Source organism: Heterodontus francisci, chromosome 22 (assembly GCF_036365525.1).
Source record: "Heterodontus francisci isolate sHetFra1 chromosome 22, sHetFra1.hap1, whole genome shotgun sequence".
In the NCBI taxonomy this organism is placed as follows: Eukaryota; Metazoa; Chordata; class Chondrichthyes; order Heterodontiformes; family Heterodontidae; genus Heterodontus; species Heterodontus francisci.
The window spans coordinates 26,055,188-26,122,338 of record NC_090392.1 but is presented as its reverse complement, the minus strand read 5'-3'; positions in this window follow the sequence as shown (position 1 = coordinate 26,122,338).

The window sequence follows — 67,151 nt, the reverse complement described above, 5'->3', positions numbered from 1 at the left end:
GTGTCAGAGATTGTCTGAGAGTGTCAGAGAGTTTCAGAGAGTGTCAGAGAGTGTCAGAGAGTTTCAGAGAGTTTCCGAGAGTGTCAGAGAGTTTCAGAGAGTCTCAGATACTGTCAGAGAGTGTCAGAGAGTGTCTGAGAGTGTCTGAGAGTTTCAGAGAGTTTCAGAGAGTGTCAGAGAGTTTCAGAGAGCTTCTGAGAGTTTCTGAGAGTGTCAGAGAGTTACAAAGAGTTTCAGAGAGTTTCAGAGAGTGTCAGAAAGTTTCAGAGAGTGTCGGAGAGTTTCAGAGAGTTTCAGAGGGTGTCACAGAGTGTCAGAGAGTTTCAGAAAGTTTCAGAGAGTGTCAGAGAGTGTCAGAGAGTGTCAGAGAGTTTCAGAGAGTTTCAGAGAGAGCCAGACAGTGTCTGAGAGTGTCAAAGAGTGTCAAAGAGTTTCAGAGAGTGTCAGAGAGTGTCAGAGAGTGTCAGAGTGTTTCAGAGAGTGTCAGAGAGTTTCAGAGAATTTCTGAGAGTGTCAGAGAGTGCCTGAGAGTTTCTGACAGGTTCTGAGTGTGCCGGAGAGTGTCAGAGAGTGTCAGAGTGTTTCAGAGAGTGCCACAGAGTTTCAGAGAGTGTCAGAGATTTTCAGAGTGTTTCAGAGATCTTCAGAGAGTGTCAGTGAGTGCCACAGAGTGTCAGTGAGTTTCAGAGAGTTTCAGAGAGTGTCAGAGATTTTCAGAGAGTTTCAGAGATCTTCAGAGAGTGTCAGAGAGTGCCAGAAAGTTTCACAGAGTGTCACAGAGTGCCGGAGAGTTTCAGAGAGATTCAGACAGTGTCCGAGAGATTCAGAAAGTGTCAGATAGCGTCAGAGAGTTTCAGAATTTTTCAGAGAGTGTCAGAGAGTGTCTGAGAGCGTCAGAGATTGTCAGAAAGTGTCAGAGAGTGTCAGAGAGTTTCAGAGAGTTTCAGAGAGTGTCAGAGAGTGTCAGAGAGCTTCAGACAGTGTCAGAGATTGTCAAAGAGTGTCAAAGAGTTTCAGAGAGTGTCAGAGAGTGTCAGAGAGTTTCAGAGAGTGTCAGGGAGTGTCAGAGAGTGTCAGAGAGTTTCAGAAAGGGTCAGACAGTGTCAAAGAGTGTCAAAGAGTTTCAGAGAGTGTCAGAGAGTTTCAGAGAGTGTCAGAGAGTTTCAGTGAGCTTCTGAGAGTTTCTGAGAGTGTCAGAGAGTTACAAAGAGTTTCAGAGAGTTTCAGAGAGTGTCAGAAAGTTTCAGAGAGTGTCCGAGAGGTTCAGAAAGCTTCAGAGAGTGTCAGGGAGTGTCTGAGAGTGTCAGAGAGTTTCAGAGAGAGTCAGACAGTGTTTGAGAGTGTCAAAGAGTGTCAAAGAGTTTCAGAGAGTGTCAGAGAGTGTCAGAGAGTGTCAGAGGGTTTCAGAGATTGTCAGAGAGTTTCAGAGAATTTCTGAGAGTGTCAGAGAGTGCCTGAGAGTTTCTGACAGGTTCTGAGTGTGCCGGAGAGTGTCAGAGAGTGTCAGAGTGTTTCAGAGAGTGTCACAGAGTTTCAGAGAGTGTCAGAGATTTTCAGAGTGTTTCAGAGATCTTCAGAGAGTGTCAGAGAGTGCCAGAAAGTTTCAGAGAGTGTCACAGAGTGTCGGAGAGTTTCAGAGAGATTCAGAGAGTGTCCGAGAGATTCAGAAAGTGTCAGATAGCGTCAGAGAGTTTCAGAATGTTTCAGAGAGTGTCAGAGAGTGTCTGAGAGTGTCAGAGATTGTCAGAGAGTGTCAGAGATTGTCTGAGAGTGTCAGAGAGTGTCAGAGAGTTTCAGAGAGTGTCAGAGAGTGTCAGAGACTTTCAGAGAGTTTCAGAGAGTGTCAGAGAGTGTCTGAGAGTTTCAGAGGGTGTCAGAGAGTGTCAGAGAGTTTCAGAGAGCTTCTGAGAGTTTCTGAGAGTGTCAGAGAGTTACAAAGAGTTTCAGAGAGTTTCAGAGAGTGTCAGAAAGTTTCAGAGAGTGTCGGAGAGTTTCAGAGAGTTTCAGAGGGTGTCACAGAGTGTCAGAGAGTTTCAGAAAGTTTCAGAGAGTGTCAGGGAGTGTCAGAGAGTGTCAGAGAGTTTCAGAGAGTTTCAGAGAGTGTCAGAGAGTTTCAGAGAGTTTCAGAGAGTTTCAGAGAGTGTCAGAGAGTGTCAGAGAGTGTCAGAGGGTTTCAGAGAGTGTCAGAGAGTTTCAGAGAATTTCTGAGAGTGTCAGAGAGTGCCTGAGAGTTTCTGACAGGTTCTGAGTGTGCCGGAGAGTGTCAGAGAGTGTCAGAGTGTTTCAGAGAGTGTCACAGAGTTTCAGAGAGTGTCAGAGATTTTCAGAGTGTTTCAGAGATCTTCAGAGAGTGTCAGTGAGTGCCACAGAGTGTCAGTGAGTGTCAGAGAGTTTCAGAGAGTGTCAGTAATTTTCAGAGAGTTTCAGAGATCTTCATAGAGTGTCAGAGAGTGCCAGAAAGTTTCAGAGAGTGTCGGTGAGTTTCAGAGAGATTCAGAGAGTGCCCGAGAGATTCAGAAAGTGTCAGATAGCGTCAGAGAGTTTCAGAATTTTTCAGAGAGTGTCAGAGAGTGTCTGAGAGCGTCAGAGATTGTCAGAGAGTTTCAGAGAGTGTCAGAGAGTGTCAGAGAGCTCCAGACAGTGGCAGGGAGTGTCAGAGAGTGTCAGGGAGTGTCAGAGAGTGTCAGAGAGTTTCAGAAATGGTCAGACAGTGTCAAAGAGTGTCAAAGAGTTTCAGAGAGTGTCAGAGAGTTTCAGAGAGTGTCAGAGAGTTTCAGTGAGCTTCTGAGAGTTTCTGAGAGTGTCAGAGAGTTACAAAGAGTTTCAGAGAGTTTCAGAGAGTGTCAGAAAGTTTCAGAGAGTGTCCGAGAGGTTCAGAGAGTTTCAGAGGGTGTCACATAGTGTCAGAGAGTTTCAGAAAGCTTCAGAGAGTGTCAGGGAGTGTCAGAGAGTGTCAGAGAGTTTCTGAGAGTCTCAGAGAGAGTCAGACAGTGTCTGAGAATGTCAAAGAGTGTCAAAGAGTTTCAGAGAGTGTCAGAGAGTGTCAGAGAGTGTCAGAGGGTTTCAGAGAGTGTCAGAGAGTTTCAGCGAATTTCTGAGAGTGTCAGAGAGTGCCTGAGAGTTTCTGACAGGTTCTGAGTGTGCGGGAGAGTGTCAGAGAGTGTCAGAGTGTTTCAGAGAGTGTCACAGAGTTTCAGAGAGTGTCAGAGATTTTCAGAGTGTTTCAGAGATCTTCAGAGAGTGTCAGAGAGTGCCAGAAAGTTTCAGAGAGTATCAAAGAGTGTCGGAGAGTTTCAGAGAGATTCAGAGAGTGTCCGAGAGATTCAGAATGTGTCAGATAGCGTCAGAGAGTTTCAGAATGTTTCAGAGAGTGTCAGAGAGTGTCTGAGAGTGTCAGAGATTGTCAGAGAGTTTCAGAGAGTGTCAGAGTGTGTCAGAGAGCTTCAGACAGTGTCAGGGAGTGTCAGAGAGTGTCAGAGAGTTTCAGATAGTGTCAGACAGTGTCTGAGACTGTCAAAGAGTTTCAGAGAGTGTCAGAGAGTGTCAGAGAGTTTCAGAGAGTGTCAGGGAGTGTCAGAGAGTGTCAGAGAGTTTCAGAGAGAGTCAGACAGTGTCTGAGAGTGTCAAACAGTGTCAAAGAGTTTCAGAGAGTGTCAGAGTGTTTCAGAGAGTGTCCAAGAGTTTCAGAGATTTTCTGAGAGTGTCAGAGAGTGCCAGAGAGTTTCTGAGAGTTTCTGAGTGTGTCGAAGTGTGTCTGCGGGAGTCAGAGAGTATCTGAGAGTGTCACAGAGTGTCAGAGAGTGTCAGAGATTTTCAGAGAGTTTCAGAGATGTTCAGAGAGCGTCAGAGAGTGTCAGAAAATTTCAGAGAGTGTCAGAGAGTGTCAGGGAGTTTCAGAGAGTTACAGAGTGTCACAGAGTTTTCAGAGAGATTCAGAGAGTGTCAGAGAGTGTCAGAGAGTGTCACAGAGTGACACAGAGTTGCAGAGTGTGTCAGAGAGTGTCCGAGAGTTTCAGAAAGTGTCAGATACTGTCAGAGATTTTGAGAGAGTTTCAGAGATCTTCAGAGAGTGCGAGAAAATTTCAGAGAGTGTCACAGAGTGTCGGAGATTTTCAGAGAGAGTCAGAGAGTGTCCGAGAGATTCAGAAAGTGTCAGATAGCGTCTGAGAGTTTCAGAGATCTTCAGAGAGTGTCTGAGAGTGCCTGAGAGTTTCTGACAGTTTCTGAGTGTGCCGGAGAGTGTCAGAGAGTGTAAGAGTGTTTCAGAGAGTGTCACAGATTTTCAGAGAGTGTCAGAGATTTTCAGAGTGTTTCAGAGATCCTCAGAGAGCGTCAGTGAGTGCCACAGAGTGTCAGTGATTGTCAGAGAGTATCAGAGAGTGTCAGAGAGTGTCAGAGAGTTTCAGAGAGTTTCAGAGAGTTTCTGAGTGTTTCCGAGAGAGTCAGAGAGTTTCAGAGAGTGTCAGAAAGTTTCAGAGAGTGTCAGAGAGTTTCTGAGCGTGTCACAGAGTGTCAGAGTGCTTCAGAGAAATTCAGAGAGTGTCAGAGATTGTCACAGAGTGTCAGACAATTTCAGAGAGTTTCAGTGAGTGTCACAGAGTTTCAGAGAGTGTCAGAGAGTGTCAGAGAGTGTCAGAGAGTTTCAGAGTGTGTCAGAGAGTTTCAAAGACTTTCTGAGAGTGTCAGAGAGTTCCAGAGAGTTTCTCAGAGTTTCTGATTGTGTCGGTGTGTGTCTGAGAGAGTCAGAGAGTATCTGAGAGTGTCACAGAGTGTCAGAGAGTGTCAGAGATTTTCAGAGAGTTTCAGAGATGTTCAGAGAGTGTCAGAGATTGTCACAATGTTTCAGAGAGAGTCAGAGTGTCAGGGAGTTTCAGAGAGATTCAGAGAGAATCACAGAGTGTCAGAGCGTTTCATAGAGATTCAGAGAGTGTCAGAGAGTGTCACAGAGTGTCACAGAGTTGCAGAGTGTGTCAGAGAGTGTCCGAGAGTTTCAGAAAGAGTCAGATAGTGTCAGGGAGTTTCAGAGAGTTACACAGTGTCACAGAGTGTCAGAGAGTTTCAGAGAGATTCAGAGAGTGTCAGAGAGTGTCAGAAAGTTTCAGAGAGTGTCAGAGAGTGTCAGGGAGTTTCAGAGAGTTACAGAGTGTCACAGAGTGTCAGAGAGTTTCAGAGAGATTCAGAGAGTGTCACAGAGTGACACAGAGTTGCAGAGTGTTTCAGAGAGTGTCCGAGAGTTTCAGAAAGTGTCAGATACTGTCAGAGAGTTTCAGAAAGTGTCAGAGAGTGTCAGAGATTGTCTGAGAATGTCAGAGAGTGTCAGAGTGTTTCAGAGAGTTTCACAGAGTTTCAGAGAGTGTCAGAGATTTTCAGAGAGTTTCAGAGATCTTCAGAGAGTGTCAGAGAGTGCGAGAAAGTTTCAGAGAGTGTGACAGAGTGTCGGAGAGTTTCAGAGAGATTCAATGAGTGTCCGAGATATTCAGAAAGTGTCAGATAGTGTCAGAGAGTTTCAGAGATCTTCAGAGAGTGTCTGAGAGTGTCTGAGAGTGCCAGAGATTGTCAGAGAGTTTCAGAGAGTGTCAGAGAGTGTCAGAGAGTTTCAGAGAGTTTCAGAGAGTGTCAGAGAGTGTCAGAGAGTTTCAGAGAGTTTCAGAGAGTTTCTGAGTGTTTCCGAGAGAGTCAGAGAGTTTCAGAGAGTGTCAGAAAGTTTCAGAGAGTGTCAGAGAGTTTCAGAGCGTGTCACAGAGTGTCAGAGTGCTTCAGAGAAATTCAGAGAGTGTCAGAGATTGTCACAGAGTGTCAGACAATTTCAGAGAGTTTCAGTGAGTGTCAGAGAGTTTCATAGAGAAACAGACAGTGTCTGAGAGTGTCAAAGAGTGTCACAGAGTTTGAGAGAGTGTCAGAGAGTGTCAGAGAGTGTCAGAGAGTGTCAGAGAGTTTCAGAGTGTGTCAGAGAGTTTCAGAGACTTTCTGAGAGTGTCAGAGAGTTCCAGAGAGTTTCTGAGAGTTTCTGAGTGTGTCGGTCTGTGTCTGAGAGAGTCAGAGAGTATCTGAGAGTGTCACAGAGTGTCAGAGAGTGTCAGAGATTTTCAGAGAGTTTCAGAGATGTTCAGAGAGTGTCAGAGATTGTCACAATGTTTCAGAGAGAGTCAGGGAGTTTCAGAGAGATTCAGAGAGTATCACAGAGTGTCAGAGCGTTTCATAGAGATTCAGAGAGTGTCAGCGAGTGTCACAGAGTGTCACAGAGTTGCAGAGTGTGTCAGAGAGTGTCCGAGAGTTTAAGAAAGATTCAGATAGTGTCAGAGAGTTTCAGAAAGTGTCAGAGAGTTTCAGAGAGTGTCAGAGAGTGTCAGGGAGTTTCAGAGAGTTACAGAGTGTCAGAGAGTTTCAGAGAGATTCAGAGAGTGTCAGAGAGTGTCAGAAAGTTTCAGAGAGTGTCAGAGAGTGTCAGGGAGTTTCAGAGAGTTACAGAGTGTCACAGAGTGTCAGAGAGTTTCAGAGAGATTCAGAGAGTGTCACAGAGTGATACAGAGTTGCAGAGTGTTTCAGAGAGTGTCCGAGAGTTTCAGAAAGTGTAAGATACTGTCAGAGAGTTTCAGAAAGTGTCAGAGAGTGTCAGAGAGTGTCTGAGAATGTCAGAGAGTGTCAGAGTGTTTCAGAGAGTTTCACAGAGTTTCAGAGAGTGTCAGAGATTTTCAGAGAGTTTCAGAGATCTTCAGAGAGTGTCAGAGAGTGCGAGAAAGTTTCAGAGAGTGTGACAGAGTGTCAGAGAGTTTCAGAGAGATTCAGAGAGTGTCCGAGAGATTCAGAAACTGTCAGATAGTGTCAGAGAGTTTCAGAGATCTTCAGAGAGTGTCTGAGAGTGTCTGAGAGTGCCAGAGATTGTCAGAGAGTTTCAGAGAGTGTCAGAGAGTGTCAGAGAGTTTCAGAGAGTTTCAGGGAGTGTCAGAGAGTGTCAGAGAGTTTCAGAGAGTTTCAGAGAGCTTCAGAGAGTTTCGGAGAGTGTCAGAAAGTTTCAGAGAGTGTCAGAGAGTTTCAGAGAGTGTCACAGAGAGTCAGAGTGATTCAGAGAGATTCAGAGAGTGTCAGAGATTGTCAGAGAGTTTCAGACAGTTTCAGAGAGTTTCAGAGAGTGTCAGAGAGTTTCAGAGAGAGTCAGTGAGTGTCAGAGAGTGTCAAAGTGTGTCACAGAGTTTCAGAGAGTGTCAGAGAGCGTCAGATAGTGTCAGAGAGTTTCAGAGAGTGTCAGAGTGTTTCAGAGACCTTCTGAGAGTATCAGAGATTTCCAGAGAGTTTCTGAGAGTTTCTGAGTGTGTCAGAGTGTGTCTGAGAGAGTCAGAGAGTATCTGAGAGTGTCAGAGAGTTTCAGAGAGTTTCTGAGAGTTTCTGAGTGTGTCGGTCTGTGTCTGAGAGAGTCAGAGAGTATCTGAGAGTGTCACAGAGTGTCAGAGAGTGTCAGAGATTTTCAGAGAGTTTCAGAGATGTTCAGAGAGTGTCAGAGAGTGTCTGAGAGCTTCAGAAAGTGTCAGAGAGTGTCAGAGAGTGTCAGAGAGTGTCAGAGAGTGTCAGAGAGTGTCTGAGAGTGGCAAAGAGAGTCAAAGAGTGTCAAAGAGTTTCAGAGAGTCTCAGAGAGTGTCAGAGAGTGTCAGAGAGTTTCAGAGAGTGTCAAAGAGTTTCAGAGAGTGTCAGAGAGTGTCAGAAAGTTTCAGAGATTGTCAGAGAGTGTCAGGGAGTTTCAGAGAGTTTCAGAGAGTGTCACAGAGTGTCAGTGCTTTTCAGAGAGATTCAGAGAGTGTCAGAGAGTGTCATTGAGTTGCAAAGTGTGTCAGAGAGTGTCCGAGAGTTTCAGAACGAGTCAGATAGTGTCAGAGAGTTTCAGAAAGTGTCAGAGAGTGTCAGAGAGTGTCTGAGAGTGTCAGAGAGTGTCAGAGTCTTTCAGAGAGTGTCACAGAGTTTCAGAGAGTGTCAGAGATTGTCAGAGAGTGCCAGAGATATTCAGAGAGTGTCAGAGAGTGCCAGAAAGTTTCAGAGAGTGTCACAGAGTGTCGGAGAGTTTCACAGAGATTCAAAGAGTGTCCGAGAGATTCAGAAAGTGTCAGATAGTGTCAGAGAGTTTCAGAAAGTGTCACAGAGTGTCAGAGAGTGTCTGAGAGTGTCAGAGAGTGTCAGAGAGTTTCAGAGAGTGTCAGAGAGTGTCAGAGAGTGTCAGAGAGTTTCAGAGAGTGTCAGAGATTGTCAGAGAGTTTCAGAGAGTCTCAGATAGTGTCGGAGAGTGTCAGAGAGTGTCTGTAAGTTACAGAGAGTGTCAGAGAGTGTCAGAGAGTTTCAGTGAGCTTCTGAGAGTTTCTGAGAGTGTCAGAGTGTTACAAAGAGTTTCAGAGAGTTTCAGAGAGTGTCAGAAAGTTTCAGAGAGTGTCCGAGAGTTTCACAGAGTTTCAGAGGGTGTCACAGAGTGTCAGAGAGTTTCAGTGAGCTTCTGAGAGTTTCTGAGAGTGTCAGAGTGTTACAAAGAGTTTCAGAGAGTTTCAGAGAGTGTCAGAGAGCTTCAGACAGTGTCAGGGAGTGTCAGAGAGTGTCAGAGAGTTTCAGATAGAGTCAGACATTGTCTGAGATTGTCAAAGAGTGTCAAAGAGTTTCAGAGAGTGTCAGAGAGTTTCAGAGAGTTTCAGGGAGTGTCAGAGAGTTTCAGAGTGTTTCAGAGAGAGTCAGACAGTGTCTGAGAGTGTCAAAGAGTGTCAAAGAGTTTCAGAGAGTGTCAGAGAGGGTCAGAGAGGTTCAGAGAGTGTCAGAGAGTGTGCGAGTGTCAGAGAGTGTCAGAGAGTGTGCGAGTGACAGAGAGTGTCAGAGAGTGACAGAGAGTGATAGAGCTTGGCAGAGAGTGTCTGAAAGTGTCAGAGAGTGTCTGAGAGTGATAGAGAGTGTCAGAGAGTGTCAGAGAGTGTCAGAGAGTGATAGAGAGTGATAGAGAGTGTCTGAAAGTGTCAGAGAGTGATATAGAGTGATAGAGAGTGGCAGAGAGTTTCTGAAAGTGTCAGAGAGTGATTGAGATTGTCAGAGAGGGTCAGAGAGTGTCAGAGAGTGTGAGAGAATGTCAGAGAGTGTGAGAGAGTGTGAGAGAGTGTGAGAGAGTGTCAGAGAGTGTCAGAGAGTGTCAGAGAGTGTGAGAGTGTCAGAGAGTGTCAGATAGTGTCAGACAGTGTCAGAGAGGGACAGAGTGTGTCAGAGAGTTTCAGAGAGTGTGAGAGAGTGTCAGAGAGTGTGAGAGTGTCAGAGAGTGTCAGAGCGTGTCAGAGGGTAATAGAGAGTGGCAGAGAGTGTCTGAAAGTGTCAGAGAGTGTCAGTGAGTTTCTGAGAGTGTCAGAGAGTGTCAGAGAGTGTCAGAGAGTGATAGAGAGTGATAGAGAGTGGCAGAGAGTGTCTGAAAGTGTCAGCGAGTGATAGAAAGTGTCAGAGAGTGTCAGAGAGTGATCGAGAGTGTCAGAGAGTGTCCGAGTGTGTCTGAGATTGTCAGAGAGTGTCAGAGAGTCATAGAGAGTGTCAGAGAGTCTGAGAGTGTGTCAGGGAGGGTCAGAGAGTGTCAGAGAGTGATGGAGAGTGTAAGAGAGGGTCTGAGCGTGTCAGAGAGTGATAGAGAGTTTCAGAGATTGTCAGAGAGGGTCAGAGAGGGTCAGAGAGGGTCAGAGAGTGTCAGGGAGGGTCAGAGAGTGTCAGAGAGTGTAAGAGAGTGATAGAGAATGTCAGAGAGTGGCAGAGAGATTCAGAGAGTGATAGAGAGTGGCAGAGAGTGTCTGAAAGTGTCAGAGAGTGTCTGAGTGTGTCTGAGATTGTCAGAGAGCGTCAGAGAGTGTCAGAGAGTGTCAGAGAGTATCAGAGAGTGTCAGAGAGTGTCTGAGACTGCCTGAGAGTGATAGAGAGTGGCAGAGAGTGTCTGAAAGTTTCAGAGAGTGTCAGAGAGTGATAGAGAGTATTAGAGAGTATCAGACAGTATCAGAGAGTGTCAGAGAGTGTCAGAGATTGTCAGATAGTGATAGAGAGTGTCTGAGACTGTCTGAGAGTGTTAGAGTGTATCAGAGAGTGTCAGACAGTGTGAGAGAGTGATAGAGTGTGGTAGAGTGTGTCTGAGTGTGTCAGAGTGTGTCTGAGAGTGTCAGAGAGTATCAGAGAGTGTCAGAGAGTGATGGAGAGTGTAAGAGAGTGTCTGAGCGTGTCAGAGAGTGATAGAGAGTTTCAGAGAGTGTCAGAGAGTGTCAGAGAGGGTCAGAGAGTGTCAGGGAGGGTCAGAGAGTGTCAGAGAGTGTAAGAGAGTGATAGAGAATGTCAGAGAGTGGCAGAGAGTTTCAGAGAGTGATAGAGAGTGGCAGAGAGTGTCTGAAAGTGTCAGAGAGGGTCTGAGTGTGTCTGAGATTGTCAGAGAGCGTCAGAGAGTGTCAGAGAGTATCAGAGAGTATCAGAGAGTGTCTGAGACTGCCTGAGAGTGATAGAGAGTGGCAGAGAGTGTCTGAAAGTTTCAGAGAGTGTCAGAGAGTGATAGAGAGTGTCAGAGAGTGTCTGAGTGTGTATGAGATTGTCAGAGAGTGTCAGAGAGAGATAGAGAGTGTCAGAGAGTATTAGAGAGTATCAGACAGTATCAGAGAGTGTCAGAGAGTGTCAGAGATTGTCAGATAGTGATAGAGAGTGTCTGAGACTGTCTGAGAGTGTTAGAGTGTATCAGAGAGTGTCAGACAGTGTGGGAGAGTGATAGAGTGTGGTAGAGTGTGTCTGAGTGTGTCAGAGTGTGTCTGAGAGTGTCACAGTGTGTCAGAGAGTGTCAGAGAGTGATGGAGTGTGTAAGAGAGGGTCTGAGCGTGTCAGAGAGGGATAGAGAGTGTCAGAGAGTGTCAGAGAGTGTCAGGGAGGGTTATAGAGTGTCAGGGAGGGTCAGAGAGTGTCTGAGAGTGTGACAGTGTCAGAGAGTGTGAGAGTGTCAGAGAGTGTGAGAGTGTCAGAGAGTGTCAGAGAGTGTCAGAGAGGGACAGAATGTGTCAGAGAGTATGAGAGAGTGTCAGAGAGTGTGAGAGTGTCAGAGAGTGTCAGAGAGTGATAGAGAGTGGCAGAGAGTGTCTGAAAGTGTCAGAGAGTGTCAGAGAGTAATAGAAAGTGTCAGAGAGTGTCAGAGAGTGATAGAGAGTGTCAGAGAGGCTCCGAGATTGTGAGAGTGTCAGAGAGTGTGGGTGTGTCAGAGTGTGTCAGAGAGTGTCAGAGAGTGATAGAGATTGATAGAGAGTGGCAGAGAGTGTCAGAGAGTGATAGAGAGTGATAGAGAGTGGCAGAGAGTGTCTGAAAGTGTCAGAGAGTGATCGAGAGTGTCAGAGAGTGTCTGAGTGTGTCTGAGATTGTCAGAGAGTGTCAGAGAGTGATAGAGAGTGTCGGAGAGTCTCAGAGAGTGTCAGGGAGGGTCAGAGAGTGTCAGAGAGTGTTAGAGAGTGTCAGAGAGAGAGTGTCAGAGAGTGTCAGAGAGTGATAGAGAGTGTCAGAGAGCGTCAGAGAGTGTCTGAAAGTGTCAGAGAGTGTCAGAGAGTGATAGAGAGTGTCAGAGAGTGTCTGAGTGTGTCTGAGATTGTCAGAGAGTGTCAGAGAGTGATAGAGAGTGTCAGAGAGTGTCAGTGTGCATCAGAGAGTATCAGAGAGTGTCAGAGAGTGATAGAGAGGGTCTGAGACTGTCTGAGAGTTTCAGATTGAGTCAGTGAGTGATAGAGAGTGTAAGAGAGTGTCTGAGAGTGTTGGAGTGTATCAGAGAGTGTCAGAGAGTGATAGAGATTGTCAGAGAGTGTCTGAGAGTGCCAGAGTGTATCAGAGAGTGTCAGATAGTGACAGAGAGTGATAGAGAGTGTCAGAGAGTGTCTGAGTGTGTATGAGATTGTCAGAGAGTGTCAGAGAGAGATAGAGAGTGTCAGAGAGTATTAGAGAGTATCAGACAGTATCAGAGAGTGTCAGAGAGTGTCAGAGAGTGATAGAGATTGTCAGAGAGTGTCTGAGAGTGTTAGAGTGAATCAGAGAGTGTCAGACAGTGTGAGAGTGATAGAGTGTGGTAGAGTGTGTCTGAGTGTGTCAGAGTGTGTCTGAGAGTGTCACAGTGTATCAGAGAGTGTCAGAGAGTGATGGAGAGTGTAAGAGAGGGTCTGAGCGTGTCAGAGAGTGATAGAGAGTTTCAGAGAGTGTCAGAGAGTGTCAGAGAGGGTCAGGGAGGGTCATAGAGTGTCAGGGAGCTTCAGAGAGTGTCTGAGAGTGTGACAGTGTCAGAGACTGTGAGAGTGTCAGAGAGTGTGAGAGTGTCAGAGAGTGTCAGAGAGGGACAGAGTGTGTCAGAGAGTATGAGAGAGTGTCAGAGAGTGTGAGAGTGTCAGAGAGTGTCAGAGAGTGATAGAGAGTGTCAGAGAGTGTCTGAAAGTGTCAGAGAGTGTCAGAGAGTAATAGAGAGTGTCAGAGAGTGTCAGAGAGTGATAGAGAGTGTCAGAGAGTGTCAGAGAGGGTCCGAGATTGTGAGAGTGTCAGAGAGTGTGGGTGTGTCAGAGTGTGTCAGAGAGTGTCAGAGAGTGATAGAGATTGATAGAGAGTGGCAGAGAGTGTCTGAAAGTGTCAGCGAGTGATAGAGAGTGATAGAGAGTGGCAGAGAGTGTCTGAAAGTGTCAGAGAGTGATCGAGACTGTCAGAGAGTGTCTGAGTATGTCTGAGATTGTCAGAGAGTGTCAGAGAGTGATAGAGAGTGTCGTAGAGTCTCAGAGAGTGTCAGGGAGGGTCAGAGAGTGTCAGAGAGTGTGAGAGAGTGTCAGAGAGAGAGTGTCAGAGAGTGTCAGAGAGTGATAGAGAGTGTCAGAGAGCATCAGAGAGTGTCTGAAAGTGTCAGAGAGTGTCAGAGAGTGATAGAGAGTGTCAGAGAGTGTCTGAGTGTGTCTGAGATTGTCAGAGAGTGTCAGAGTGCATCAGAGAGTATCAGAGAGTGTCAGAGAGTGATAGAGAGGGTCTGAGACTGTCTGAGAGTGTCAGATTGAGTCAGTGAGTGATAGAGAGTGTAAGAGAGTGTCTGAGAGTGTTGGAGTGTATCAGAGAGTGTCAGAGAGTGATAGAGAGTGGCAGAGAGAGTCTGAGTGTTTCTGAGAGTGTCAGAGTATATCAGAGAGTGTCAGAGAGTGATAGAGATTGTCAGAGAGTGTCTGAGAGTGCCAGAGTGCATCAGAGAGTGTCAGATAGTGACAGAGAGTGATAGAGAGTGTCAGAGAGTGTCTGAGTGTGTATGAGATTGTCAGAGAGTGTCAGAGAGAGATAGAGAGTGTCAGAGAGTATTAGAGAGTATCAGACAGTATCCGAGAGTGTCAGAGAGTGTCAGAGATTGTCAGATAGTGATAGAGAGTGTCTGAGACTGTCTGAGAGTGTTAGAGTGAATCAGAGAGTGTCAGACAGTGTGAGAGAGTGATAGAGTGTGGTAGAGTGTGTCTGAGTGTGTCAGAGTGTGTCTGAGAGTGTCACAGTGTATCAGAGAGTGTCAGAGAGTGATGGAGAGTGTAAGAGAGTGTCTGAGCGTGTCAGAGAGTGATAGAGAGTTTCAGAGAGTGTCAGAGAGTGTCAGAGAGGGTCAGAGAGGGTCAGAGAGTGTCAGGGAGGGTCAGAGAGTGTCAGAGAGTGTAAGAGATTGATAGAGAATGTCAGAGAGTGGCAGAGAGATTCAGAGAGTGATCGAGAGCGGCAGAGAGTGTCTGAAAGTGTCAGAGAGGGTCTAAGTGTGTCTGAGATGGTCAGAGAGCATCAGAGAGTGTCAGAGAGTGATGGAGAGGGAAAGAGAGTGTCAGAGAGTGTCAGAGAGTGTCAGGGAGGGTCATAGAGTGTCAGGGAGGGTCAGAGAGTGTCTGAGAGTGTGACAGTGTCAGAGAGTGTGAGAGTGTCAGAGAGTGTGAGAGTGTCAGAGAGTGTCAGAGAGTGTCAGAGAGTGTCAGGGAGGGTTATAGAGTGTCAGGGAGGGTCAGAGAGTGTCTGAGAGTGTGACAGTGTCAGAGAGGGTGAGAGTGTCAGAGAGTGTGAGAGTGTCAGAGAGTGTCAGAGAGTGTCAGAGAGTGTCAGAGAGGGACAGAGTGTGTCAGAGAGTATGAGAGAGTGTCAGAGAGTGTGAGAGTGTCAGAGAGTGTCAGAGAGTGATAGAGAGTGGCAGAGAGTGTCTGAAAGTGTCAGAGAGTGTCAGAGAGTAATAGAAAGTGTCAGAGAGTGTCAGAGAGTGATAGAGAGTGTCAGAGAGTGTCAGAGAGGCTCCGAGATTGTGAGAGTGTCAGAGAGTGTGGGTGTGTCAGAGTGTGTCAGAGAGTGTCAGAGAGTGATAGAGATTGATAGAGAGGGGCAGAGAGTGTCTGAAAGTGTCAGCGAGTGATAGAGAGTGATAGAGAGTGGCAGAGAGTGTCTGAAAGTGTCAGAGAGTGATCGAGAGTGTCAGAGAGTGTCTGAGTGTGTCTGAGATTGTCAGAGAGTGTCAGAGAGTGATAGAGAGTGTCGGAGAGTCTCAGAGAGTGTCAGGGAGGGTCAGAGAGTGTCAGAGAGTGTTAGAGAGTGTCAGAGAGAGATTGTCAGAGAGTGTCAGAGAGTGATAGAGAGTGTCAGAGAGCGTCAGAGAGTGTCTGAAAGTGTCAGAGAGTGTCAGAGAGTGATAGAGAGTGTCAGAGAGTGTCTGAGTGTGTCTGAGATTGTCAGAGAGTGTCAGAGAGTGATAGAGAGTGTCAGAGAGTGTCAGTGTGCATCAGAGAGTATCAGAGAGTGTCAGAGAGTGATAGAGAGGGTCTGAGACTGTCTGAGAGTTTCAGATTGAGTCAGTGAGTGATAGAGAGTGTAAGAGAGTGTCTGAGAGTGTTGGAGTGTATCAGAGAGTGTCAGAGAGTGATAGAGAGTGGCAGAGAGAGTCTGAGTGTTTCTGAGAGTGTCAGAGTATATCAGAGAGTGTCAGAGAGTGATAGAGATTGTCAGAGAGTGTCTGAGAGTGCCAGAGTGTATCAGAGAGTGTCAGATAGTGACAGAGAGTGATAGAGAGTGTCAGAGAGTGTCTGAGTGTGTATGAGATTGTCAGAGAGTGTCAGAGAGAGATAGAGAGTGTCAGAGAGTATTAGAGAGTATCAGACAGTATCAGAGAGTGTCAGAGAGTGTCAGAGAGTGATAGAGATTGTCAGAGAGTGTCTGAGAGTGTTAGAGTGAATCAGAGAGTGTCAGACAGTGTGAGAGTGATAGAGTGTGGTAGAGTGTGTCTGAGTGTGTCAGAGTGTGTCTGAGAGTGTCACAGTGTATCAGAGAGTGTCAGAGAGTGATGGAGAGTGTAAGAGAGGGTCTGAGCGTGTCAGAGAGTGATAGAGAGTTTCAGAGAGTGTCAGAGAGTGTCAGAGCGGGTCAGGGAGGGTCATAGAGTGTCAGGGAGCTTCAGAGAGTGTCTGAGAGTGTGACAGTGTCAGAGACTGTGAGAGTGTCAGAGAGTGTGAGAGTGTCAGAGAGTGTCAGAGAGGGACAGAGTGTGTCAGAGAGTATGAGAGAGTGTCAGAGAGTGTGAGAGTGTCAGAGAGTGTCAGAGAGTGATAGAGAGTGTCAGAGAGTGTCTGAAAGTGTCAGAGAGTGTCAGAGAGTAATAGAGAGTGTCAGAGAGTGTCAGAGAGTGATAGAGAGTGTCAGACAGTGTCAGAGAGGGTCCGAGATTGTGAGAGTGTCAGAGAGTGTGGGTGTGTCAGAGTGTGTCAGAGAGTGTCAGAGAGTGATAGAGATTGATAGAGAGTGGCAGAGAGTGTCTGAAAGTGTCAGCGAGTGATAGAGAGTGATAGAGAGTGGCAGAGAGTGTCTGAAAGTGTCAGAGAGTGATCGAGACTGTCAGAGAGTGTCTGAGTATGTCTGAGATTGTCAGAGAGTGTCAGAGAGTGATAGAGAGTGTCGTAGAGTCTCAGAGAGTGTCAGGGAGGGTCAGAGAGTGTCAGAGAGTGTGAGAGAGTGTCAGAGAGAGAGTGTCAGAGAGTGTCAGAGAGTGATAGAGAGTGTCAGAGAGCATCAGAGAGTGTCTGAAAGTGTCAGAGAGTGTCAGAGAGTGATAGAGAGTGTCAGAGAGTGTCTGAGTGTGTCTGAGATTGTCAGAGAGTGTCAGAGTGCATCAGAGAGTATCAGAGAGTGTCAGAGAGTGATAGAGAGGGTCTGAGACTGTCTGAGAGTGTCAGATTGAGTCAGTGAGTGATAGAGAGTGTAAGAGAGTGTCTGAGAGTGTTGGAGTGTATCAGAGAGTGTCAGAGAGTGATAGAGAGTGGCAGAGAGAGTCTGAGTGTTTCTGAGAGTGTCAGAGTATATCAGAGAGTGTCAGAGAGTGATAGAGATTGTCAGAGAGTGTCTGAGAGTGCCAGAGTGCATCAGAGAGTGTCAGATAGTGACAGAGAGTGATAGAGAGTGTCAGAGAGTGTCTGAGTGTGTATGAGATTGTCAGAGAGTGTCAGAGAGAGATAGAGAGTGTCAGAGAGTATTAGAGAGTATCAGACAGTATCAGAGAGTGTCAGAGAGTGTCAGAGATTGTCAGATAGTGATAGAGAGTGTCTGAGACTGTCTGAGAGTGTTAGAGTGAATCAGAGAGTGTCAGACAGTGTGAGAGAGTGATAGAGTGTGGTAGAGTGTGTCTGAGTGTGTCAGAGTGTGTCTGAGAGTGTCACAGTGTATCAGAGAGTGTCAGAGAGTGATGGAGAGTGTAAGAGAGTGTCTGAGCGTGTCAGAGAGTGATAGAGAGTTTCAGAGAGTGTCAGAGAGTGTCAGAGAGGGTCAGAGAGGGTCTGAGAGGGTCAGAGAGGGTCAGAGAGGGTCAGAGAGGGTCAGAGAGTGTCAGAGAGTGTAAGAGATTGATAGAGAATGTCAGAGAGTGGCAGAGAGATTCAGAGAGTGATCGAGAGCGGCAGAGAGTGTCTGAAAGTGTCAGAGAGTGTCTGAGTGTGTCTGAGATGGTCAGAGAGCATCAGAGAGTGTCAGAGAGTGATGGAGAGGGAAAGAGAGTGTCAGAGAGTGTCAGAGAGTGTCAGGGAGGGTCATAGAGTGTCAGGGAGGGTCAGAGAGTGTCTGAGAGTGTGACAGTGTCAGAGAGTGTGAGAGTGTCAGAGAGTGTGAGAGTGTCAGAGAGTGTCAGAGAGTGTCAGAGAGTGTCAGGGAGGGTCATATAGTGTCAGGGAGGGTCAGAGAGTGTCTGAGAGTGTGACACTGTCAGAGAGTGTGAGAGTGTCAGAGAGTGTGAGAGTGTCAGAGAGTGTCAGAGAGTGTCAGAGAGTGTCAGAGAGTGTCAGAGAGTGTCAGAGAGGGACAGAGTGTGTCAGAGAGTATGAGAGAGTGTCAGAGAGTGTCAGAGAGTGATAGAGAGTGGCAGAGAGTGGCAGAGAGTGTCTGAAAGTGTCAGAGAGTGTCAGAGAGTGTCAGAGAGTGATAGAGAGTGTCAGAGAGTGTCAGAGAGTGTCCGAGATTGTGAGAGTGTCAGAGAGTGTGGGTGCGTCAGAGTGTGTCAGAGAGTGTCAGAGAGTGATATAGATTGATAGAGATTGGCAGAGAGTGTCTGAAAGTGTCAGCGAGTGATAGAGAGTGATAGAGAGTGGCAGAGAGTGTCTGAAAGTGTCAGAGAGTGATCGAGAGTGTCAGAGAGTGTCTGAGTGTGTCTGAGATTGTCAGAGAGTGTCAGAGAATGTCAGAGAGGGTCAGCGAGGGTCAGAGAGTGTCAGGGAGGGTCAGAGAGTGTCAGAGAGTGTAAGAGAGTGATAGAGAATGTCAGAGAGTGGCAGAGAGATTCAGAGAGTGATAGAGAGTGGCAGAGAGTGTCTGAAAGTGTCAGAGAGGGTCTGAGTGTGTCTGAGATGGTCAGAGAGCGTCAGAGAGTGTCAGAGAGTATCAGAGAGTGTCAGAGAGTGATGGAGAGTGTAAGAGAGTGTCTGAGCGTGTCAGAGAGTGATAGAGAGTTTCAGAAAGTGTCAGAAAGGGTCAGAGAGGGTCAGAGAGTGTCAGGGAGGGTCAGAGAGTGTCAGAGAGTGTAAGAGAGTGATAGAGAATGTCAGAGAATGGCAGAGAGTTTCAGAGAGTGACAGAGAGTGGCAGAGAGTGTCTGAAAGTGTCAGAGAGGGTCTGAGTGTGTCTGAGATTGTCAGAGAGCGTCAGAGAGTGTCAGAGAGTATCAGAGAGTATCAGAGAGTGTCTGAGACTGCCTGAGAGTGATAGAGAGTGGCAGAGAGTGTCTGAAAGTTTCAGAGAGTGTCAGAGAGTGATAGAGAGTGTCAGAGAGTGTCTGAGTGTGTATGAGATTGTCAGAGAGTGTCAGAGAGAGATAGAGAGTGTCAGAGAGTATTAGAGAGTATCAGACAGTATCAGAGAGTGTCAGAGATTGTCAGATAGTGATAGAGAGTGTCTGAGACTGTCTGAGAGTGTTAGACTGTATCAGAGAGTGTCAGACAGTGTGAGAGAGTGATAGAGTGTGGTAGAGTGTGTCTGAGTGTGTCAGAGTGTGTCTGAGAGTGTCACAGTGTGTCAGAGAGTGTCAGAGAGTGATGGAGAGTGTAAGAGAGGGTCTGAGCGTGTCAGAGAGGGATAGAGAGTGTCAGAGAGTGTCAGAAAGTGTCAGAGAGGGTCAGAGAGTGTCAGGGAGGGTCAGAGAGTGTCTGAGAGTGTGACAGTGTCAGAGAGTGTGAGCGTGTCAGTGAGTGTGAGAGTGTCAGAGAGTGTCAGAGAGTGTCAGAGAGTGTCAGAGAGGGACAGAGTGTGTCAGAGAGTCTGAGAGAGTGTCAGAGAGTGTGAGAGTGTCAGAGAGTGCCAGAGTGTATCAGAGAGTGTCAGAGAGTGTCAGAGAGTGATAGAGAGTGATAGAGAGGGTCAGAGAGTAATAGAGAGTGTCAGCGAGTGATAGAGAGTGTTAGAGAGTGTCAGAGAGTGTGAGAGAGTGTCAGTGAGAGAGTGTCAGAGAGTGATAGAGAGTGTCAGAGAGCGTCAGAGAGTGAAAGAGAGTGATGGAGAGTGTCAGAGGCTGATAGAGAGTGATAGAGAGTGGCAGAGAGTGTCTGAAAGTGTCAGAGAGTGTCAGAGAGTGATAGAGAGTGTCAGAGAGTGTCTGAGTGTGTCTGAGATTGTCAGAGAGTGTCAGAGAGTGATAGAGAGTGTCAGAGAGTGTCAGAGTGCATCAGAGAGTATCAGAGAGTGTCAGAGAGTGATAGAGAGGGTCTGAGACTGTCTGAGAGTGTCAGATTGAGTCAGTGAGTGATAGAGAGTGTAAGAGAGTGTCTGAGAGTGTTGGAGTGTATCAGAGAGTGTCAGAGAGTGATAGAGAGTGGCAGAGAGAGTCTGAGTGTTTCTGAGAGTGTCAGAGTATATCAGAGAGTGTCAGAGAGTGATAGAGATTGTCAGAGAGTTTCTGAGAGTGCCAGAGTGTATCAGAGAGTGTCAGATAGTGACAGAGAGTGATAGAGAGTGTCAGAGAGTGTCTGAGTGTGTATGAGATTGTCAGAGAGTGTCAGAGAGAGATAGAGAGTGTCAGAGAGTATTAGAGAGTATCAGACAGTATCAGAGAGTGTCAGAGAGTGTCAGAGATTGTCAGATAATGATAGAGAGTGTCTGAGACTGTCTGAGAGTGTTAGAGTGTATCAGAGAGTGTCAGACAGTGTGAGAGAGTGATCGAGTGTGGTAGAGTGTATCTGAGTGTGTCAGAGTGTGTCTGAGAGTGTCACAGTGTATCAGAGAGTGTCAGAGAGTGATGGAGAGTGCAAGAGAGTGTCTGAGCGTGTCAGAGAGTGATAGAGAGTTTCAGAGAGAGTCAGAGAGTGTCAGAGAGGGTCAGAGAGTGTCAGGGAGGGTCAGAGAGTGTCAGAGAGAGTAAGAGAGTGATAGAGAATGTCAGAGAGTGGCAGAGAGATTCAGAGAGTGATAGAGAGTGGCAGAGAGTGGCAGAGAGTGTCTGAAAGTGTCAGAGAGGGTCTGAGTGTGTCTGAGATTGTCAGAGAGCGTCAGAGAGTGTCAGAGAGTATCAGAGAGTGTCAGAGAGTGATGGAGAGTGTAAGAGAGTGTCCGAGCGTGTCAGAGAGTGATAGAGAGTTTCAGAGAGTGTCAGAGAGGGTCAGCGAGGGTCAGAGAGTGTCAGGGAGGGTCAGAGAGTGTCAGAGAGTGTAAGCGAGTGATAGAGAATGTCAGAGAGTGGCAGAGAGTTTCAGAGAGTGATAGAGAGTGGCAAAGAGTGTCTGAAAGTGTCAGAGAGGGTCTGAGTGTGTCTGAGATTGTCAGAGAGCGTCAGAGAGTCTCAGAGAGTATCAGAGAGTATCAGAGAGTGTCTGAGACTGCCTGAGAGTGATAGAGAGTGGCAGAGAGTGTCTGAAAGTTTCAGAGAGTGTCAGAGAGTGATAGAGAGTGTCAGAGAGTGTCTGAGTGTGTATGAGATTGTCAGAGAGTGTCAGAGAGAGATAGAGAGTGTCTGAGACTGTCTGAGAGTGTTAGAGTGTATCAGAGAGTGTCAGACAGTGTGAGAGAGTGATAGAGTGTGGTAGAGTGTGTCTGAGTGTGTCAGAGTGTGTCTGAGAGTGTCAGAGAGTGTCAGAGAGTGATGGAGAGTGCAAGAGAGGGTCTGAGCGTGTCAGAGAGGGATAGAGAGTGTCAGAGAGTGTCAGAGAGGGACAGAGAGTGTCAGGGAGGGTCAGAGAGTGTCTGAGAGTGTGACAGTGTCAGAGAGTGTGAGAGTGTCAGAGAGTATGAGATTGTCAGAGAGTGTCAGAGAGTGTCAGAGAGTGTCAGAGAGGGACAGAGTGTGTCAGAGAGTATGAGAGAGTGTCAGAGAGTGTGAGAGTATCAGAGAGTGTCAGAGAGTGTCAGAGATTGTCAGATAGTGATAGAGAGTGTCTGAGACTGTCTGAGAGTGTTAGAGTGTATCAGAGAGTGTCAGACAGTGTGAGAGAGTGATAGAGTGTGGTAGAGTGTGTCTGAGTGTGTCAGAGTTTGTCTGAGAGTGTCACAGTGTATCAGAGAGTGTCAGAGAGTGATGGAGAGTGTAAGAGAGTATCTGAGCGTGTCAGAGAGTGATAGAGAGATTCAGAGAGTGTCAGAGAGTGTCAGAGAGGGTCAGAGAGTGTCAGGGAGGGTCAGAGAGTGTCAGAGAGTGTAAGAGAGTGATAGAGAATGTCAGAGAGTGGCAGAGAGTTTCAGAGAGTGATAGAGAGTGGCAGAGAGTGTCTGAAAGTGTCAGAGAGGGTCTGAGTGTGTCTGAGATTGTCAGAGAGCGTCAGAGAGTGTCAGAGAGTATCAGAGAGTGTCAGAGAGTGATGGAGAGTGTAAGAGAGTGTCTGAGCGTGTCAGAGAGTGATAGAGAGTTTCAGAGAGTGATAGAGAGTGTCAGAGAGGGTCAGAGAGTGTCAGGGAGGGTCAGAGAGTGTCAGAGAGTGTAAGAGAGTGATAGAGAATGTCAGAGAGTGGCAGAGAGTTTCAGAGAGTGATAGAGAGTGGCAGAGAGTGTCTGAAAGTATCAGAGAGGGTCTGAGTGTGTCTGAGATTGCCAGAGAGCGTCAGAGAGTGTCAGAGAGTATCAGAGAGTATCAGAGAGTGTCTGAGACTGCCTGAGAGTGATAGAGAGTGGCAGAGAGTGTCTGAAAGTTTCAGAGAGTGTCAGAGAGTGATAGAGAGTGTCAGAGAGTGTCTGAGTGTGTATGAGATTGTCAGAGAGTGTCAGAGAGAGATAGAGAGTGTCAGAGAGTATTAGAGAGTATCAGACAGTATCAGAGAGTGTCAGAGAGTGTCAGAGATTGTCAGATAGTGATAGAGAGTGTCAGAGAGTGTCAGAGAGGGTCAGGGAGTGTCAGGGAGGTCAGAGAGTGTCTGAGAGTGTGACAGTGTCAGAGAGTGTGAGAGTGTCAGAGAGTGTGAGAGTGTCAGAGAGTGTCAGAGAGTATGAGAGAGTGTCAGAGAGTGTGAGAGTGTCAGAGAGTGATAGAGAGTGGCAGAGAGTGTCTGAAAGTGTCAGAGAGTGTCAGAGAGTAATAGAGAGTGTCAGAGAGTGTCAGAGAGTGATAGAGAGTGTCAGAGAGTGTCAGAGAGTGTCCGAGATTGTGAGAGTGTCAGAGAGTGTTGGTGTGTCAGAGTGTGTCAGAGAGTGTCAGAGAGTGATAGAGATTGATAGAGAGTGGCAGAGAGTGTCTGAAAGTGTCAGCGAGTGATAGAGAGTGATAGAGAGTGGCAGAGAGTATCTGAAAGTGTCAGAGAGTGATCGAGAGTGTCAGAGAGTGTCTGAGTGTGTCTGAGATTGTCAGAGAGTGTCAGAGAGTGATAGAGAGTGTCGGAGAGTCTCAGAGAGTGTCAGGGAGGGTCAGAGAGTGTCAGAGAGTGTCAGAGAGTGATAGAGAGTGTCAGAGAGCGTCAGAGAGTGTCTGAAAGTGTCAGAGAGTGTCAGAGAGTGATAGAGAGTGTCAGAGAGTGTCAGAGAGTGATAGAGAGTGTCAGAGAGTGTCAGAGTGCATCAGAGAGTATCAGAGAGTGTCAGAGAGTGATAGAGAGGGTCTGAGACTGTCTGAGATTGTCAGATTGAGTCAGTGAGTGATAGAGAGTTTAAGAGAGTGCCTGAGAGTGTTGGAGTGTATCAGAGAGTGTCAGAGAGTGATAGAGAGTGGCAGAGAGAGTCTGAGTGTTTCTGAGAGTGTCAGAGTATATCAGAGAGTGTCAGAGAGTGATAGAGATTGTCAGAGAGTGTCTGAGAGTGCCAGAGTGTATCAGAGAGTGTCAGATAGTGACAGAGAGTGATAGAGAGTGTCAGAGAGTGTCTGAGTGTGTATGAGATTGTCAGAGAGTGTCAGAGAGAGATAGAGAGTGTCAGAGAGTATTAGAGAGTATCAGACAGTATCAGAGAGTGTCAGAGAGTGTCAGAGAGTGTCAGAGAGTGTCAGAGATTGTCAGATAGTGATAGAGAGTGTCTGAGACTGTCTGAGAGTGTTAGAGTGAATCAGAGAGTGTCAGACAGTGTGAGAGAGTGATAGAGTGTGGTAGAGTGTGTCTGAGTGTGTCAGAGTGTGTCTGAGAGTGTCACAGTGTATCAGAGAGTGTCAGAGAGTGATGGAGAGTGTAAGAGAGTGTCTGAGCGTGTCAGAGAGTGATAGAGAGTTTCAGAGAGTGTCAGAGAGTGTCAGAGAGGGTCAGAGAGGGTCAGAGAGTGTCAGGGAGGGTCAGAGAGTGTCAGAGAGTGTAAGAGAGTGATAGAGAATGTCAGAGATTGGCAGAGAGATTCAGAGAGTGATAGAGAGTGGCAGAGAGTGTCTGAAAGTGTCAGAGAGGGTCTGAGTGTGTCTGAGATTGTCAGAGAGCGTCAGTGAGTGTCAGAGAGTATCAGAGAGTGTCAGAGAGTGATGGAGAGTGTAAGAGAGTGTCTGAGCGTGTCAGAGAGTGATAGAGAGTTTCAGAGAGTGTCAGAAAGGGTCAGAGAGGGTCAGAGAGTGTCAGGGAGGGTCAAAGAGTTTCAGAGAGTGTAAGAGAGTGATGGAGAATGTCAGAGAATGGCAGAGAGTTTCAGAGAGTGACAGAGAGTGGCAGAGAGTGTCTGAAAGTGTCAGAGAGGGTCTGAGTGTGTCTGAGATTGTCAGAGAGCGTCAGAGAGTGTCAGAGAGTATCAGAGAGTGTCTGAGACTGCCTGAGAGTGATAGAGAGTGGCAGAGAGTGTCTGAAAGTTTCAGAGAGTGTCAGAGAGTGATAGAGAGTGTCAGAGAGTGTCTGAGTGTGTATGAGATTGTCAGAGAGTGTCAGAGAGAGATAGAGAGTGTCAGAGAGTATTAGAGAGTATCAGACAGTATCAGAGAGTGTCAGAGAGTGTCAGAGTGTATCAGAGAGTGTCAGACAGTGTGAGAGAGTGATAGAGTGTGGTAGAGTGTGTCTGAGTGTGTCAGAGTGTGTCTGAGAGTGTCACAGTGTGTCAGAGAGTGTCAGAGAGTGATGGAGAGTGTAAGAGAGGGTCTGAGCGTGTCAGAGAGGGATAGAGAGTGTCTGAGACTGTCTGAGAGTGTTAGAGTGTATCAGAGAGTGTCAGACAGTGTGAGAGAGTGATAGAGTGTGGTAGAGTGTGTCTGAGTGTGTCAGAGTGTGTCTGAGAGTGTCACAGTGTGTCAGAGAGTGTCAGAGAGTGATGGAGAGTGTAAGAGAGGGTCTGAGCGTGTCAGAGAGGGATAGAGAGTGTCAGAGAGTGTCAGAGAGTGTCAGAGAGGGTCAGAGAGTGTCAGGGAGGGTCAGAGAGTGTCTGAGAGTGTGACAGTGTCAGAGAGTGTGAGCGTGTCAGAGAGTGTGAGAGTGTCAGAGAGTGTCAGAGAGTGTCAGAGAGTGTCAGAGAGGGACAGAGTGTGTCAGACAGTGTGAGAGAGTGATAGAGTGTGGTAGAGAGTGTTTGAGTGTGTCAGAGTGTGTCTGAGAGTGTCACAGTGTATCAGAGAGTGTCAGAGAGTGATGGAGAGTGTAAGAGAGTGTCTGAGCGTGTCAGAGAGTGATAGAGAGTTTCAGAGAGTGTCAGAGAGTGTCAGAGAGGGTCAGAGAGGGTCAGACAGTGTCAGGGAGGGTCAGAGAGTGTCAGAGAGTGTAAGAGAGTGATAGAGAATGTCAGAGAGTGGCAGAGAGATTCAGAGAGTGATAGAGAGTGGCAGATAGTGTCTGAAAGTGTCAGAGAGGGTCTGAGTGTGTCTGAGATTGTCAGAGAGCGTCAGAGAGTGTCAGAGAGTATCAGAGAGTGTCAGAGAGTGATGGAGAGTGTAAGAGAGTGTCTGAGCGTGTCAGAGAGTGATAGAGAGTTTCAGAGAGTGTCAGAAAGGGTCAGAGAGGGTCAGAGAGTGTCAGGGAGGGTCAGAGAGTGTCAGAGAGTGTAAGAGAGTGATAGAGAATGTCAGAGAATGGCAGAGAGTTTCAGAGAGTGACAGAGAGTGGCAGAGAGTGTCTGAAAGTGTCAGAGAGGGTCTGAGTGTGTCTGAGATTGTCAGAGAGCGTCAGAGAGTGTCAGAGAGTATCAGAGAGTATCAGAGAGTGTCTGAGACTGCCTGAGAGTGATAGAGAGTGGCAGAGAGTGTCTGAAAGTTTCAGAGAGTGTCAGAGAGTGATAGAGAGTGTCAGAGAGTGTCTGAGTGTGTATGAGATTGTCAGAGAGTGTCAGAGAGAGATAGAGAGTGTCAGAGAGTATTAGAGAGTATCAGACAGTATCAGAGAGTGTCAGAGAGTGTCAGATTGTCAGATAGTGATAGAGAGTGTCTGAGACTGTCTGAGAGTGTTAGAGTGTATCAGAGAGTCTCAGACAGTGTGAGAGAGTGATAGAGTGTGGTAGAGTGTGTCTGAGTGTGTCAGAGTGTGTCTGAGAGTGTCACAGTGTGTCAGAGATTGTCAGAGAGTGATGGAGAGTGTAAGAGAGGGTCTGAGCGTGTCAGAGAGGGATAGAGAGTGTCAGAGAGTGTCAGAGAGTGTCAGAGAGGGTCAGAGAGTGTCAGGGAGGGTCAGAGAGTGTCTGAGAGTGTGACAGTGTCAGAGAGTGTGAGCGTGTCAGAGAGTGTGAGAGTGTCAGAGAGTGTCAGAGAGTGTCAGAGAGGGACAGAGAGGGACAGAGTGTGTCAGAGAGTCTGAGAGAGTGTCAGAGAGTCTGAGAGTGTCAGAGAGTGCCAGAGTGTATCAGAGAGTGTCAGAGAGTGATAGAGAGTGATAGAGAGGGTCAGAGAGTAATAGAGAGTGTCAGAGAGTGATAGAGAGTGTTAGAGAGTGTCAGAGAGGGTCCGAGATTGTGAGAGTGTCAGAGAGTGTGGGTGTGTCAGAGTGTGTCAGAGAGTGTCAGAGAGTGATAGAGATTGATAGAGAGTGGCAGAGAGTGTCTGAAAGTGTCAGAGAGTGATCGAGAGTGTCAGAGAGTGTCTGAGTGTGTCTGAGATTGTCAGAGAGTGTCAGAGAGTGATAGAGAGTGTCGGAGAGTCTCAGAGAGTGTCAGGGAGGGTCAGAGAGTGTCAGAGAGTGTGAGAGAGTGTCAGTGAGAGAGTGTCCGAGAGTGTCAGAGAGTGATAGAGAGTGTCAGAGAGCGTCAGAGAGTGAAAGAGAGTGATGGAGAGTGTCAGAGGCTGATAGAGAGTGATAGAGAGTGGCAGAGAGTGTCTGAAAGTGTCGGAGAGTGTCAGAGAGTGATAGAGAGTGTCAGAGAGTGTCTGAGTGTGTCTGAGATTGTCAGAGAGTGTCAGAGAGTGTCAGAGAGTGATAGAGAGTGTCAGAGAGTGTCAGAGAGCATCAGAGAGTATCAGAGAGTGTCAGAGAGTGATCGAGAGGGTCTGAGACTGTCTGAGAGTGTCAGATTGAGTCAGTGAGTGATAGAGAGTGTAAGAGAGTGTCTGAGAGTGTTGGAGTGTATCAGAGAGTGTCAGAGAGTGATAGAGAGTGGCAGAGAGAGTCTGAGTGTTTCTGAGAGTGTCAGAGTATATCAGAGAGTGTCAGAGAGTGATAGAGATTGTCAGAGAGTTTCTGAGAGTGCCAGAGTGTATCAGAGAGTGTCAGATAGTGACAGAGAGTGATAGAGAGTGTCAGAGAGTGTCTGAGTGTGTATGAGATTGTCAGAGAGTGTCAGAGAGAGATAGAGAGTGTCAGAGAGTATTAGAGAGTATCAGACAGTATCAGAGAGTGTCAGAGAGTGTCAGAGAGTGTCAGAGATTGTCAGATAGTGATAGAGAGTGTCTGAGACTGTCTGAGAGTGTTAGAGTGTATCAGAGAGTGTCAGACAGTGTGAGAGAGTGATCGAGTGTGGTGGAGTGTATCTGAGTGTGTCAGAGTGTGTCTGAGAGTGTCACAGTGTATCAGAGAGTGTCAGAGAGTGATGGAGAGTGCAAGAGAGTGTCTGAGCGTGTCAGAGAGTGATAGAGAGTTTCAGAGAGAGTCAGAGAGTGTCAGAGAGGTTCAGAGAGTGTCAGGGAGGGTCAGAGAGTGTCAGAGAGAGTAAGAGAGTGATAGAGAATGTCAGAGAGTGGCAGAGAGATTCAGAGAGTGATAGAGAGTGGCAGAGAGTGTCTGAAAGTGTCAGAGAGCGTCAGAGAGTGTCAGAGAGTATCAGAGAATGTCAGAGAGTGATGGAGAGTGTAAGAGAGTGTCCGAGCGTGTCAGAGAGTGATAGAGAGTTTCAGAGAGTGTCAGAGAGTGTCAGAGAGGATCAGAGAGTGTCAGGGAGGGTCAGAGAGTGTCAGAGAGTGTAAGCGAGTGATAGAGAATGTCAGAGAGTGGCAGAGAGTTTCAGAGAGTGATAGAGAGTGGCAGAGAGTGTCTGAAAGTGTCAGAGAGGGTCTGAGTGTGTCTGAGATTGTCAGAGAGCGTCAGAGAGTGTCAGAGAGTATCAGAGAGTATCAGAGAGTGTCTGAGACTGCCTGAGAGTGATAGAGAGTGGCAGAGAGTGTCTGAAAGTTTCAGAGAGTGTCAGAGAGTGATAGAGAGTGTCAGAGAGTGTCTGAGTGTGTATGAGATTGTCAGAGAGTGTCAGAGAGAGACAGAGAGTGTCTGAGACTGTCTGAGAGTGTTAGAGTGTATCAGAGAGTGTCAGACAGTGTGAGAGAGTGATAGAGTGTGGTAGAGTGTGTCTGAGTGTGTCAGAGTGTGTCTGAGAGTGTCAGAGAGTGTCAGAGAGTGTCAGAGAGTGATGGAGAGTGCAAGAGAGGGTCTGAGCGTGTCAGAGAGGGATAGAGAGTGTCAGAGAGTGTCAGAGAGTGTCAGAGAGGGACAGAGAGTGTCAGGGAGGGTCAGAGAGAGTCTGAGAGTGTGACAGTGTCAGAGAGTGTGAGAGTGTCAGAGAGTATGAGAGTGTCAGAGAGTGTCAGAGAGTGTCAGAGAGTGTCAGAGAGGGACAGAGTGTGTCAGAGAGTATTAGAGAGTGTCAGAGAGTGTGAGAGTATCAGAGAGTGTCAGAGATTGTCAGATAGTGATAGAGAGTGTCTGAGACTGTCTGAGAGTGTTAGAGTGTATCAGAGAGTGTCAGACAGTGTGAGAGAGTGATAGAGTGTGGTAGAGTGTGTCTGAGTGTGTCAGAGTGTGTCTGAGAGTGTCACAGTGTGTCAGAGAGTGTCAGAGAGTGATGGAGAGTGTAAGAGAGGGTCTGAGCGTGTCAGAGAGGGATAGAGAGTGTCAGAGAGGGTCAGAGAGGGTCAGTGATTGTCAGGGAGGGTCAGAGAGTGTCTGAGAGTGAGACAGTGTCAGAGAGTGTGAGAGTGTCAGAGAGTGTGAGAGTGTCAGAGAGTGTCAGAGAGTGTCAGAGAGTGGCAGAGAGTGTCTGAAAGTGTCAGAGAGTGTCAGAGTGTAATAGAGAGTGTCAGAGAGTGTCAGAGAGTGATAGAGATTGATAGAGAGTGGCAGAGAGTGTCTGAAAGTGTCAGCGAGTGATAGAGAGTGATAGAGAGTGGCAGAGAGTGTCTGAAAGTGTCAGAGAGTGATCGAGAGTGTCAGAGAGTGTCTGAGTGTGTCTGAGATTGTCAGAGAGTGTCAGAGAGTGATAGAGAGTGTCGGAGAGTCTCAGAGACTGTCAGGGAGGGTCAGAGAGTGTCAGAGAGTGTGAGAGAGTGTCAGAGAGAGAGTGTCAGAGAGTGATAGAGAGTGTCAGAGAGCTTCAGAGAGTGATAGAGAGTGATAGAGAGTGTCAGAGGCTGATAGAGAGTGATAGATAGTGGCAGAGAGTGTCTGAAAGTGTCAGAGAGTGTCAGAGCGTGGTAGAGAGTGTCAGAGAGAGTCTGAGTGTGTCTGAGATTGTCAGAGAGTGTCAGAGAGTGATAGAGAGTGTCAGAGAGTGTCAGAGTGCATCAGAGAGTATCAGAGAGTGTCAGAGAGTGATAGAGAGGATCTGAGACTGTCTGAGAATGTCAGATTGAGTCAGTGAGTGATGGAGAGTGTAACAGAGTGTCTGAGAGTGTTGGAGTGTATCAGAGAGTGTCAGAGAGTGATAGAGAGTGGCAGAGAGAGTCTGAGTGTTTCTGAGAGTGTCAGAGTATATCAGAGAGTGATAGAGATTGTCAGAGAGTGTCTGAGAGTGCCAGAGTGTATCAGAGAGTGTCAGATAGTGACAGAGAGTGATAGAGAGTGTCAGAGAGTGTCTGAGTGTGTATGAGATTGTCAGAGAGTGTCAGAGAGTGTCAGAGATTGTCAGATAGTGATAGAGAGTGTCTGAGACTGTCTGAGAGTGTTAGAGTGTATCAGAGAGTGTCAGACAGTGTGAGAGAGTGATCGAGTGTGGTAGAGTGTATCTGAGTGTGTCAGAGTGTGTCTGAGAGTGTCACAGTGTATCAGAGAGTGTCAGAGAGAGATGGAGAGTGCAAGAGAGTGTCTGAGCGTGTCAGAGAGTGATAGAGAGTTTCAGAGAGAGTCAGAGAGTGTCAGAGAGGGTCAGAGAGTGTCAGGGAGGGTCAGAGAGTGTCAGAGAGAGTAAGAGAGTGATAGAGAATGTCAGAGAGTGGCAGAGAGATTCAGAGAGTGATAGAGAGTGGCAGAGAGTGTCTGAAAGTGTCAGAGAGGGTCTGAGTGTGTCTGAGATTGTCAGAGAGCGTCAGAGAGTGTCAGAGAGTATCAGAGAATGTCAGAGAGTGATGGAGAGTGTAAGAGAGTGTCCGAGCGTGTCAGAGAGTGATAGAGAGTTTCAGAGAGTGTCAGAGAGTGTCAGAGAGGATCAGAGAGTGTCAGGGAGGGTCAGAGAGTGTCAGAGAGTGTAAGCGAGTGATAGAGAATGTCAGAGAGTGGCAGAGAGTTTCAGAGAGTGATAGAGAGTGGCAGAGAGTGTCTGAAAGTGTCAGAGAGGGTCTGAGTGTGTCTGAGATTGTCAGAGAGCGTCAGAGAGTCTCAGAGAGTATCAGAGAGTATCAGAGAGTGTCTGAGACTGCCTGAGAGTGATAGAGAGTGGCAGAGAGTGTCTGAAAGTTTCAGAGAGTGTCAGAGAGTGATAGAGAGTGTCAGAGAGTGTCTGAGTGTGTATGAGATTGTCAGAGAGTGTCAGAGAGAGATAGAGAGTGTCAGAGAGTATTAGAGAGTATCAGACAGTATCAGAGAGTGTCAGAGAGTGTCAGATAGTGATAGAGAGTGTCTGAGACTGTCTGAGAGTGTTAGAGTGTATCAGAGAGTGTCAGACAGTGTGAGAGAGTGATAGAGTGTGGTAGAGTGTGTCTGAGTGTGTCAGAGTGTGTCTGAGAGTGTCACAGTGTGTCAGAGAGTGTCAGAGAGTGATGGAGAGTGTAAGAGAGGGTCTGAGCGTGTCAGAGAGGGATAGAGAGTGTCAGAGAGGGTCAGAGAGGGTCAGAGATTGTCAGGGAGGGTCAGAGAGTGTCTGAGAGTGAGACAGTGTCAGAGAGTGTGAGAGTGTCAGAGAGTGTGAGAGTGTCAGAGAGTGTCAGAGAGTGTCAGAGAGTGGCAGAGAGTGTCTGAAAGTGTCAGAGAGTGTCAGAGTGTAATAGAGAGTGTCAGAGAGTGTCAGAGAGTGATAGAGATTGATAGAGAGTGGCAGAGAGTGTCTGAAAGTGTCAGCGAGTGATAGAGAGTGATAGAGAGTGGCAGAGAGTGTCTGAAAGTGTCAGAGAGTGATCGAGAGTGTCAGAGAGTGTCTGAGTGTGTCTGAGATTGTCAGAGAGTGTCAGAGAGTGATAGAGAGTGTCGGAGAGTCTCAGAGACTGTCAGGGAGGGTCAGAGAGTGTCAGAGAGTGTGAGAGAGTGTCAGAGAGAGAGTGTCAGAGAGTGATAGAGAGTGTCAGAGAGCTTCAGAGAGTGATAGAGAGTGATAGAGAGTGTCAGAGGCTGATAGAGAGTGATAGATAGTGGCAGAGAGTGTCTGAAAGTGTCAGAGAGTGTCAGAGCGTGGTAGAGAGTGTCAGAGAGAGTCTGAGTGTGTCTGAGATTGTCAGAGAGTGTCAGAGAGTGATAGAGAGTGTCAGAGAGTGTCAGAGTGCATCAGAGAGTATCAGAGAGTGTCAGAGAGTGATAGAGAGGATCTGAGACTGTCTGAGAATGTCAGATTGAGTCAGTGAGTGATGGAGAGTGTAACAGAGTGTCTGAGAGTGTTGGAGTGTATCAGAGAGTGTCAGAGAGTGATAGAGAGTGGCAGAGAGAGTCTGAGTGTTTCTGAGAGTGTCAGAGTATATCAGAGAGTGATAGAGATTGTCAGAGAGTGTCTGAGAGTGCCAGAGTGTATCAGAGAGTGTCAGATAGTGACAGAGAGTGATAGAGAGTGTCAGAGAGTGTCTGAGTGTGTATGAGATTGTCAGAGAGTGTCAGAGAGTGTCAGAGATTGTCAGATAGTGATAGAGAGTGTCTGAGACTGTCTGAGAGTGTTAGAGTGTATCAGAGAGTGTCAGACAGTGTGAGAGAGTGATCGAGTGTGGTAGAGTGTATCTGAGTGTGTCAGAGTGTGTCTGAGAGTGTCACAGTGTATCAGAGAGTGTCAGAGAGTGATGGAGAGTGCAAGAGAGTGTCTGAGCGTGTCAGAGAGTGATAGAGAGTTTCAGAGAGAGTCAGAGAGTGTCAGAGAGGGTCAGAGAGTGTCAGGGAGGGTCAGAGAGTGTCAGAGAGAGTAAGAGAGTGATAGAGAATGTCAGAGAGTGGCAGAGAGATTCAGAGAGTGATAGAGAGTGGCAGAGAGTGTCTGAAAGTGTCAGAGAGGGTCTGAGTGTGTCTGAGATTGTCAGAGAGCGTCAGAGAGTGTCAGAGAGTATCAGAGAATGTCAGAGAGTGATGGAGAGTGTAAGAGAGTGTCCGAGCGTGTCAGAGAGTGATAGAGAGTTTCAGAGAGTGTCAGAGAGTGTCAGAGAGGATCAGAGAGTGTCAGGGAGGGTCAGAGAGTGTCAGAGAGTGTAAGCGAGTGATAGAGAATGTCAGAGAGTGGCAGAGAGTTTCAGAGAGTGATAGAGAGTGGCAGAGAGTGTCTGAAAGTGTCAGAGAGGGTCTGAGTGTGTCTGAGATTGTCAGAGAGCGTCAGAGAGTCTCAGAGAGTATCAGAGAGTATCAGAGAGTGTCTGAGACTGCCTGAGAGTGATAGAGAGTGGCAGAGAGTGTCTGAAAGTTTCAGAGAGTGTCAGAGAGTGATAGAGAGTGTCAGAGAGTGTCTGAGTGTGTATGAGATTGTCAGAGAGTGTCAGAGAGAGATAGAGAGTGTCTGAGACTGTCTGAGAGTGTTAGAGTGTATCAGAGAGTGTCAGACAGTGTGAGAGAGTGATAGAGTGTGGTAGAGTGTGTCTGAGTGTGTCAGAGTGTGTCTGAGAGTGTCAGAGAGTGTCAGAGAGTGTCAGAGAGTGATGGAGAGTGCAAGAGAGGGTCTGAGCGTGTCAGAGAGGGATAGAGAGTGTCAGAGAGTGTCAGAGAGGGACAGAGAGTGTCAGGGAGGGTCAGAGAGTGTCTGAGAGTGTGACAGTGTCAGAGTGTGTGAGAGTGTCAGAGAGTATGAGAGTGTCAGAGAGTGTCAGAGAGTGTCAGAGAGTGTCAGAGAGGGACAGAGTGTGTCAGAGAGGGACAGAGTGTGTCAGAGAGTGTGAGAGTATCAGAGAGTGTCAGAGAGTGTCAGAGATTGTCAGATAGTGATAGAGAGTGTCTGAGACTGTCTGAGAGTGTTAGAGTGTATCAGAGAGTGTCAGACAGTGTGAGAGAGTGATAGAGTGTGGTAGAGTGTGTCTGAGTGTGTCAGAGTGTGTCTGAGAGTGTCACAGTGTATCAGAGAGTGTCAGAGAGTGATGGAGAGTGTAATAGAGTATCTGAGCGTGTCAGAGAGTGATAGAGAGTGTCAGAGAGTGTCAGAGAGTGTCAGAGAGGGTCAGAGAGTGTCAGGGAGGGTCAGAGAGTGTCAGAGAGTGTAAGAGAGTGATAGAGAATGTCAGAGAGTGGCAGAGAGTTTCAGAGAGTGATAGAGAGTGGCAGAGAGTGTCTGAAAGTGTCAGAGAGGGTCTGAGTGTGTCTGAGATTGTCAGAGAGCGTCAGAGAGTGTCAGAGAGTATCAGAGAGTGTCAGAGAGTGATGGAGAGTGTAAGAGAGTGTCTGAGCGTGTCAGAGATTGATAGAGAGTTTCAGAGAGTGATAGAGAGTGTCAGAGAGGGTCAGAGAGTGTCAGGGAGGGTCAGAGAGTGTCAGAGAGTGTAAGAGAGTGATAGAGAATGTCACAGAGTGGCAGAGAGTTTCAGAGAGTGATAGAGAGTGGCAGAGAGTGTCTGAAAGTATCAGAGAGTGTCTGAGTGTGTCTGAGATTGTCAGAGAGCGTCAGAGAGTGTCAGAGAGTATCAGAGAGTATCAGAGAGTGTCTGAGACTGCCTGAGAGTGATAGAGAGTGGCAGAGAGTGTCTGAAAGTTTCAGAGAGTGTCAGAGAGTGATAGAGAGTGTCAGAGAGTGTCTGAGTGTGTATGAGATTGTCAGAGAGTGTCAGAGAGAGATAGAGAGTGTCAGAGAGTATTAGAGAGTATCAGACAGTATCAGAGAGTGTCAGAGAGTGTCAGAGAGTGTCAGAGATTGTCAGATAGTGATAGAGAGTGTCTGAGACTGTCTGAGAGTGTTAGAGTGTATCAGAGAGTGTCAGACAGTGTGAGAGAATGATAGAGTGTGGTAGAGTGTGTCTGAGTGTGTCAGAGTGTGTCTGAGAGTGTCACAGTGTGTCAGAGAGTGTCAGAGAGTGATGGAGAGTGTAAGAGAGGGTCTGAGCGTGTCAGAGAGGGATAGAGAGTGTCAGAGAGGGTCAGAGAGGGTCAGAGATTGTCAGGGAGGGTCAGAGAGTGTCTGAGAGTGAGACAGTGTCAGAGAGTGTGAGAGTGTCAGAGAGTGTCAGAGAGTGTCAGAGAGTGTCAGAGAGTGTCAGAGAGTGTGAGAGTGTCAGAGAGTGTCAGAGAGTGATAGAGAGTGGCAGAGAGTGTCTGAAAGTGTCAGAGAGTGTCAGAGTGTAATAGAGAGTGTCAGAGAGTGTCAGAGAGTGATAGAGATTGATAGAGAGTGGCAGAGAGTGTCTGAAAGTGTCAGCGAGTGATAGAGAGTGATAGAGAGTGGCAGAGAGTGTCTGAAAGTGTCAGAGAGTGATCGAGAGTGTCAGAGAGTGTCTGAGTGTGTCTGAGATTGTCAGAGAGTGTCAGAGAGTGATAGAGAGTGTCGGAGAGTCTCAGAGACTGTCAGGGACGGTCAGAGAGTGTCAGAGAGTGTGTGAGAGTGTCAGAGAGAGAGTGTCAGAGAGTGATAGAGAGTGTCAGAGAGCTTCAGAGAGTGATAGAGAGTGATAGAGAGTGTCAGAGGCTGATAGAGAGTGATAGATAGTGGCAGAGAGTGTCTGAAAGTGTCAGAGAGTGTCAGAGCGTGGTAGAGAGTGTCAGAGAGTGTCTGAGTGTGTCTGAGATTGTCAGAGAGTGTCAGAGAGTGATAGAGAGTGTCAGAGAGTGTCAGAGTGCATCAGAGAGTATCAGAGAGTGTCAGAGAGTGATAGAGAGGATCTGAGACTGTCTGAGAATGTCAGATTGAGTCAGTGAGTGATGGAGAGTGTAAGAGAGTGTCTGAGAGTGTTGGAGTGTATCAGAGAGTGTCAGAGAGTAATAGAGAGTGGCAGAGAGAGTCTGAGTGTTTCTGAGAGTGTCAGAGTATATCAGAGAGTGATAGAGATTGTCAGAGAGTGTCTGAGAGTGCCAGAGTGTATCAGAGAGTGTCAGATAGTGACAGAGAGTGATAGAGAGTGTCAGAGAGTGTCTGAGTGTGTATGAGATTGTCAGAGAGTGTCAGAGAGAGATAGAGAGTGTCAGAGAGTATTGGAGAGTATCAGACAATATCAGAGAGTGTCAGAGAGTGTCAGAGATTATCAGATAGTGATAGAGAGTGTCTGAGACTGTCTGAGAGTGTTAGAGTGTATCAGAGAGTGTCAGACAGTGTGAGAGAGAGATAGAGTGTGGTAGAGTGTGTCTGAGTGTGTCAGAGTGTGTCTGAGAGTGTCACAGTGTATCAGAGAGTGTCAGAGAGTGATGGAGAGTGCAAGAGAGTGTCTGAGCGTGTCAGAGAGTGATAGAGAGTTTCAGAGAGTGTCAGAGAGTGTCAGAGAGTGTCAGGGAGGGTCAGAGAGTGTCAGAGAGTGTAAGAGAGTGATAGAGAATGTCAGACAGTGGCAGAGAGTTTCAGAGAGTGATAGAGAGTGGCAGAGAGTGTCTGAAAGTGTCAGAGAGGGTCTGAGTGTGTCTGAGATTGTCAGAGAGCGTCAGAGAGTGTCAGAGAGTATCAGAGAGTGTCAGAGAGTGATGGAGAGTGTAAGAGAGTGTCTGAGCGTGTCAGAGAGTGATAGAGAGTTTCAGAGAGTGTCAGAGAGTGTCAGAGAGGGTCAGAGAGTGTCAGGGAGAGTCAGAGAGTGTCAGAGAGTGTAAGAGAGTGTAAGAGAATGTCAGAGAGTGGCAGAGAGTGTCTGAAAGTGTCAGAGAGGGTCTGAGTGTGTCTGAGATTGTCAGAGAGCGTCAGAGAGCGTCAGAGAGTGTCAGAGAGTATCAGAGAGTATCAGAGAGTGTCTGAGACTGCCTGAGAGTGATAGAGAGTGGCAGAGAGTGTCTGAAAGTTTCAGAGAGTGTCAGAGAGTGATAGAGAGTGTCAGAGAGTGTCTGAGTGTGTATGAGATTGTCAGAGAGTGTCAGAGAGAGATACAGAGTGTCAGAGAGTATTAGAGAGTATCAGACAGTATCAGAGAGTGTCAGAGAGTGTCAGAGATTGTCAGATAGTGATAGAGAGTGTCTGAGAGTGTCTGAGAGTGTTAGAGTGTATCAGAGAGTGTCAGACAGTGTGAGAGAGTGATAGAGTGTGGTAGAGTGTGTCTGAGTGTGGTAGAGTGTGTCTGAGTGTGTCAGAGTGTGTCTGCGAGTGTCACAGTGTGTCAGAGAGTGTCAGAGAGTGATGGAGAGTGTAAGAGAGGGTCTGAGCGTGTCCGAGAGGGATGGAGAGTGTCAGAGAGTGTCAGAGAGTGTCAGAGAGGGTCAGAGAGGGTCAGAGAGTGTCAGGGAGGGTCAGAGAGTGTCTGAGAGTGAGACAGTGTCAGAGAGTGTGAGAGTGTCAGAGAGTGTCAGAGAGTGTCAGAGAGGGACAGAGTGTGTCAGAGAGTATGAGAGAGTGTCAGAGAGTGTGAGAGTGTCAGAGAGTGTCAGAGAGTGATAGAGAGTGGCAGAGAGTGTCTGAAAGTGTCAGAGAGTGTCAGAGAGTAATAGAGATTGTCAGAGAGTGTCAGAGAGTGATAGAGAGTGTCAGAGAGTGTCAGAGTGCATCAGAGAGTATCAGAGAGTGTCAGAGAGTGATAGAGAGGGTCTGAGACAGTCTGAGAGTGTCAGATTGAGTCAGTGAGTGATAGAGTGTGTAAGAGAGTGTCTGAGAGTGTTGGAGTGTATCAGAGAGTGTCAGAGAGTGATAGAGAGTGGCAGAGAGAGTCTGAGTGTTTATGAGAGTGCCAGAGTGTATCAGAGAGTGTCAGATAGTGACAGAGAGTGATAGAGAGTGTCAGAGAGTGATAGAGTGTGCCAGAGACTGTCTGAGAGTGTCAGAGAGGGTCAGAGAGTGTCAGAGAGTGTCAGAGAGTGTGAAAGAGTGTCAGAGAGTGTCAGAGAGTGTGCGAGTGTCAGAGAGTGTCAGAGAGTGTCAGAGAGTGAAAGACAGAGGCAGAGAGTGACTGAACGTGTCAAAGATTGTCTGAGAGTGATAGAGAGTGTCAGAGAGTGTCAGAGAGTGATTGAGAATGATTGACAGTGATAGAGAGTGTCAGAGAGTGATAGACTGTGCCAGAGAGTGTCTGAGAGTGTCAGAGAGGGTCATAGACGGTCAGAGAGGGTCAGAGAGTGTCAGAGAGTTTGAAAGAGTTTCAGAGTGTGTCAGAGATTGTGCGAGTGTCAGAGAGTGTCTGAGTGTGTATGAGATTGTCAGAGAGTGTCAGAGAGAGATAGAGAGCGCCAGAGAGTATTAGAGAGCATCAGACAGTATCAGAGAGTGTCAGAGAGTGTCAGAGATTGTCAGATAGTGATAGAGAGTGTCTGAGACTGTCTGAGAGTGTTTGAGTGTATCAGAGAGTGTCAGACAGTGTGAGAGAGTGATCGAGTGTGGTAGAGTGTGTCTGAGTGTGTCAGAGTGTGTCTGAGAGTGTCACAGTGTATCAGAGAGTGTCAGAGAGTGATGGTTAGTGCAAGAGAGGGTCTGAGCGTGTCAGAGAGTGATAGAGAGTGTCAGAGAGTGTCAGAGAGTGTCAGAGAGGGTCAGAGAGTGTCAGGGAGGGTCAGAGAGTGTCTGAAAGTGTGACAGTGTCAGAGAGTGTGAGAGTGTCAGAGAGTGTGAGAGTGTCAGAGAGTGTCAGATAGTGACAGAGAGTGTCAGAGAGGGACAGAGTGTGTCAGAGGGTATGAGAGAGTGTCAGAGAGTGTGAGAGTGTCAGAGAGTGTCAGAGAGTGTCAGAGAGTGATAGAGAGTGGCAGAGAGTGTCTGTAAGTGTCAGAGAGTGTCAGAGAGTAATAGAGAGTGTCAGAGAGTGGCAGAGAGTGATACAGAGTGTCAGAGAGTGTCAGAGAGGGTCCGAGATTGTGAGAGTGTCAGAGAGTGTGGGTGTGTCAGAGTGTGTCAGAGAGTGTCAGAGAGTGATAGAGAGTGATAGAGAGTGGCAGAGTGTGTCTGAAAGTGTCAGCGAGTGATAGAGAGTGATAGAGAGTGGCACAGAGTGTCTGAAAGTGTCAGAGAGTGATCGAGAGTGTCTGAGTGTGTCTGAGATTGTCAGAGAGTGTCAGAGAGTGATACAGAGTGTCGGAGAGTCTCAGAGAGTGTCAGGGAGGGTCAGAGCGTGTCAGAGAGTGTGAGAGAGTGTCAGAGAGAGAGTGTCAGAGCGTGTCAGAGAGTGATAGAGAGTGTCAGAGAGCGTCAGAGAGTGATAGAGAGTGATAGAGAGTGACAGAGGCTGATAGAGAGTGATAGAGAGTGGCAGAGAGTGTCTGAAAGTGTCAGAGAGTGTCAGAGAGTGATAGAGATTGTCAGAGAGTGTCAGAGAGTTTTAGAGTGTATCACAGAGTATCAGACAGTGTGAGAGAGTGATAGAGTGTGGTAGAGTCTGACTGAGTGTGTCAGAGTGTGTCTGAGAGTGTCACAGTGTGTCAGAGAGTGTCAGAGAGTGATGGAGAGTGTAAGAGAGGGTCTGAGCGTGTCAGAGAGTGATAGAGAGTGTCAGAGAGTGTCCGAGAGTGTCTGAGAAAGGTCAGAGAGTGTCAGGGAGGGTCAGAGAGTGTCTGAGAGTGTGACAGTGACAGAGAGTGTGAGTGTGTCAGAGAGTGTGAGAGTGTCAGAGAGTGTCAGATAGTGTCAGAGAGTGTCAGAGAGGGACAGAGTGTGTTAGAGAGTATGAGAGAGTGTCAGAGAGTGTCAGAGAGGGTCCGAGATTGTGAGAGTGTCAGAGAGTGTGGGTGTGTCAGAGTGTGTCAGAGAGTGTCAGAGAGTGATAGAGAGTGGCAGAGAGTGTCTGAAAGTGTCAGAGAGTGATAGAGAGTGTCGGAGAGTCTCAGTGAGTGTCAGGCAGGGTCAGAGAGTGTCAGAGAGTGATAGAGAGTGTCAGAGAGCGTCAGAGAGTGATAGAGAGTGATAGAGAGTGTCAGAGGCTGATACAGAGTGATAGAGAGTGGCAGAGAGTGTCTGAAAGTGTCAGAGAGTGTCAGAGAGTGATAGAGAGTGTCAGACAGTGTCAGAGTGTATCAGAGAGTATCCGAGAGTATCAGAGAGTGTCAGAGAGTGTCATAAATGATAGAGAGTGTCTGAGACTGTCTGAGAGTGTCAGATTGAGTCAGTGAGTGATAAAGAGTGTAAGAGAGTGTCTGAGAGTGTTGGAGTGTATCAGAGAGTGTCAGAGAGTGATAGAGAGTGGCAGAGATTGTCTGAGTGTGTCTGAGAGTGTCAGAGTATATCAGAGAGTGTCAGAGAGTGATAGAGAGTGTCAGAGAGTGTCTGAGAGTGCCAGAGTGTATCAGAGAGTGTCAGAGAGTGACAGAGAGTGATAGAGAGTGTCAGAGAGTGATAGAGTGTGCCAGAGACTCTGTGAGAGTGTCAGAGAGGGTCAGAGAGTGTCAGAGAGTGATCGACAGAGGCAGAGAGTGACTGAAAGTGTCAGATTGTCTGAGAGTGATAGAGAGTGTCAGAGAGTGTCAGATAGTGATTGAGAGTGATTGAGAATGATTGACAGTGATAGAGAGTGTCAGAGAGTGATAGAGTGTGCCAGAGAGTGTCTGAGAGTGTCAGAGAGGGTGATAGACGGTCAGAGAGGGTCAGAGAGTGTCAGAGAGTGTGAAAGAGTTTCAGAGAGTATCAGAGAGTGTGCGAGTGTCAGAGAGTGTCAGAGAGTGACAGTGAGTGACAGAGAGTGGCAGAGAGTGTCAGAAAGTGTCAGAGAGTGTCTGAGAGTGTCAGAGAGTGTCAGAGAGTGTCAGAGAGTGATAGAGACTGATAGAGAGTGTCTGAAAGTGTCAGAGATTGATATAGAGTGATAGAGAGTGGGAAAGAGTGTCTGAAAGTGTCAGAGAGTGACAGAGAGTGTATGAGTGTGTCAGAGAGTGTCAGAGAGTGATAGAGTTTGTCAAAGAGTGTCAAAGATTGTCAGAGATGGTCAGAGAGTGTCATAGAACATAGAACATAGAACATAGAACATACAGCACAGAACAGGCCCTTCGGCCCACAATGTTGTGCCGATCCTTTGTCCTCTGTCAAGGACAATTTAATCTATACCCCATCATTCTCCTTTATCCATATACCTATCCAAAAGCCTTTTGAAAGTCCCTAAAGTTTCTGACTCAACAACTTCCCCGGGCAAGGCATTCCATGCCTCGACCACTCTCTGGGTAAAGAACCTTCCCCTGACATCCCCCTTATATCTCCCACCCTTCACCTTAAATTTATGACCCCTTGTAACGCTTTGCTCCACCCGGGGAAAAAGTTTCTGACTGTCTACCCTATCTATTCCCCTGATCATCTTATAAACCTCTATCATGTCACCCCTCATCCTTCTCCTTTCTAATGAGAAGAGGCCTAGAATGTTCAGCCTTTCCTCGTAAGACTTATTCTCCATTCCAGGCAACATCCTGGTAAATCTCCTCTGCACCCTCTCCAAGGCTTCCACATCCTTCCTAAAATGAGGCGACCAGAACTGCACACAGTACTCCAAATGAGGCCTTACCAAGGTCCTGTACAGCTGCATCATCACCTCACGGCTCTTAAATTCAATCCCTCTGCTAATGAACGCTAACACCCCATATGCCTTCTTCACAGCCCTATCCACTTGAGTTGCAACTTTCAATGATCTATGCACATAGACCCCAAGGTCTCTCTGCTCCTCCACATGCCCAAGAACCCTACCGTTAACCCAGTATTTTGCATTCATGTTTGTCCTTCCAAAATGGACGACCTCACACTTTTCAGGGTTAAACTCCATCTGCCACTTTTCAGCCCAGCACTGCAACCTATCCAAGTCCCTTTGCAGACGACAATAGCCCTCCTCGGTATCCACAACTCCACCAACCTTTGTATCATCTGCAAATTTACTGACCCACCCTTCGACTTCCTCATCCAAGTCGTTAATAAAAATCACAAACAGGAGAGGACCCAGAACTGATCCCTGCGGCACGCCACTGGTAACTGGGCTCCAGGCTGAGTATTTACCATCTAAGACCACTCTCTGCCTTCTATCAGTTAGCCAATTCTTAATCCAACTGGCCACATTCCCCACTATCCCATGCCTCCTGACTTTCTCCATAAGTCTACCATGGGGGACCTTATCAAATGCCTTACTAAAATCCATGTACACCACATCCACTGGTTTACCCTCATCCACTTGCTTGGTCACCTGCTCAAAGAATTCAATCAGGCTTGTGAGGCAAGACCTACCCCTCACAAAACCGTGCTGACTGTCCCGAATCAAGCAGTGTCTTTCCAGATGCTCAGAAATCCTATCCCTCAGCACCTTTTCCATCAACTTGCCTACCACCGAAGTAAGACTAACTGGCCTGTAATTCCCAGGGTTGTTCCTATTCCCTTTCTTGAACAGGGGCACAACATTTGCCACCCTCCAATCACCTGGTACCACCCCCGTCAGCAGAGAAGATGAAAAGATCATTGCCAGCGGCTCTGCAATTTCATCCCTTGCTTCCCATAACATCCTTGGATATACCCCGTCAGGCCCGGGAGACTTGTCTATCTTCAAGTTATTCAAAAACCCCAACACATCTTCCCTCCTAACGAGCACTTCCTCGAGCTTACCAGTCTGTTTCACACCGTCCTCTTCAGTAATACACCCCTTCTCATTCGTAAATACCGAAGAGAAGTACTCATTCAAAACCTCACTTATCTCTTCCGGCTCAACACACAGTCTCCCGCTATTGTCCTTGACCGGACCTATGGTCCCCCTAGTCATCCTCATATTTCTGACATACGCGTAAAAGGCCTTGGGGTTTTCTTTTATCCTACCCGCCAAGCATTTTTCATGCCCTCTCTTAGCTCTCCTAATCCCTTTCTTCAGATCCTTCCTGGCCATCTTGTATCCCTCCAGAGCTATGCCTGTGCCCTTTTTCCTCAACTTTATATACGCATCCTTCTTCTTCCTAACAAGACTCTCAACCTCTCTTGTCAACCACGGTTCCCTCACATGACCATCCCTTCCCTGTCTGACAGGGACATGCTTATCAATGGCCCCTACTATCTGCTCCTTGAAAAAGTTCCACATTTCGACCGTGCCCTTCCCTGCCAGCATATGCTCCCAACTTATGCTCCTCAGTTCCTGCCTGACAGCATCATATCTACCCTTCCCCCAATTGTAAACCTTGCCCTGTTGCACATACCTATCCCTCTCCATTACCACAGTGAATGCTACAGAATTGTGATCACTATCTCCAAAGTGCTCGCCCACCAACAGCTCTATCACTTGCCCTGGTTCATTACCTAGTACCAAATCCAATATTGCCTCCCCTCTGGTCGGGCAGTCTACATACTGAGTCAGAAAAGCTTCCTGGACATACTGCACAAACACTACCCCATCCAAACTATTCGATCTAAAGAGTTGCCAATCAATATTTGGGAAGTTGAAATCCCCCATAATTACTACCCTGTGACTTCTGCTCCTTTCCAAAATCTGTTTCCCAATCTGCTCTTCCACCTCCCTGCTGCTATTGGGGGGCCTATAGAAAACTCCCATCAAGGTGACTGCTCCTTTCCTGTTCCTGACCTCAACCCACAGTGCCTCAGTCGGCAGATCCTCCTCGAAAATTCTTTCAGCAGTTGTTACACTATTTCTAACTAACAATGCCACCCCCCCCACCTCTTTTACCACCATTCCTAATCTTATGAAAACATCTATAACCAGGTACCTCCAAAAACCATTCCTCCCCCTCACCTATCCACGTTTCAGTGATGGCCACAACATCGTAGTCCCAAGTGCCCATCCACGCCTTCAATTCACTCACCTTATTCCTGATGCTTCTTGCGTTGAAGTATACGCACTTTAACCCTTCTCCGTGCCCATCTGTCCTCTGTGACAGTGCTACCTTCCCCAATACCTCACTACACTCTTTGTCTTTCTGAGTGGACCCACTGGTCCCTGGATTACAAGTCCGGTTCCCATCCCCCTCCCAAACTAGTTTAAACCCTCCCGAACAGTACTAGCAAACCTCCCTCCCAGGATATTGGTGCCCCTCTGGTTCAGATGCAGCCCGTCCTGTTTGAACAGGTCCCATCTTCCCCAGAATGCAGTCCAATTATCCAAGAACTGGAAGCCCTCCCTCCTACACCATTCCTGCAGCCACGTGTTCAGCTGTGCTCTCTCCCTATTCCTAGCCTCACTATCACGTGGCGCCGGCAACAAACCAGAGATAACAACTCTGTCCGTCCGAGCTTTCAGCTTCCAGCCTAACTCCCTAAACTCACTTCTAACATCTGTGCCACCCTTCCTTCCTACGTCGTTGGTGCCAATGTGCACCACGACCTCTGGCTGCTCCCCCTCCCCTTTAAGGATCCTGAAGACGCGATCACAAACATCACGGACCCTGGCACCAGGGAGGCAACAAACCATCCGTGCGTCTCGCCTGCGCCCACAGAACCGCCTGTCCGTACTCCTCACCATCGAGTCCCCGATGACTAGTGCTCTCCCATTTTCCCTCCTTCCCTTCTGAGCCACAGTGCAGGACCCCGTGCCAGAGGCCCGGTCACTGCAGCCTGCCCCCGATAGGCCGTCCCCCCCAACAGTATCTAAAACTGTATACTTGTTGTTGAGGGGAACGACCACAGGAGATCCCTGCACTGACCTCTTCCCACCTCTAACTGTTACCCAGCTGCCTTTGATTTGTGGAGTAACGACCTCCGTGTAGCTTCTATCTATCAACCCCTCAGCTTCCCGAATGATCCTCAGTTCATCCAGCTCCAGCTCCAATTCCCTAACACGGTCTGATAGGAGCTGGAGACGGATGCACTTCCAGCAGGTGAAGTCGGCAGGGTCACCGGAGGTTCCCCTCACCTCGAACATTCTGCAGGAGGAGCAATACACTACACTGGCTGCCATTTCTTTTATTCAATTACCCCTTAGTTAAGTACAACTATAGATATTAACAAAAACAGTAAATAGCTTACCTGCTCAGTCCTTTTTGGTTAGAGGAGGAGGGTAAAAAGGGTCTTATTATTAGGTTAGAGGAGGAGGATGGGTGGCAGACACTACATGTGTAGTGGCTCGGGTTTACTCAGCTCCGCACCTTTAAGGAAAATACCTACCCAGGAGTCCTCGCTGCCGACCAGCTTCCGGTTCCTCCGGCGCCAAAAGAAACTCAAAGACAAGGAAAACAGTAAGTAAAACAGTAAGTACTTACTTTTAAAACACAGCTCCTGATGCCTTCACTCACCCAACGAAGAGTCGCTACCTTCTCCTGCTGCTCCGCCGGGAAATGAGGCCGAGTCCACGGAGCTCCGCACCTTTAAGGAAAATACCTACCCAGGAGTCCTCGCTGCCGACCAGCTTCCGGTTCCTCCGGCGCCAAAAGAAACTCAAAGACAAGGAAAACAGTAAGTAAAACAGTAAGTACTTACTTTTAAAACACAGCTCCTGATGCCTTCACTCACCCAACGAAGAGTCGCTACCTTCTCCTGCTGCTCCGCCGGGAAATGAGCCAGACAGTGTTAGAGAATGTCAGAGAGTGTGAGAGAGTGTCAGAGAGTGTGAGAGTGTCAGAGAGTGTGAGAGTGTCAGAGAGTGTCATATAGTGTCAGAGAGGGTTAGAATGTGTCAGAGAGTGTCAGAGAGTGTTAGAGTGTATCAGAGAGTGTCAGCCAGTGTGAGAGAGTGATAGAGTGTGGTAGAGTGTGTCTGAGAGTGTCACAGTGTATCAGAGAGTGTCAGAGAGTGATGGAGAGTGTAAGAGAGGGTCTGAGCGTATCAGAGAGTGATAGAGAGTGTCAGAGAGTGTCAGAGAGTGTCTGAGAAAGGTCTGAGAGTGTCAGGGAGGGTCAGAGAGTGTCTGAGAGTGTGACAGTGTCAGAGAGTGTGAGAGTGTCAGAGAGTATCAGATAGTGTCAGAGAGGGACAGAGTGTGTCAGAGAGTATGAGAGAGTGTCAGAGAGAGTGAGAGTGTCAGAGAGTGTCAGAGAGTGATAGAGAGTGGCAGAGAGTGTCTGAAAGTGTCAGAGAGTGTCAGAGAGTAATAGAGAGTGTCAGAGAGTGTCAGAGAGTGATAGAGAGTGTCAGAGAGTGTCAGAGAGGGTCCGAGATTGTGAGAGTGTCAGAGAGTGTGGGTGTGTCAGAGTGTGTCAGAGAGTGTCAGAGAGTGATAGAGAGTGACAGAGAGTGGCAGAGAGTGTCTGAAAGTGTCAGCGAGTGATGGAGAGTGATAGAGAGTGGCAGAGAGTGTCTGAAAGTGTCTGAAAGTGTCAGAGAGTGATCGAGAGTGTCAGAGAGTGTCTGAGTGTGTCTGAGATTGTCAGAGAGTGATAGAGAGTGGCAGAGATTGTCTGAGTGTGTCTGAGAGTGTCAGAGTATATCAGAGAGTGTCAGAGAGTGATAGAGAGTGTCAGAGAGTGTCTGAGATGCCAGAGTGTATCAGAGAGTGTCAGAGAGTGACAGAGAGTGATAGAGAGTGTCAGAGAGTGATAGAGTGTGCCAGAGACTCTGTGAGAGTGTCAGAGAGGGTCAGAGAGTGTCAGAGAGTGATCGACAGAGGCAGAGAGTGACTGAAAGTGTCAGATTGTCTGAGAGTGATAGAGAGTGTCAGAGAGTGTCAGATAGTGATTGAGAGTGATTGAGAATGATTGACAGTGATAGAGAGTGTCAGAGAGTGATAGAGTGTGCCAGAGAGTTTCTGAGAGTGTCAGAGAGGGTGATAGACGGTCAGAGAGGGTCAGAGAGTGTCAGAGAGTGTGAAAGAGTTTCAGAGAGTATCAGAGAGTGTGCGAGTGTCAGAGAGTGTCAGAGAGTGTCAGAGAGTGACAGAGAGTGACAGAGAGTGGCAGAGAGTGTCAGAAAGTGTCAGAGAGTGTCTGAGAGTGTCAGAGAGTGTCAGAGAGTGTCAGAGAGTGATAGAGACTGATAGAGAGTGTCTGAAAGTGTCAGAGATTGATATAGAGTGATAGAGAGTGGGAAAGAGTGTCTGAAAGTGTCAGAGAGTGACAGAGAGTGTATGAGTGTGTCAGAGAGTGTCAGAGAGTGATAGAGTTTGTCAGAGAGTGTCAAAGATTGTCAGAGATGGTCAGAGAGTGTCAGACAGTGTTAGAGAATGTCAGAGAGTGTGAGAGAGTGTCAGAGAGTGTGAGAGTGTCAGAGAGTGTGAGAGTGTCAGAGAGTGTCAGAGAGTGTCAGAGAGTGTCATATAGTGTCAGAGAGGGTTAGAATGTGTCAGAGAGTGTCAGAGAGTGTTAAAGTGTATCAGAGAGTGTCAGCCAGTGTGAGAGAGTGATAGAGTGTGGTATAGTGTGTCTGAGAGTGTCACAGTGTATCAGAGAGTGTCAGAGAGTGATGGAGAGTGTAAGAGAGGGTCTGAGCGTATCATAGAGTGATAGAGAGTGTCAGAGAGTGTCAGAGAGTGTCTGAGAAAGGTCTGAGAGTGTCAGGGAGGGTCAGAGAGTGTCTGAGAGTGTGACAGTGTCAGAGAGTGTGAGAGTGTCAGAGAGTATCAGATAGTGTCAGAGAGGGACAGAGTGTGTCAGAGAGTATGAGAGAGTGTCAGAGAGAGTGAGAGTGTCAGAGAGTGTCAGAGAGTGATAGAGAGTGGCAGAGAGTGTCTGAAAGTGTCAGAGAGTGTCAGAGAGTAATAGAGAGTGTCAGAGAGTGTCAGAGAGTGATAGAGAGTGTCAGAGAGTGTCAGAGAGGGTCCGAGATTGTGAGAGTGTCAGAGAGTGTGGGTGTGTCAGAGTGTGTCAGAGAGTGTCAGAGAGTGATAGAGAGTGACAGAGAGTGGCAGAGAGTGTCTGAAAGTGTCAGCGAGTGATGGAGAGTGATAGAGAGTGGCAGAGAGTGTCTGAAAGTGTCAGAGAGTGATCGAGAGTGTCAGAGAGTGTCTGAGTGTGTCTGAGATTGTCAGAGAGTGTCAGAGAGTGATAGAGAGTGTCGGAGAGTCTCAGAGAGTGTCAGGGAGGGTCAGAGAGTGTCAGAGAGTGTGAGAGAGTGTCAGAAAGAGAGTGTCAGAGAGTGATAGAGAGTGTCAGAGAGCGTCAGAGAGTGATAGAGAGTGATAGAGAGTGGCAGAGGCTGATAGAGAGTGATAGAGAGTGGCAGAGAGTGTCTGAAAGTGTCAGAGAGTGATAGAGAGTGTCAGAGAGTGTCAGAGAGTGTCTGAGTGTGTCTGAGATTGTCAGAGAGTGTCAGAGAGTGATAGAGAGTGTCAGAGAGTGATAGAGAGTGTCAGAGAGTGTCAGAGTGTATCAGAGAGTATCAGAGAGTGTCAGAGAGTGTCAGAGAGTGATAGAGAGTGTCTGAGACTGTCTGAGAGTGTCAGATTGAGTCAGTGAGTGATAGAGAGTGTAAGAGAGTGTCTGAGAGTGTTGGAGTGTATCAGAGAGTGTCAGAGAGTGATGGAGAGCGGCAGAGAGTGTCTGAGTGTGTCTGAGAGTGTCAGAGTATATCAGAGAGTGTCAGAGAGTGATAGAGAGTGTCAGAGAGTGTCTGAGAGTGCCAGAGTGTATCAGAGAGTGTCAGAGAGTGACAGAGAGTGATAGAGAGTGTCAGAGAGTGATAGAGTGTGCCAGAGACTGTCTGAGAGTGTCAGAGAGGGTCAGAGAGGGTCAGAGAGTGTCAGAGAGTGTGAAAGAGTGTCAGAGAGTGTCAGAGAGTGTGCGATTGTCAGAGACTGTCAGAGAGTGTCAGAGAGTGATAGACAGAGGCAGAGAGTGACTGAAAGTGGCAGAGATTGTCTGAGAGTGATAGAGAGTGTCAGAGAGTGTCAGAGATTGATTGAGAATGATTGACAGTGATAGAGTGTGTCAGAGAGTGATAGAGTGTGCCAGAGTGTGCCAGAGAGTGTCTGAGAGTGTCAGAGAGGGTCATCGACGGTCAGAGAGGGTCAGAGAGTGTCAGAGAGTTTGAAAGAGTTTCAGAGAGGATCAGAGAGTGTGCGAGTGTCAGAGAGTGTCAGAGAGTGTCAGAGAGTGACAGAGAGTGGCAGAGAGTGTGAGAGTGTCAGAGAGTGTGAGAGTGTCAGAGAGTGTCAGATAGTGACAGAGAGTGTCAGAGAGGGACAGAGTGTGTCAGAGAGTATGAGAGAGTGTCAGAGAGTGTGAGAGTGTCAGAGAGTGTCAGAGAGTGATAGAGAGTGGCAGAGAGTGTCTGTAAGTGTCAGAGAGTATCAGAGAGTAACAGAGAGTGTCAGAGAGTGGCAGAGAGTGATACAGAGTGTCAGAGAGTGTCAGAGAGTGTCAGAGATTGTGAGAGTGTCAGAGAGTGTGGGTGTGTCAGAGTGTGTCAGAGAGTGTCAGAGCGTGATAGAGAGTGATAGAGAGTGGCAGAGAGACTCTGAAAGTGTCAGCGAGTGATAGAGAGTGATAGAGAGTGGCAGAGAGTGTCTGAAAGTGTCAGAGAGTGATCGAGATTGTCAGAGAGTGTCTGAGTGTGTCTGAGATTGTCAGAGAGTGTCAGAGAGTGATAGAGAGTGTCGGAGAGTCTCAGAGAGTGTCAGGGAGGGTCAGAGAGTGTCAGTGAGTGTGAGAGAGTGTCAGTGAGAGAGTGTCAGAGAGTGTCAGAGAGTGATAGAGAGTGTCAGAGAGCGTCAGAGAGTGATAGAGAGTGATAGAGAGTGTCAGAGGCTGATAGAGAGTGATAGAGAGTGGCAGAGAGTGTCTGAAAGTGTCAGAGAGTGTCAGACAGTGATAGAGAGTGTCAGAGAGTGTCTGAGTGTGTCTGAGATTGTCAGAGAGTGTCAGAGAGTGATAGAGAGTGTCAGAGAGTGTCAGAGTGTATCAGAGAGTATCAGAGAGTGACAGAGTGTCAGAGAGTGATAGAGAGTGTCTGAGACTGTCTAAGAGTGTCAGATTGGGTCAGTGAGTGATCGAGAGTGTAAGAGAGTGTCTGAGAGTGTTGGAGTGTATCAGAGAGTGTCAGAGAGTGATAGAGAGTGGCAGAGAGTGTCTGAGTGTGTCTGAGAGTGTCAGAGTATATCAGAGAGTGTCAGAGAGTGATAGAGAGTGTCAGAGAGTGTCTGAGAGTGCCAGAGTGTATCAGAGAGTGTCAGAGAGTGACAGAGAGTGATAGAGAGTGTCAGAGAGTGATAGAGTGTGCCAGAGACTGTCTGAGAGTGTCAGAGAGGGTCAGAGAGGGTCAGAGAATGTCAGAGAGTGTGAAAGAGTGTCAGAGAGTGTCAGAGAGTGTGCGAGTGTCAGAGATAGTCTGAGAGTGATAGAGAGTGTCAGAGAGTGTCAGAGAGTGATTGAGAGTGATTGAGAATGATTGACAGTGATAGAGAGTGTCAGAGAGTGATAGAGTGTGCCAGAGAGTGTCTGAGAGTGTCAGAGAGGGTCATAGACGGTCAGAGAGACTCAGAGAGTGACAGAGAGTGGCAGAGAGTGTCTGAAAGTGTCAGAGAGTGTCTGAGAGTGTCAGAGAGTGTCAGAGAGTGATAGAGAGTGGCAGAGAGTGTCTGAAAGTGTCAGCGAGTGATAGAGAGTGATAGAGAGTGGCAGAGAGTGTCTGAAAGTGTCAGAGAGTGATCGAGAGTGTCAGAGAGAGTCTGAGTGTGTCTGAGATTGTCAGAGAGTGTCAGGGAGTGATGGAGAGTTTTGGAGAGTCTCAGAGAGTGTCAGGCAGGGTCAGAGAGTGTCAGAGAGTGTGAGAGAGTGTCAGAGAGAGAGTGTCAGAGAGTGTCAGAGAGTGATAGAGAGTGTCAGAGAGCGTCAGAGAGTGATAGAGAGTGATAGAGTGTGTCAGAGGCTGATAGAGAGTGATAGAGAGTGTCAGAGAGTGATAGAGTGTGCCAGAGACTGTCTGAGAGTGTCAGAGAGGGTCAGAGAGGGTCAGAGAGTGTGAAAGAGTGTCAGAGAGTGTCAGAGAGTGTGCGAGTGTCAGAGAGTGTCAGAGAGTGATAGACAGAGGCAGAGATTGACTGAAAGTGTCAGAGATTGTCTGAGAGTGATAGAGAGTGTCTGAAAGTGTCAGAGATTGGTATAGAGTGATAGAGAGTGGCAGAGAGTGTCTGAAAGTGTCAGACAGTGACAGAGAGTATCTGAGTGTGTCAGAGAGTGTCAGAGAGTGATAGAGTTTGTCAGAGAGTGTCAAAGATTGTCAGAGATGGTCAGAGAGTGTCATACAGTGTTAGAGAATGTCAGAGAGTGTGAGAGAGTGTGAGAGAGTGTGAGAGAGTGTGAGAGAGTGTCAGAGAGTGTGAGAGTGTCAGAGAGTGTGAGAGTGTCAGAGAGTGTCAGATGGTGTCAGAGAGTGTCAGAGAGGGTTAGAATGTGTCAGAGAGTGTCTGAGAGTTTTAGAGTGTATCAGAGAGTGTCAGACAGTGTGAGAGAGTGATAGAGTGTGGTAGAGTGTGTCTGAGTGTGTCAGAGTGTGTCTGAGAGTGTCACAGTGTGTCAGAGAGTGTCAGAGAGTGATGGAGAGTGTAAGAGAGGGTCTGAGCGTGTCAGAGAGTGATAGAGAGTGTCAGAGAGTGTCAGAGAGTGTCTGAGAAAGGTCAGAGAGTGTCAGGGAGGGTCAGAGAGTGTCTGAGAGTGTGACAGTGACAGAGAGTGTGAGTGTGTCAGAGAGTGTGAGAGTGTCAGAGAGTGTCAGATAGTGTCTGAGAGTGTCAGAGAGTAATAGAGAGTGTCAAAGAGTGATAGAGAGTGTCAGAGAGTGTCAGAGAGGGTCCGAGATTGTGAGAGTGTCAGAGAGTGTGGGTGCGTCAGAGTGTGTCAGAGAGTGTCAGAGAGTGATAGAGAGTGATAGAGAGTGGCAGAGAGTGTCTGAAAGTGTCAGCGAGATATAGAGAGTGAAAGAGAGTGGCAGAGAATGTCTGAAAGTGTCAGAGAGTGATCGAGAGTGTCAGAGAGTGTCTGAGTGTGTCTGAGATTGTCAGAGAGTGTCAGAGAGTGATAGAGAGTGTCGGAGAGTCTCAGAGAGTGTCTGGCAGGGTCAGAGAGTGTCAGAGAGTGTCAGAGAGTGTCAGAGAGAGAGTGTCAGAGAGTGATAGAGAGTGTCAGAGAGCGTCAGAGAGTGATAGAGAGTGATAGAGAGTGTCAGAGGCTGATAGAGAGTGATAGAGAGTGGCAGAGAGTGTCTGAAAGTGTCAGAGAGTGTCAGAGAGTGATAGAGAGTGTCAGAGAGTGTCTGAGTGTGTCTGAGGTTGTCAGAGAGTTTCAGAGAGTGATAGAGAGTGTCAGAGTGTATCAGAGAGTATCAGAGAGTGTCAGAGAGTGTCAGACAGTGATAGAGAGTGTCTGAGACTGTCTGAGAGTGTCAGATTGAGTCAGTGAGTGATAAAGAGTGTAAGAGAATGTCTGAGAGTGTTGGAGTGTATCAGAGAGTGTCAGAGAGTGATAGAGAGTGGCAGAGAGTGTCTGAGTGTGTCTGAGAGTGTCAGGGTATATCAGAGAGTGTCAGAGAGTGATAGAGAGTGTCAGAGAGTGTCTGAGAGTGCCAGAGTGTATCAGAGTGTATCAGAGAGTGTCAGAGAGTGTCAGAGAGTGATAGAGTGTGCCAGAGACTGTGTGAGAGTGTCAGAGAGGGTCAGAGAGGGTCAGAGAGTGTCAGAGAGTGTGAGAGAGTGTCAGAGAGTGTCAGAGAGTGTGCGAGTGTCAGAGAGTGTCAGAGAGTGATAGACAGAGGCAGAGAGTGACTGAAAGTGTCAGAGATTGTCTGAGAGTGATAGAGAGTGTCAGAGAGTGTCAGAGAGTGATTGAGAGTGATTGAGAATGATTGACAGTGATAGAGAGTGTCAGAGAGTGATAGAGTGTGCCAGAGAGTGTCTGAGAGTGTCAGAGAGGGTCATAGAGGGTCAGAGAGGGTCAGAGAGTGTCAGAGAGTGTGAAAGAGTTTCAGAGAGTTATCAGAGAGTGTGCGAGTGTCAGAGTGTGTCAGAGAGTGACAGAGAGTGGCAGAGAGTGTCTGAAAGTGTCAGAGAGTGTCTGAGTGTGTCAGAGAGTGTCAGAGAGTGTCAGAGAGTGATAGAGACTGATAGAGAGTGTCTGAAAGTGTCAGAGATTGACATAGAGTGATAGAGAGTGGGAAAGAGTGTCTGAAAGTGTCAGAGAGTGACAGAGAGTGTCTGAGTGTGTGAGAGAGTGTCAGAGAGTGATAGAGTTTGTCAGAGAGTGTCAAAGATTGTCAGAGATGGTCAGAGAGTGTCAGACAGTGTTAGAGAATGTCAGAGAGTGAGAGAGAGTGTCAGAGAGTGTGAGAGTGTCAGAGAGTGTGAGAGTGTCAGAGAGTGTCAGAGAGTGTCAGATAGTGTCAGAGAGGGTGAGAATGTGTCAGAGAGTGTCTGAGAGTGTTAGAGTGTATCAGAGAGTGTCAGACAGTGTGAAAGAGTGATAGAGTGTGGTAGAGTGTGTCTGAGTGTGTCAGAGTGTGTCTGAGAGTGTCACAGTGTATCAGAGAGTGTCAGAGAGTGATGGAGAGTGTAAGAGAGGGTCTGAGCGTGTCAGAGAGTGATAGAGAGTGTCAGAGAGTGTCAGAGAGTGTCTGAGAAAGGTCTGAGAGTGTCAGGGAGGGTCAGAGAGTGTCTGAGAGTGTGACAGTGTCAGAGAGTGTGAGAGTGTCAGAGAGTGTCAGAGAGGGACAGAGTGTGTCAGAGAGTATGAGAGAGTGTCAGAGAGTGTCAGAGAGTGTCAGAGAGTGATAGAGAGTGTCAGAGAGTGATAGAGAGTGGCAGAGAGTATCTGAAAGTGTCAGAGAGTGTCAGAGAGTAATAGAGAGTGTCAGAGAGTGTCAGAGAGTGATAGAGAGTGTCAGAGAGTGTCAGAGAGGGTCCGAGATTGTGAGTGTGTCAGAGAGTGTGGGTGTGTCAGAGTGTGTCAGAGAGTGTCAGAGAGTGATAGAGAGTGGCAGAGAGTGTCTGAAAGTGTCAGCGAGTGATAGAGAGTGATAGAGACTGGCAGAGAGTGTCTGAAAGTGTCAGAGAGTGATCGAGAGTGTCAGAGAGTGTCTGAGTGTGTCTGAGATTGTCAGAGAGTGTCAGGGAGTGATGGAGAGTGTCGGAGAGTCTCAGAGAGTGTCAGGCAGGGTCAGAGAGTGTCAGAGAGTGTGAGAGAGTGTCAGAGAGAGAGTGTCAGAGAGTGTCAGAGAGTGATAGAGAGTGTCAGAGAGCGTCAGAGAGTGATAGAGAGTGATAGAGTGTGTCAGAGGCTGATAGAGAGTGATAGAGAGTGTCAGAGAGTGAAAGAGTGTGCCAGAGACTGTCTGAGAGTGTCAGAGAGGGTCAGAGAGGGTCAGAGAGTGTCAGAGAGTGTGAAAGAGTGTCAGAGAGTGTCAGTGAGTGTGCGAGTGTCAGAGAGTGTCAGAGAGTGATAGACAGAGGCAGAGATTGACTGAAAGTGTCAGAGATTGTCTGAGAGTGATAGAGAGTGTCAGAGAGTGTCAGAGAGTGATTGAGAGTGATAGAGAGTGTCTGAAAGTGTCAGAGATTGGTATAGAGTGATAGAGAGTGGCAGAGAGTGTCTGAAAGTGTCAGACAGTGACAGAGAGTATCTGAGTGTGTCAGAGAGTGTTAGAGAGTGATAGAGTTTGTCAGAGAGTGTCAAAGATTGTCAGAGATGGTCAGAGAGTGTCATACAGTGTTAGAGAATGTCAGAGAGTGTGAGAGAGTGTCAGAGAGTGTCAGAGAGTGTGAGAGTGTCAGAGAGTGTGAGAGTGTCAGAGAGTGTCAGATGGTGTCAGAGAGTGTCAGAGAGGGTTAGAATGTGTCAGAGAGTGTCTGAGAGTTTTAGAGTGTATCAGAGAGTGTCAGACAGTGTGAGAGAGTGATAGAGTGTGGTAGAGTGTGTTTGAGTGTGTCAGAGTGTGTCTGAGAGTGTCACAGTGTGTCAGAGAGTGTCAGAGAGTGATGGAGAGTGTAAGAGAGGGTCTGAGCGTGTCAGAGAGTGATAGAGAGTGTCAGAGAGTGTCAGAGAGTGTCTGAGAAAGGTCAGAGAGTGTCAGGGAGTGTCAGAGAGCGTCTGAGAGTGTGACAGTGACAGAGAGTGTGAGTGTGTCAGAGAGTGTGAGAGTGTCAGAGAGTGTCAGAGAGTGTCAGATAGTGTCAGAGAGTGTCAGAGAGGGACAGACTGTGTCAGAGAGTATGAGAGAGTGTCAGAGAGTGTGAGAGTGTCAGAGAGTGTCAGAGAGTGATAGAGAGTGGCAGAGAGTGTCTGATAGTGTCAGAGAGTGTCAGAGAGTAATAGAGAGTGTCAGAGAGTGATAGAGAGTGTCAGAGAGTGTCAGAGAGGGTCCGAGATTGTGAGAGTGTCAGAGAGTGTGGGTGCGTCAGAGTGTGTCAGAGAGTGTCAGAGAGTGATAGAGAGTGATAGAGAGCGGCAGAGAGTGTCTGAAAGTGTCAGCGAGATATAGAGAGTGATAGAGAGTGGCAGAGAATGTCTGAAAGTGTCAGAGAGTGATCGAGAGTGTCAGAGAGTGTCTGAGTGTGTCTGAGATTGTCAGAGAGTGTCAGAGAGTGATAGAGAGTGTCGGAGAGTCTCAGAGAGTGTCTGGCAGGGTCAGAGAGTGTCAGAGAGTGTCAGAGAGTGTCAGAGAGAGAGTGTCAGAGAGTGATAGAGAGTGTCAGAGAGCGTCAGAGAGTGATAAAGAGTGATAGAGAGTGTCAGAGGCTGATAGAGAGTGATAGAGAGTGGCAGAGAGTGTCTGAAAGTGTCAGAGAGTGTCAGAGAGTTTCAGAGAGTGATAGAGAGTGTCAGAGTGTATCAGAGAGTATCAGAGAGTGTCAGAGAATGTCAGACAGTGATAGAGAGTGTCTGAGACTGTCTGAGAGTGTCAGATAGAGTCAGTGAGTGATAAAGAGTGTAAGAGAATGTCTGAGAGTGTTGGAGTGTATCAGAGAGTGTCAGAGAGTGATAGAGAGTGGCAGAGAGTGTCTGAGTGTGTCTGAGAGTGTCAGAGTATATCAGAGAGTGTCACAGAGTGATAGAGAGTGTCAGAGAGTGTCTGAGAGTGCCAGAGTGTATCAGAGTGTATCAGAGAGTGTCAGAGAGTGTCAGAGAGTGATAGAGTGTGCCAGAGACTGTGTGAGAGTGTCAGAGAGGGTCAGAGAGGGTCAGAGAGTGTCAGAGAGTGTGAGAGAGTGTCAGAGAGTGTCAGAGAGTGTGCGAGTGTCAGAGAGTGTCAGAGAGTGTCAGAGAGTGATAGACAGAGGCAGAGAGTGACTGAAAGTGTCAGAGATTGTCTGAGAGTGATAGAGAGTGTCAGAGAGTGTCAGAGAGTGATTGAGAGTGATTGAGAATGATTGACAGTGATAGAGAGTGTCAGAGAGTGATAGAGTGTGCCAGAGAGTGTCTGAGAGTGTCAGAGAGGGTCATAGAGGGTCAGAGAGGGTCAGAGAGTGTCAGAGAGTGTGAAAGAGTTTCAGAGAGTATCAGAGAATGTGCGAGTGTCAGAGAGTGTCAGAGAGTGACAGAGAGTGGCAGAGAGTGTCTGAAAGTGTCAGAGAGTGTCTGAGTGTGTCAGAGAGTGTCAGAGAGTGTCAGAGAGTGATAGAGACTGATAGAGAGTGTCTGAAAGTGTCAGAGATTGACATAGAGTGATAGAGAGTGGGAAAGAGTGTCTGAAAGTGTCAGAGAGTGACAGAGAGTGTCTGAGTGTGTGAGAGAGTGTCAGAGAGTGATAGAGTTTGTCAGAGAGTGTCAAAGATTGTCAGAGATGGTCAGAGAGTGTCAGACAGTGTTAGAGAATGTCAGAGAGTGTGAGAGAGTGTCAGAGAGTGTGAGAGTGTCAGAGAGTGTGAGAGTGTCAGAGAGTGTCAGAGAGTGTCAGATAGTGTCAGAGAGGGTGAGAATGTGTCAGAGAGTGTCAGACAGTGTGAAAGAGTGATAGAGTGTGGTAGAGTGTGTCTGAGTGTGTCAGAGTGTGTCTGAGAGTGTCACAGTGTATCAGAGAGTGTCAGAGAGTGATGGAGAGTGTAAGAGAGGGTCTGAGCGTGTCAGAGAGTGATAGAGAGTGTCAGAGAGTGTCAGAGACTGTCTGAGAAAGGTCTGAGAGTGTCAGGGAGGGTCAGAGAGTGTCTGAGAGTGTGACAGTGTCAGAGAGTGTGAGAGTGTCAGAGAGTGTCAGAGAGTGTCAGAGAGGGACAGAGTGTGTCAGAGAGTATGAGAGAGTGTCAGAGAGTGTGAGAGTGTCAGAGAGTGTCAGAGAGTGTCAGAGAGTGATAGAGAGTGGCAGAGAGTATCTGAAAGTGTCAGAGAGTGTCAGAGAGTAATAGAGAGTGTCAGAGAGTGATAGAGAGTGTCAGAGAGTGTCAGAGAGGGTCCGAGATTGTGAGAGTGTCAGAGAGTGTGGTTGTGTCAGAGTGTGTCAGAGAGTGTCAGAGAGTGATCGAGAGTGGCAGAGAGTGTCTGAGTGTGTCTGAGATTGTCAGAGAGTGTCAGAGAGTGTCAGGGAGGGTCAGAGAGTGTCAGGGAGTGTGAGAGAGTGTCAGAGAGAGAGTGTCAGAGAGTGTCAGAGAGTGATAGAGAGTGTCAGAGAGCGTCAGAGAGTGATAGAGAGTGATAGAGAGTGTCAGAGGCTGATAGAGAGTGATAGAGAGTGGCAGAGAGTGTCTGAGTGTGTCTGAGATTGTCAGAGAGTGTCAGAGAGTGATAGAGAGTGTCGGACAGTCTCAGAGAGTGTCAGGGAGGGTCAGAGAGTGTCAGAGAGTGTGAGAGTGTCAGAGAGTGTCAGATGGTGTCAGAGAGTGTCATAGAGGGTTAGAATGTGTCAGAGAGTGTCTGAGAGTTTTAGAGTGTAACAGAGAGTGTCAGACAGTGTGAGAGAGTGATAGAGTGTGGTAGAGTGTGTCTGAGTGTGTCAGAGTGTGTCTGAGAGTGTCACAGTGTGTCAGAGAGTGTCAGAGAGTGATGGAGAGTGTAAGAGAGGGTCTGAGCGTGTCAGAGAGTGATAGAGAGTGTCAGAGAGTGTCAGAGAGTGTCTGAGAAAGGTCAGAGAGTGTCAGGGAGGGTCAGAGAGTGTCTGAGAGTGTGACAGTGACAGAGAGTGTGAGTGTGTCAGAGAGTGTGAGAGTGTCAGAGAGTGTCAGATAGTGTCAGAGAGTGTCAGAGAGGGACAGAGTGTGTCAGAGAGTATGAGAGAGTGTCAGAGAGTGTGAGAGTGTCAGAGAGTGTCAGAGAGTGATAGAGAGTGGCAGAGAGTGTCTGATAGTGTCAGAGAGTGTCAGAGAGTAATAGAGAGTGTCAGAGAGTGATAGAGAGTGTCAGAGAGTGTCAGAGAGGGTCCGAGATTGTGAGAGTGTCAGAGAGTGTGGGTGCGTCAGAGTGTGTCAGAGATTGTCAGAGAGTGATAGAGAGTGATAGAGAGTGGCAGAGAGTGTCTGAAAGTGTCAGCGAGATATAGAGAGTGATAGAGAGTGGCAGAGAATGTCTGAAAGTGTCAGAGAGTGATCGAGAGTGTCAGAGAGTGTCTGAGTGTGTCTGAGATTGTCAGAGAGTGTATGAGAGTGATAGAGAGTGTCGGAGAGTCTCAGAGAGTGTCTGGCAGGGTCAGAGAGTGTCAGAGAGTGTCAGAGAGAGAGTGTCAGAGAGTGATAGAGAGTGTCAGAGAGTGTCAGAGAGTGATAGAGAGTGATAGAGAGTGTCAGAGGCTGATAGAGAGTGATAGAGAGTGGCAGAGAGTGTCTGAAAGTGTCAGAGAGTGTCAGAGAGTGATAGAGAGTGTCAGAGAGTGTCTGAGTGTGTCTGAGATTGTCAGAGAGTTTCAGAGAGTGATAGAGAGTGTCAGAGTGTATCAGAGAGTATCAGAGAGTGTCAGAGAGTGTCAGACAGTGATAGAGAGTGTCTGAGACTGTCTGAGAGTGTCAGATTGGGTCAGTGAGTGATCGAGAGTGTAAGAGAATGTCTGAGAGTGTTGGAGTGTATCAGAGTGTCAGAGAGTGATAGAGAGTGGCAGAGAGTGTCTGAGTGTGTCTGAGAGTGTCAGAGTATATCAGAGAGTGTCAGAGTGTGATAGAGAGTGTCAGAGAGTGTCTGAGAGTGCCAGAGTGTATCAGAGTGTATCAGAGAGTGTCAGAGAGTGTCAGAGAGTGATAGAGTGTGCCAGAGACTGTGTGAGAGTGTCAGAGAGGGTCAGAGAGGGTCAGAGAGTGTCAGAGAGTGTGAGAGAGTGTCAGAGAGTGTCAGAGAGTGTGCGAGTGTCAGAGAGTGTCAGAGAGTGTCAGAGAGTGTCAGAGAGTGATAGACAGAGGCAGAGAGTGACTGAAAGTTTCAGAGATTGTCTGAGAGTGATAGAGAGTGTCAGAGAGTGTCAGAGAGTGATTGAGAGTGATTGAGAATGATTGACAGTGATAGAGAGTGTCAGAGAGTGATAGAGTGTGCCAGAGAGTGTCTGAGAGTGTCAGAGAGGGTCATAGAGGGTCAGAGAGGGTCAGAGAGTGTCAGAGAGTGTGAAAGAGTTTCAGAGAGTATCAGAGAGTGTGCGAGTGTCAGAGAGTGTCAGAGAGTGTCAGAGAGTGACAGAGAGTGGCAGAGAGTGTCTGTAAGTGTCAGAGAGTGTCTGAGAGTGTCAGAGAGTGTCAGAGAGTGACAGAGACTGATAGAGAGTGTCTGAAAGTGTCAGAGATTGATATAGAGTGATAGAGAGTGGCAGAGAGTGTCTGAAAGTGTCAGAGAGTGACAGAGAGTGTCTGAGTGTGTCAGAGAGTGTCAGAGAGTGATAGAGTTTGTCAGAGAGTGTCAAAGATTGTCAGAGATGGTCAGAGAGTGTCAGACAGTGTTAGAGAATGTCAGAGAGTGTGAGAGAGTGTCAGAGAGTGTGAGAGTGTCAGAGAGTGTGAGAGTGTCAGAGAGTGTCAGAGAGTGTCAGATAGTGTCACAGAGGGTTAGAATGTGTCAGAGAGTGTCAGAGAGTGTTAGAGTGTATCAGAGAGTGTCAGACAGTGTGAGAGAGTGATAGCGTGTGGTAGAGTGTGTCTGAGTGTGTCAGAGTGTGTCTGAGAGTGTCACAGTGTATCAGAGAGTGTCAGAGAGTGATGGAGAGTGTAAGAGAGGGTCTGAGCGTGTCAGAGAGTGATAGAGAGTGTCAGAGAGTGTCAGAGACTGTCTGAGAAAGGTCTGAGAGTGTCAGGGAGTGTCAGAGAGTGTCTGAGAGTGTGACAGTGTCAGAGAGTGTGAGAGTGTCAGAGAGTGTCAGAGAATGTCAGAGAGGGACAGAGTGTGTCAGAGAGTATGAGAGAGTGTCAGAGAGTGTGAGAGTGTCAGAGAGTGTCAGAGAGTGTCAGAGAGTGATAGAGAGTGGCAGAGAGTATCTGAAAGTGTCAGAGAGTGTCAGAGAGTAATAGAGAGTGTCAGAGAGTGTCAGAGAGTGATAGAGAGTGTCAGAGAGTGTCAGAGAGGGTCCGAGATTGTGCGAGTGTCAGAGAGTGTGGTTGTGTCAGAGTGTGTCAGAGAGTGTCAGAGAGTGATACAGAGTGGCAGAGAGTGTCTGAAAGTGTCAGCGAGTGATAGAGAGTGATAGAGAGTGGCAGAGAGTGTCTGAAAGTGTCAGAGAGTGATCGAGAGTGTCAGAGAGTGTCAGAGAGTGTGAGAGAGTGTCAGAGAGAGAGTGTCAGAGAGTGTCTGGGAGTGATAGAGAGTGTCAGAGAGCGTCAGAGAGTGATAGAGAGTGATAGAGAGTGTCAGAGGCTGATAGAGAGTGATAGAGAGTGGCAGAGAGTGTCTGAAAGTGTCAGAGAGTGTCAGAGAGTGATATAGAGTGTCAGAGAGTGTCTGAGTGTGTCTGAGATTGTCAGAGAGTGTCAGAGAGTGTCAGAGAGTGTCAGAGAGTGATAGAGAGTGTCAGAGAGTGTCAGAGTGTATCAGAGAGTATCAGAGAGTGTCAGAGAGTGTCAGAGAGTGATAGAGAGTGTCTGAGACTGTCTGAGAGTGTCAGATTGAGTCAGTGAGTGATAGAGAGTGTAAGAGAGTGTCTGAGAGTGTTGGAGTGTGTCAGAGAGTGTCAGAGAGTGTTAGAGAGCGGCAGAGAGTGTCTGAGTGTGTCTGCGAGTGTCAGAGTATATCAGAGAGTGTCAGAGAGTGATAGAGAGTGTCAGAGAGTGTCTGAGAGTGCCAGAGGGTATCAGAGAGTGTCAGAGAGTGACAGAGAGTGATAGAGAGTGTCAGAGAGTGTGAAAGAGTGTCAGAGAGTGTCAGAGAGTGTGCGATTGTCAGAGAGTGTCAGATAGTGTCAGAGAGTGATAGACAGAGGCAGAGAGTGACTGAAAGTGTCAGAGATTGTCTGAGAGTGATAGAGAGTGTCAGAGAGTGTCAGAGAGTGATTGAGAATGATTGACAGTGATAGAGAGTGTCAGAGAGTGATAGTGTGTGCCAGAGAGTGTCTGAGAGTGTCAGAGAGGGTCATAGACGGTCAGAGAGGGTCAGAGAGTGTCAGAGTGTGTGAAAGAGTTTCAGAGAGTATCAGAGAGTGTGCGAGTGTCAGAGAGTGATAGAGAGTGTAAGAGAGGGTCTGAGCGTGTCAGAGAGTGATAGAGAGTGTCAGAGAGTGTCAGAGAGTGTCTGAGAAAGGTCAGAGAGTGTCAGGGAGGGTCAGAGAGTGTCTGAGAGTGTGACAGTGTCAGAGAGTGTGAGAGTGTCAGAGAGTGTCAGATAATGTCAGAGAGTGTCAGAGAGGGACAGAGTGTGTCAGAGAGTATGAGAGAGTGTCAGAGAGTGTGAGAGTGTCAGAGAGTGTCAGAGCGTGTCAGAGAGTGATAGAGAGTGGCAGAGAGTGTCTGAAATTGTCAGAGAGTGTCAGAGAGTAAGAGAGAGTGTCAGAGAGTGTCAGAGAGTGATAGAGAGTGTCGGAGAGTGTCAGAGAGGGTCCGAGATTGTGAGAGTGTCGGAGAGTGTGGGTGTGTCAGAGTGTGTCAGAGAGTGTCAGAGTGTGATAGAGAGTGATAGAGAGTGATAGAGAGTGGCAGAGAGTGTCTGAAAGTGTCAGCGAGTGATAGAGAGTGATAGAGAGTGGCAGAGAGTGTCTGAAAGTGTCAGAGAGTGATCGAGAGTGTCAGAGAGTGTCTGAGTGTGTGTGAGATTGTCAGAGAGTGTCAGAGAGTGATAGAGAGTGTCGGAGAGTCTCAGAGATTGTCAGGGAGGGTCAGAGAGTGTCAGAGAGTGTGAGAGAGTGTCAGAGAGAGAGTGTCAGAGAGTGTCAGAGAGTGATAGAGAGTGTCAGAGAGCGTCAGAGAGTGATAGAGAGTGATAGAGAGTGTCAGAGGCTGATAGAGAGTGATAGAGAGTGGCAGAGAGTGTCTGAAAGTGTCAGAGAGTGTCAGAGAGTGATAGAGAGAGTCAGAGAGTGTCTGAGTGTGTCTGAGATTGTCAGAGAGTGTCAGAGAGTGATAGAGAGTGTCAGAGAGTGTCAGAGTGTATCAGAGAGTATCAGAGAGTGTCAGAGAGTGATAGAGAGTGTCTGAGACTGTCTGAGAGTGTCAGATTGAGTCAGTTTGTGATAGAGAGTGTAAGAGAGTGTTTGAGAGTGTTGGAGTGTATCAGAGAGTGTCAGAGAGTGATAGAGAGTGGCAGAGAGTGTCTGAGTGTGTCTGAGAGTGTCAGAGTATATCAGAGAGTGTCAGAGAGTGATAGAGAGTGTCAGAGAGTGTCTGAGAGAACCAGAGTGTATCGGAGAGTGTCAGAGAGTGACAGAGAGTGATAGAGAGTGTCAGAGAGTGATAGAGAGTGATAGAGAGTGTCAGAGGCTGATAGAGAGTGATAGAGAGTGGCAGAGAGTGTCTGAGTGTGTCTGAGATTGAAGGAGAGTGTCAGAGAGTGATAGAGAGTGATAGAGAGTGATAGAGAGTGTCTGAGAGTGTCAGAAAGTGTCAGAGAAAGAAGGAGAGTGTCAGAGAGTGATAGAGAGTGTCAGAGAGTGATAGAGAGTGTCTGAGAGTGTATGAGAGTGACAGAGAGTGTCTGAGAGTGATAGAGAGTGATAGAGAGTGTCTCAGAGTTTCAGAAAGTGTCGGAGTGTGTCAGAGAGTGTCAGAGAGCGAAAGAGAGTGTCAGAGAGTGATAGAGAGTGTCAGAGAGTGATAGAGAGTGTCTGAGAGTGTCTGAGAGTAACAGAGAGTGTCTGAGAGTTACAGCGAGTGTCTGAGAGTGACAGCGAGTGTCTGAGAGTGTCAGTGAGTGTCAGAGTTTGATAGAGAGTAATAGAGAGTGATAGAGAGTTTCAGATGGTGTCATTGAGTGATAGAGAGTGTCAGACAGTGTCAGAGTGTGATAGAGTTTGTCAGAGTGTCAGAGAGCGTTAGAGAGTGTAAGAGAGTGATAGAGAGTGATAGAGAGTGTCAGAGAGTGATAGAGAGAGTCAGAGAGTGACAGAGAGTGACAGAGATTGTCTGAGAGTGTCAGAGAGTGTCAGTGTGTCAGAGAGTGATAGAGAGTGATAGAGCATGTCAGAGAGTGTCATAGAGTGATAGATAGTGTCAGAGTGCGTCAGAGAGTGATAGAGAGTGATTGAGTGTGTCAGAGAGTTTCAGAGAACGATTGAGAGTGTCAGAGAGTGATAGAGAGTGTCAGAGAGTGATAGAGAGCGTCTGAGAGAGTCTGAGAGTGACAGAGAGTGAAATAGAGTGTCGGAGAGTCTCAGAGATTGTCAGGGAGGGTCAGAGAGTGTCAGAGAGTGTGAGAGAGTGTCAGAGAGTGTCTGAGAGTGCCAGAGTGTATCAGAGTGTATCAGAGAGTGTCAGAGAGTGTCAGAGAGTGATAGAGTGTGCCAGAGACTGTGTGAGAGTGTCAGAGAGGGTCAGAAAGGCTCAGAGAGTGTCAGAGAGTGTGAGAGAGTGTCAGAGAGTGTCAGAGAGTGTGCGAGTGTCAGAGAGTGTCAGAGAGTGTCAGAGAGTGTCAGAGAGTGATAGACAGAGGCAGAGAGTGACTGAAAGTTTCAGAGATTGTCTGAGAGTGATAGAGAGTGTCAGAGAGTGTCAGAGAGTGATTGAGAGTGATTGAGAATGATTGACAGTGATAGAGAGTGTCAGAGAGTGATAGAGTGTGCCAGAGAGTGTCTGAGAGTGTCAGAGAGGGTCATAGAGGGTCAGAGAGGGTCAGAGAGTGTCAGAGAGTGTGAAAGAGTTTCAGAGAGTATCAGAGAGTGTGCGAGTGTCAGAGAGTGTCAGAGAGTGTCAGAGAGTGACAGAGAGTGGCAGAGAGTGTCTGAAAGTGTCAGAGAGTGTCTGAGAGTGTCAGAGAGTGTCAGAGAGTGACAGAGACTGATAGAGAGTGTCTGAAAGTGTCAGAGATTGATATAGAGTGATAGAGAGTGGCAGAGAGTGTCTGAAAGTGTCAGAGAGTGACAGAGAGTGTCTGAGTGTGTCAGAGAGTGTCAGAGAGTGATAGAGTTTGTCAGAGAGTGTCAAAGATTGTCAGAGATGGTCAGAGAGTGTCAGACAGTGTTAGAGAATGTCAGAGAGTGTGAGAGAGTGTCAGAGAGTGTGAGAGTGTCAGAGAGTGTGAGAGTGTCAGAGAGTGTCAGAGAGTGTCAGATAGTGTCACAGAGGGTTAGAATGTGTCAGAGAGTGTCAGAGAGTGTTAGAGTGTATCAGAGAGTGTCAGACAGTGTGAGAGAGTGATAGCGTGTGGTAGAGTGTGTCTGAGTGTGTCAGAGTGTGTCTGAGAGTGTCACAGTGTATCAGAGAGTGTCAGAGAGTGATGGAGAGTGTAAGAGAGGGTCTGAGCGTGTCAGAGAGTGATAGAGAGTGTCAGAGAGTGTCAGAGACTGTCTGAGAAAGGTCTGAGAGTGTCAGGGAGGGTCAGAGAGTGTCTGAGAGTGTGACAGTGTCAGAGAGTGTGAGAGTGTCAGAGAGTGTCAGAGAGTGTCAGAGAGGGACAGAGTGTGTCAGAGAGTATGAGAGAGTGTCAGAGAGTGTGAGAGTGTCAGAGAGTGTCAGAGAGTGTCAGAGAGTGATAGAGAGTGGCAGAGAGTATCTGAAAGTGTCAGAGAGTGTCAGAGAGTAATAGAGAGTGTCAGAGAGTGATAGAGAGTGTCAGAGAGTGTCAGAGAGGGTCCGAGATTGTGAGAGTGTCAGAGAGTGTGGTTGTGTCAGAGTGTGTCAGAGAGTGTCAGAGAGTGATAGAGAGTGGCAGAGAGTGTCTGAAAGTGTCAGCGAGTGATAGAGAGTGATAGAGAGTGGCAGAGAGTGTCTGAAAGTGTCAGAGAGTGATCGAGAGTGTCAGAGAGTGTCTGAGTGTGTCTGAGATTGTCAGAGAGTGTCAGAGAGTGATAGAGAGTGTCGGAGAGTCTCAGAGAGTGTCAGGGAGTGTCAGAGAGTGTCAGAGAGTGTGAGAGAGTGTCAGAGAGAGAGTGTCAGAGAGTGTCAGAGAGTGATAGAGAGTGTCAGAGAGCGTCAGAGAGTGATAGAGAGTGATAGAGAGTGTCAGAGGCTGATAGAGAGTGATAGAGAGTGGCAGAGAGTGTCTGAAAGTGTCAGAGAGTGTCAGAGAGTGATATAGAGTGTCAGAGAGTGTCTGAGTGTGTCTGAGATTGTCAGAGAGTGTCAGAGAGTGTCAGAGAGTGTCAGAGAGTGATAGAGAGTGTCAGAGAGTGTCAGAGTGTATCAGAGAGTATCAGAGAGTGTCAGAGAGTGTCAGAGAGTGATAGAGAGTGTCTGAGACTGTCTGAGAGTGTCAGATTGAGTCAGTGAGTGATAGAGAGTGTAAGAGAGTGTCTGAGAGTGTTGGAGTGTATCAGAGAGTGTCAGAGAGTGATAGAGAGCGGCAGAGAGTGTCTGAGTGTGTCTGCGAGTGTCAGAGTATATCAGAGAGTGTCAGAGAGTGATAGAGAGTGTCAGAGAGTGTCTGAGAGTGCCAGAGGGTATCAGAGAGTGTCAGAGAGTGACAGAGAGTGATAGAGAGTGTCAGAGAGTGTGAAAGAGTGTCAGAGAGTGTCAGAGAGTGTGCGATTGTCAGAGAGTGTCAGATAGTGTCAGAGAGTGATAGACAGAGGCAGAGAGTGACTGAAAGTGTCAGAGATTGTCTGAGAGTGATAGAGAGTGTCAGAGAGTGTCAGAGAGTGATTGAGAATGATTGACAGTGATAGAGAGTGTCAGAGAGTGATAGTGTGTGCCAGAGAGTGTCTGAGAGTGTCAGAGAGGGTCATAGACGGTCAGAGAGGGTCAGAGAGTGTCAGAGAGTGTGAAAGAGTTTCAGAGAGTATCAGAGAGTGTGCGAGTGTCAGAGAGTGATAGAGAGTGTAAGAGAGGGTCTGAGCGTGTCAGAGAGTGATAGAGAGTGTCAGAGAGTGTCAGAGAGTGTCTGAGAAAGGTCAGAGAGTGTCAGGGAGGGTCAGAGAGTGTCTGAGAGTGTGACAGTGTCAGAGAGTGTGAGAGTGTCAGAGAGTGTCAGATAATGTCAGAGAGTGTCAGAGAGGGACAGAGTGTGTCAGAGAGTATGAGAGAGTGTCAGAGAGTGTGAGAGTGTCAGAGAGTGTCAGAGCGTGTCAGAGAGTGATAGAGAGTGGCAGAGAGTGTCTGAAATTGTCAGAGAGTGTCAGAGAGTAAGAGAGAGTGTCAGAGAGTGTCAGAGAGTGATAGAGAGTGTCGGAGAGTGTCAGAGAGGGTCCGAGATTGTGAGAGTGTCGGAGAGTGTGTGTGTGTCAGAGTGTGTCAGAGAGTGTCAGAGTGTGATAGAGAGTGATAGAGAGTGATAGAGAGTGGCAGAGAGTGTCTGAAAGTGTCAGCGAGTGATAGAGAGTGATAGAGAGTGGCAGAGAGTGTCTGAAAGTGTCAGAGAGTGATCGAGAGTGTCAGAGAGTGTCTGAGTGTGTCTGAGATTGTCAGAGAGTGTCAGAGAGTGATAGAGAGTGTCGGAGAGTCTCAGAGATTGTCAGGGAGGGTCAGAGAGTGTCAGAGAGTGTGAGAGAGTGTCAGAGAGAGAGTGTCAGAGAGTGTCAGAGAGTGATAGAGAGTGTCAGAGAGCGTCAGAGAGTGATAGAGTGTGATAGAGAGTGTCAGAGGCTGATAGAGAGTGATAGAGAGTGGCAGAGAGTGTCTGAAAGTGTCAGAGAGTGTCAGAGAGTGATAGAGAGAGTCAGAGAGTGTCTGAGTGTGTCTGAGATTGTCAGAGAGTGTCAGAGAGTGATAGAGAGTGTCAGAGAGTGTCAGAGTGTATCAGAGAGTATCAGAGAGTGTCAGAGAGTGATAGAGAGTGTCTGAGACTGTCTGAGAGTGTCAGATTGAGTCAGTTTGTGATAGAGAGTGTAAGAGAGTGTTTGAGAGTGTTGGAGTGTATCAGAGAGTGTCAGAGAGTGATAGAGAGTGGCAGAGAGTGTCTGAGTGTGTCTGAGAGTGTCAGAGTATATCAGAGAGTGTCAGAGAGTGATAGAGAGTGTCAGAGAGTGTCTGAGAGAACCAGAGTGTATCGGAGAGTGTCAGAGAGTGACAGAGAGTGATAGAGAGTGTCAGAGAGTGATAGAGAGTGATAGAGAGTGTCAGAGGCTGATAGAGAGTGATAGAGAGTGGCAGAGAGTGTCTGAGTGTGTCTGAGATTGAAGGAGAGTGTCAGAGAGTGATAGAGAGTGATAGAGAGTGATAGAGAGTGTCTGAGAGTGTCTGAAAGTGTCAGAGAAAGAAGGAGAGTGTCAGAGAGTGATAGAGAGTGTCAGAGAGTGATAGAGAGTGTCTGAGAGTGTATGAGAGTGACAGAGAGTGTCTGAGAGTGATAGAGAGTGATAGAGAGTGTCTCAGAGTGTCAGAAAGTGTCGGAGTGTGTCAGAGAGTGTCAGAGAGCGAAAGAGAGTGTCAGAGAGTGATAGAGAGTGTCAGAGAGTGATAGAGAGTGTCTGAGAGTGTCTGAGAGTGACAGAGAGTGTCTGAGAGTTACAGCGAGTGTCTGAGAGTGACAGCGAGTGTCTGAGAGTGTCAGTGAGTGTCAGAGTTTGATAGAGAGTAATAGAGAGTGATAGAGAGTTTCAGATGGTGTCATTGAGTGATAGAGAGTGTCAGACAGTGTCAGAGTGTGATAGAGTTTGTCAGAGTGTCAGAGAGTGTTAGAGAGTGTAAGAGAGTGATAGAGAGTGATAGAGAGTGTCAGAGAGTGATAGAGAGAGTCAGAGAGTGACAGAGAGTGACAGAGATTGTCTGAGAGTGTCAGAGAGTGTCAGTGTGTCAGAGAGTGATAGAGAGTGATAGAGCATGTCAGAGAGTGTCATAGAGTGATAGATAGTGTCAGAGTGCGTCAGAGAGTGATAGAGAGTGATTGAGTGTGTCAGAGAGTTTCAGAGAACGATTGAGAGTGTCAGAGAGTGATAGAGAGTGTCAGAGAGTGATAGAGAGCGTCTGAGAGAGTCTGAGAGTGACAGAGAGTGAAATAGAGTGTCTGAGAGTGTCAGTGAGTGTCAGAGAGTGTTAGTGAGCGTCTGAGAGTGTCAGTGAGTGATAGAGAGTGATAGAGAGCCTCTGAGAGTGTCTGAGAGTGTCAGTGATTGTCAGAGAGTGATAGAGAGTGTCAGAGAGTGATAGAGAGTGTCAGAGAGTGATAGAGAGTGTCTGAGAGTGATAGAGAGTGTAAGAGAGTGATAGAGAGTGATAGAGAGTGTCAGAGAGTGATAGAGAGTGTCAGAGAGTGATAGAGAGTGACAGAGACTGTCTGAGAGTGTCAGAGATTGTCA